The 72,089-nt window shown below is 38.9% G+C and overlaps 1 protein-coding gene across 1 annotated transcript; it reads left to right on the top strand.

The window, feature by feature from the left end:
- Window positions 1-15,004: 15,004 nt before the first annotated feature.
- Window positions 15,005-59,955, top strand: LOC137502345 (uncharacterized). Its single transcript, XM_068229351.1, has 4 exons — window positions 15,005-15,105; window positions 20,389-20,484; window positions 55,147-55,229; window positions 59,844-59,955. The coding sequence occupies exons 1-4, from the start codon at window positions 15,040-15,042 to the stop codon at window positions 59,953-59,955; spliced, it is 357 nt and encodes a 118-aa protein (XP_068085452.1). The 5' UTR covers window positions 15,005-15,039.
- The last annotated feature ends 12,134 nt before the right edge of the window (window positions 59,956-72,089 follow it).

Raw genomic sequence — 72,089 nt, forward strand, 5'->3', positions numbered from 1 at the left:
TCATAACAGCGAATGCAGAAATTCTGACCAATTGCATGCTATTTCAAGTCAATAAACCCCGGGATACATAATTGTATTGTCAGCATTTATAAACAATATAAAGCAACTTACCTTAGACGGGCACTCATCTTTATTCCTCTCGATAGATCTCAAATTCCAAGCAGTTGTCGCCGCCAACAAAGAGTCCAATAAAACCCTCTGTTGATTTCGGGCATTGTAGGGATAATGTAAAACAGAGTTGTCAGATATGTGGTGCGAGTAACGATCTGTATGAGAAAGTCTGAAATAATGCGCACTGGTACCGTACGGAATGGCAGGGCAACTTACCTGCTCTCTGGGGATCAGAAGAACCAAACCTGTAGGGATGGGTGAAGTTTTTCTTTTTCTGGAAGAGTTCTGTTTGTTCCGGTTACGAAAAAATACTTTGTTCCGAATAACTGTTCCAATAACAGTTCCGCCTCTCAATGTTAGTTTCATGCTTGACTTTTAATGTCTGTAGAAGACGCTGAAACATGGCTTTTATCACAGAAAATGTGTATTAATAAAACATGAGAAAGAAACAAGTAATTAAATTAAATTAATTTTTAGGTTTGATCTGTTGTTATATGTTCAATTTTCAGGTATTTCATAATAAAAAATTAGTTTCTACAGACAGTGGAACAGTCATATATTAGCTAAGATGTTTATATGACAAATGAACACAGATGCTAGTAAAATATGAAACATGTAGGCCTTGTTCAATAACATTTAACATGTGTTTTATATAGCTGTATGCATAATAGTCTATTTCTAACAATTCTTATGAAGAAATTGCAGTGGATAGGACAGAACAAATAGCCGTAATTCGCGGTACATGAATACTTTGACGATGCATGTGGTTTCAAGCAGCAAGAATTCATACGAATAAAGATTAAAAATCAGTGTCATGCATACCTTCGCTGTCTGTCAAAATGCTGACTAAGATGCGCGCCCCTACGTGTTACAGTTTCATATTTCGAGGGTTCCCTTCCCCTTCCCTGGATGGTCCAGTGCAGTCAATTTTCAAAGAACTTCAAAACCAGTGCAGAGAAATAGCACTCACATTCGCCCGGAGTCTGAACAATCAGACAGCCAGCGGAGCGGAACATGCGCGGTTCTCAAACACCTAGACCAATAAGGAGAGCTGGATTCGATCTTGGACCAATCCCGCCGAGTGCAGGCGATACGGAACTCTGTTCTTTCGGAACAGGGTGTTGCTATACCAGTCCGACGAGTGCAGGCTATACGGAACACTGTTTTCCGGAACAGGGTGTTGCTATACCAGTCCCGACGAGTGCAGGCGATACGGAACACTGTTTTTTTCGGAACAGAGTGTTGCTTGACCGATCCCACCGAGAGCAGGGCCTTGTTTTATAAGACATTTTTCACTTATAATATTTATTAATATTATGAGTAGTACAGAGGCTCCGTGGCTCATGCGGCAGCGCACCGCTCTCTCACCACTGGGTTCAGAGGTTCAAATCCCGGTCGCTCCATGTGAGATTTGTGCTGGACAAAGCGGAGGCGGGACAGGTTTTTTCAGTTAACTCCCGCTTTCCCTTCATATTTCTTTCCAGCAAGACTCTCCAGTAATATTTCATTTCATCTGTCATCCATTAATCTTTGCCCCAGAGGAGTGCGACAGGCTAGATGGGGACTTCATTTATTCTATTCCTGAACCGGTCAAATGACGTTTCATAGAGGTATTGGGTAATATTATAGTTAGGCCTATTAGTTTAAGAGTACAAATTATTAGTACGCTACGAAGAAGTTAAAGATGACAAATGTGAAATTCTAGGTGTATAGCTCATTTCTAAAGATGATACGGCAACTTTATGTCTTTGGAGTGTACATATTGGGAAAGGGTAGCACTGACGCTGAATCAGAATTATTTGATAAGCTAACCAGAAATGTGGGAAACGACATGGAAAGGAATGTGATTGTAGCGGGAGATCTGTATTTACCAAATGTCAATTGGGAATGTAATGCGAACGGCAGGAAGGATGACCAACAAAAGACAAGCAAGCTAATGTGGGACGGACAGCTGATTCAGAAAGTGATGAAACTAACTAGAGGCAAAAATATCCTGGACGTGGTGCTGATAATACCAGATGAGCTCTATAGAGAAACCGAAGTAATAGATGGTACCGGTATTGGTGATCATGAAGCTGTTATTGACGTAGTTAAAAATAAATTATGGAAAGGAAGGTCGAAAAGTATTAGGCAGTACCATATTGCTGATAAAGCAGGTATTAGGTAGGTTTTCTAAAATGAGTATTATTTGTTGGAAAGCGGTACATGAAAATGTAAACAGACTCTGGGGTGGGTTTAAAGCAATTGTTGAGGAATGCGAAAATAGGTCAGTACCTTTAAAGGTGGTAATGAATGATAAATACCCACATTATTAAATAGAAAGGTAAAGAGGCTAAGAAGAAGGTGCAGACTGGATAGAAATAGAGTTAGAAATGGCTGTGGAAATAAGGAGGAATTGAAGGAACTTACTTGGAAACTGAATCTAGCAAACCCAGCTAAGGATAACATGAAGGCAAGCATAATTGGTAGTCATACAAATTCCCTTGCATTTTTCAATAATAATAATAATAATAATAATAATAATAATAATAATAATAATAATAATAATAATAATAATAATAATAAAAACTCTACGATTTAATTTCTGTTATACGACGAATTGGATCTTGAAATTCAGCCAGTTGTTCCTTCCTTCCATGGCTGTCTCCTCTGAAGCAACTAACATCGAATTTGTGTATTCCCGTCTGTTGATACCCGGAGATGTTCATTTTCTATTATAGATCCTCTTTGGGACAGATATAGCCGGACATTAAACCAAATACAGTAGAGCCATTCGCGACTTACGGATTTAGCCATGTTAAAATGGGAGACAATTCGATGGTGGTGCTCCTAGTGACATGACCTGAAAAGTCGCGCTAAATGAAAATATCAATGGAAATGCATATACGAAAATGGATAAATAAATTTCGTCTAGAAAGAAAGTATTATTGAGATATTAACTTCGAAGTTGCTAAAGCAATTCTGGATAAATTAATGAAGAATTATTTAAAAGGTTATTATTTAAAGACTGAAATTAGACATATAAACAAGATGTGAAATGGACTGCTGTGAAAGGGATTGATCTTTCATTTATGCATTACTTTTTTTGCTTTAGCATTCCTGCCTGAACGTTTACGGTTAGATTTGTCTTTTTCCTCATTTAAAAACATTGGATCATCACATTAAGACACTTGTCAGTAAAAATATCGGCACATTCCTTACCCACATGATGCAATGAATTAACATTTAAAAGCAGGACAATTTTCAAATCAAATCAAATCAAATCAAAAATCTCTTTATTTGCAAATAAGGTGTTTACCTCGGTGGCAAATGGTACACTAATATACATTATTGTCAAGCATTAAATTTTAAATTAACAGGAGACAAAGAAAATTTTCCTAGAATACAATATTATACAATTTACGCTAATAATTTTTTCTATTAAACACACACATCATCCTTAATAAATTTATATTGTTTACAAAATTCTACTTATAATATCTTACAAACATAGTCAACTCATATACAGTACGGTGTGTGAAATTACTTCTAATAATACTATACAGCTGGTATAAGATTAAAATTAACGTTGAATTTATTTACATATTTATATTTTACCCATTTTGGAACCTAAGTAGCATAACGACCAGCTGCGTCTTAACCAGAGCCCCTTTTGCCACCACATTTCAGAGTTCCTGAAGGGCCTTCACAGCTACCGTAGCGGTCCCAGGGCCCTCGAAGTCCCCACTGTACTTCACCCCTACAGGCAGTCCCCTACTTGGGCTGTCCAAACTCCATAGACCAGGGGATGGAATTAATTTAATCACACACATTTTTTATTTACAATATCCTGCACTGGTCGAATGCCCTCTAACATATAATTTATTATCTCTGTTGTTGTTTATTCTCTTCTTGAATATCTGTACAGATTTTGGAAAAGGATCAAACACTACCCCTGGTAAACTGTTCCACTCCTTCACGCCCTTCCCAATGAAAGAAAATTTACCCCAATCGCTTCTGCTAAAATTCCTTCTAATTTTGTACTTGTGGTCAGTTCTACCAATATAATTATTTTCCAACTGAAGTCTCTCACGGATATTTCTCCATGCTTCTTCTCCTGTATAGGATCTATATATTCCTATCAGTCTAGTTTTCTCCCTTCTCTTACTTAAAGTTTCCCATCCAAGTTCCTTTAATATTTCTGATACACTACTCTTTCTTCTGAAATCCCCTGTTACAAACCTTGCTGCTTTCCTCTGCACACCATCTAGTTCTTTTATTAGGTATTCTTGGTGAGGATCCCAAACACTGTTTGCATATTCCAATAATGGACGAACCATACTTAAGTAACTTTCTTCTTTTAATTCTTTGTTGCATCCTTTAAGTAGCCTCATTATGACATGTAACGATCTGTATGCTTTCCCAACAATGTCATCAACATGACCCTTCCAGTGCAAATTACTTTCAAATCTCACACCTAAGTATTTGCACTTGCCATCTTTTGGGATAACCACCTCATCCAAAGTATATTCAAATTCATTTTTAAAGCTCCTGTTTGTAAATGTTGTAACAGTTGATTTGCCTCCATTAATCTTCATATTATTTTCTTCAACCCATTCTTGGATACTCTCAAGGTCCCTTTGTAATTCTGAACAATCCTCAATGTTATTTATTTCCCTATAAACAATTATGTCATCTGCATACAATCTTATTTTCGATGTTATATTGTTCCCTAAATCATTTGCGTATATTAAGAAAAGTAACGGACCGATTATACTACCCTGTGCAATTCCCTTCCAAACTTTCTCTTCCTGTGATATATTATTTCCTACTTTGACTTTCTGAACCCTTGAATTTAGAAATGTTCTTATCCAACATATAACCCTTACGTCCAATCCTATTCCCTCCAATTTCTTTAATAATATTCCATGTTCCACTCTATCAAAGGCTTTGGAAATATCTATGGCTATGCAATCTAACTGGCCTCCTGAATCTAACTGATCTGATATGTCCTGCTGAAATCCCACCAGTTGTGCCTCGCAAGAAAATTTCTTTCTAAATCCACACTGGCTCCTCATGAACCAATTTTTATCATCACATATCCCTCTGATGTACTTTGCTATTAAACTCTCCAGTATTTTACAAACTATACTGGTCAGGTTGATTGGTCTGTAGTTCTCTGGTTTCCTTTTATCACCCTTTCCTTTATAAATTGGTATTATTATAGATTCCTTCCATTCCTTTAGTATTACACTATTATTTATGACTTAGTCAAAGAGAAATTTTAAATAAGGCACTATATACCACCCCATTGTCTTTAATAGCTCCCCAGTAATTTGATCACTTCCTGCTGCTTTTCCTTGCTGAAGCAGTTGGATTTCTCTGAAAATATCTTCATTTGTGAATGAGAAGCTTCTTTTATCCCTGTGTGTCTCTCCCTCTCTATCTTCTGTTACGGTTTCCAAGTCCTGACAATCTTCTACTGAATCTCTGAATTCCCTACTAAAGAGGTTTGCTTTCTCAGTATCTGTTAAATAGTGTTCACCCCCTTCTCCCACCATTCTAGGAATTTGGATTCCTTTTCCTTTTTGATTCCTAATATATGAATACAGCTTTTTCCATTTTCCTCTTAACATGAAGGCTACCAACAGAAAGAAAAATCTGTAAAAGTCCGTCTTTAATCTGAGAAGAGGGATAAGAGAAAGAAAAGTATAAAGGTATGAAAATGTTGTCGATAGTGATGCTTTGAGGAATATTTGAATATTGAATATTGAAGGTTATCTGCTGCACTATACAATAAAGTATGTGTATTATATTTTAAGCCAGTTAAAATATGGGTCGAGCAGGTCAGAAGATTATGAAGTACTATAAAAATCTCTTTGTCACTGGAAGAATATATATATGCAAATACAATATTATTGTTCTTGTCACGAGGGTAGCGAAAGAAAGACCGCGCATTCTTCTCTACTTCATAGTTACAGCACATACATTTCCCCTCATGTTGGAAGGAGATATCAAGGAATGACACACGCTACTATTGAATTATGTCAACTCACTGAAAACGCATAAATAACACCAAAAATTTCACAAACAAATACACGTGCTCTTATGACAGAATCAGCAGTTCTCAGGTCTACTCGCTAGAGAGAGCTCTGTCCCTCGATATCTCGCTGAGAGTCGCGTATTGTCTGTACTGTATTTGATTATACCCAAGGTAGTTAGAGTAAGAGGTAGGGATCACGCGCAGGTCTCCCCACCACGCTTGGCCGCCGATGACGTCATCTTGAACCCTCAGCGCCTTGTCTTCTGTATGAGGTAGGCTAATACACAGCTGTAAGCTATTCTGTTTTCGCCACAAGTTAGAGATAAGAGAACTCATTGATATTTTAACATCACCTCACAAAAGGCATTGTACTTCACTATTACAGTAGAGTAAATTATAGCTCAAAGACAGTGTGAATCCAGCAGCGTTTCTGTTGTATTTCGATCTATATAAAAAGTTGTAACAATGCTAAGACTGTGATTGCAGTGGAATGGCTATTCCATATGTTCATGTTTCAACATCTATGATAACAATAACAAGAGGCTCTAATTGTTACAGACTCGAACATTAAAGCTTGATGCTTGATGACTGCACGAAATATGTCCGTTGTTACAAACAATATTGGGAAACTATATTCACTGTCAATAACACAAACAGTACAGTAAATGTTCTCCAAGTGCCAAATTCTACGTTAACATTAGATAGGCCATATAAATTAATGAGCCTGTATACTAACATTGTTAGCACTGGTTTCATATACAACATAACAAATTGCCTTTCATAAAAAACAGGTATGTTATAAACAAAGAATAATGCTGATAAAAAAAAGAATATCAAACACACTTATCCATAGCATCAGTGGAATTTCTTTGCTCTTGTTCTTTCTTTATCGGTATTGTATTAACTGAAACCCGGTCTCTTGTATGTCTTATTTTTGTTTAAAGCGTCCATTCAAATAAAAGAACGGCTTCTCACAAAGCAACTTGCAAGCTCATAAATTTCGGGGAATTTCTTCTTCAGGATATCCGTAAGGTTTGTGATGATGTTAGAACCCTCTTTCAGTTCTTTCCCGTGGTAAAATTGAAACTACCGAGCTCGATAGCTGCAGTCGCTTAAGTGCGGCCAATATCCAGTATTCGGGAGATAGTGGGTTCGAATTCCACTGTCGGCAGCCCTGAAGATGGCTTTTCATGGTTTACCATTTTCACACCTTAATTAAGGTCACGGACGCTTCCTTCCCACTCCTAGCCCTTTCCTGTCCCATCGTCGCCATAAGACCTATCTGTGTCGGTGCGACGTAAAGCAACTTGGCTAAAAAAAAAGAAAGGAACTCTTTTTGAAATCTAATTTCCACCCCTTGTAGTTTGACCTGTTTTCTCTCTGTAATTTTATTGCTTTCTATATCGAAGTTCTTCTTCTTTACCCTAAGAGCTACAATATACAATATAGCCAGTGAAGTTTTCAAGCAGCTCATCACGATCCTTGGTTTCGCGACTGTCCTCGAGCTGTTTTGCTAGCTCTTCAAGGGCTTTAACGAACCCTAGCTCTTCCTCCAGTAAAGAATAGGATCTTGTGGGCTAAACGCTGGCCTTGGCACACGATATCCGAGTTTTGATCGAGTTCATCAGTAGCATGTAACATATTTAGGCGTAATGTTTCATAATCTTCCGGAGAACAGATGGAATTTCTTATCGCCTCGGAAGCATTGAGGCTGAGAAGCACAGTCGCGTCACAGTTATCGGAAGAGGATGGTCATAAAGCCTTCCGAACCCTTGAAGCTGAGAAAGATAGCTTTCGATAATGACTTGATTACTTCTGTCACCATTTATTTAGGCCAGTGGCTTTAGGGAATACATAAAAGTGTATGTTTCGTTCCTTCGCATGCCTGCTATGATTTGTGCAGCCTGCAATGGCATGACAAAGCATACTGAAAAGTGTACATTATTACTGCTTTTTACGTTTTATCACATAAAATAACACACACGGTTTCTTATACACCACAGATGTTACTATCGTGTATTATTAGCACCTAGCTTCTGCGTGTACAGCGATTCTTATTCGAACTACCTCTACCTCATTCAGAGCAGATTCAACGGAGGGTCCTGCGTGACGTCACAACCCTGCTTTGCTACTGCGCACCTCTCTCGTGATCCCTACCTTGTATTCTACGTACCTTGGATTATACCCAGTGCTCTTTTCAGTAAGTGTCCTATAATTCCACATACTAAGGTGCGATCCCTACATAGTAATAACAAAGAAGGATACAGTTTTACGAGCTTTAAAAACTGAGAGATAAGGTGTTTATTATTCACCATAAATAAGTGGTTACGTGTGTTGTGAAGTATTTCATTCAAAATTATTGGAACTGGGTGTCAGTTAAATACTGAGCCCAACCAGATATTAAAGAGAAGAAGAAGAAGTGTTGTATACTTGGGAGTTTCTAGCGGTAATACATCCTTTTGTAAATTCAGCCTATTGTACTGAATGATAGAAATTAAATTTGTTCCTCCTGCTTTGTTTTAAGTGATTAAACTACATTAAAATGTTCGGTTTTGTTTCGAAGTGTGAGGTATGTTGTTATATAAGACGCGTATTAGCCAGTTCACCAGCTTATTCCGTTAATTGTGTTACAGATTTTCTTTATTGGGGAATCGTGATGGTATAACTCCAGAATCCGCCGGCACGGGCGAGCACGGGCTCCGCGGCTGCTGCTGGTGCGTCTATATGACGTCATGTATGACGTGTTTAGCGAGTTGATGTTTGCAAACATGGCGGATAATTCGAAGGAACGTGTAGCAGCCGCTAAATGTACGAATTAATGGTCTGGTATATGTAGCTGTTTGAGACTGCGTAACACAATTCACAGCCACTAGATTGGGTTAAAAATTGACTAGTTGGATAGTCAAATAGATATTAACGGCGCGATATGATGGGGCTGACTTGATTTCGCGAAAACTTTACGAATATTAAGTACGTCCGGCAAGTAGGAAAAGCACTGATCTGGTTTGGTTGAGTCCGGCTAGTGGCAAAACCATTGGTCTAGAGACAAGCAAAAGGGGGTCGGTGGGCATAAGCCCCCATGTTAGGGCCGCGAAGCGGCCAACAGCCTCTAGCATCCTTTACGAAAGCAATTGTGATTCACCGAAAACCACTTTTATTTGCTAGTTGCTTTACGTCGCACTGTCACAGATAGGTGGGAATGGGAAGTGGCCGTGGCCTTAATTAAGGTACAGCCCCAGCATTTGCCTGGTGTGAAAATGGGAAACCACGGAAAACCATCTTCAGGGCTGCCGACAGCATTACTAATTTAGCGCGGTGATGCACCGAAAAACACTGACAGTGACAGGTTAGGTTGTGATCCACCGAAAACCACTGGTAGTGACACGTTAGGCTAGGTTTGGTTAGGTGCGACAGCATTACTAATTTAGCGCGGTGATCCACCGAAATCCACTGATAGTGACAGGTTAGGTTGTGATCCACCGAAAACCACTGATAGTGACAGGTTAGGTTGTGATCCACCAAAAACCACTGGTAGTGACACGTTAGGTTAGGTTTGGTTAGGTGCGACAGCATTACTAATTTAGCGCGGTGATCCACCGAAATCCACTGATAGTGACATGTTAGGTTTTGATCCACCGAAAACCACTGATAGTGACAGGTTAGGTTGTGATCCACCAAAAACCACTGGTAGTGACACGTTAGGTTAGGTTTGGTTAGGTGCGACAGCATTACTAATTTAGCCGGGTGATCCACCGAAATCCACTGATTGTGACAGGTTAGGTTGTGATCCACCGAAAACCACTGATAATGGCAGGTTAGGTCGTGATCCACCGAAAAGCACTGGTAGTGACACGTTAGGTTAGGTTTGGTTAGGTGCGACAGCATTACTAATTTAGCGCGGTGATCCACCGAAAACCACTGATAGTGACAGGTTAGGTTGTGATCCACCGAAAACCAAAGCTAGTGACAGGTTAGGTTGTGATCCACCGAAAAGCACTGGTAGTGACACGTTAGGTTATGTTTGGTTAGGTACGACAGCATTAATAATTTAGCGGGGTGATCCACCGAAAACCACTGATAGTGACAGGTTAGGTTGTGATCCACCGAAATGCACTGGTAGTGACACGTTAGGTTAGGTTTGGTTAGATACGACAGCATTAATAATTTAGCAGGGTGATCCACCGAAAACCACTGATAGTAACAGGTTAGGTTGTGATCCACCGAAAACCAAAGCTAGTGACAGGTTAGGTTAGGTTTGGTTAGGTGCGACAGCATTACTGATTTAGCGGGGTGGTCCACCGAAAACCACTGATAGTGACACGTTAGGTTAGGTTTGGTTAGGTGCGACAGCACTAATAATTTAGCGGGGTGATCCACCGAAAACCACTGGTAGTGTCAGGTTAGGTTGTGATCCACCGAAAACCACTGATAGTGACAGGTTAGGTTGTGATCCACCGAAAACCACTGGTAGTGACACGTTAGGTTAGGTGCGACAGCATTGCTAATTGAGCGACTGTTGTTGGAAGTACACTTTTGGTGATGACATCAGGAATAGGAAAGCAACACTATACACACGAGTATATTGCAACCACTGAGACAGGATATGAATTTATGAGTACTCACCAAAAGTTGGCAAAGGAATAGACAGAAGATGGACTTCTTGTGTTTGCGTAGATGTACTCCCTCTTAAAATAATAATTACTAGTATGGATGCAGCACTGAACGGGAGTTATAACTGTTTTGGCTAGTTGTACTTCGTCTTAAAACAATCATCACGACTATCACAGAACTGAACACACGACTCGACTGTTTATCTCTAGTTATACTTCCTCTTAAAACTATAATCACAACTATGACAGAGCTGGACACACAACTCGATTGTTTTCGTCTAGTTGTAGGCCTACTTCCTCTTAAGATAGCAATCAAGACTATAACATAGCTGGACACACGACTGGTTTGTTTTGGTCTACTTGTACTCCCTCTTCAAACAATAATCACACTGCTGGTAATGAAACTCGTGATTTGAGTTTGATGTATTTTTGTTCCTCGTAAAAGTTAGGTTGGCGACAGTTCAGAGAGAGACGATAGAGTCATCTTTTGGGGTAAATATTAATTACATTGCAATGCCATCTCTATTACTGGTATTTACACTTCAAATTATCAAGCAACATGTTAGCTGAGTGGATAAGCTGATGGACTACGGAGTTGAATATCGCTGGTTCAAGACAGCCTGTCGCCAGGAATTTATAACGGGTAAGTAAAATTAGATTAGTATGCGAATATATAAGTGAAATAACTACCTATAAAATAGGTTAAATGGATGCCGGTGAAATACAGGCGGAGGCTGAAAGAAAGTCAAGGGAGAGGAAATAGAAGGTGAAAGTTCTTCAGTATCTTTTAAGTTCTCCCCACCCGAAACCCCTCCTACCCAGGAGGTCCCGTAAGTATGTCGTCATAGCTGTGCCGGCGAATTCTGGCCTTGTTCCATCGTGATTTCTATCATTTTACACTGTGTTCACAGCATCTAACATATTGGTGGTAATGTTGAAGTTTCAATAATTTACTTTTACTCAGTTGAGAACCGTAATAAGTTAATACTAATCTTTCTGTTTCAGCATTCTAGCGTACATATTTTTATATTTAATACTTTTAATTTTACTTTAATTTTACGCTTACTTAAGCATTAAAAGTGTATACTTCTATAACTAGCTTTCTTCTTGAAAACTCCTGGCCTTTGCCTTACAAGTGTCGGCAAGTCATGTGTTGTAACAATGTACCGTGCAATTAAATTTAGAGGAATGAGGAATTTTTCTGAAGAGCTACGCAGGTGAAGAAATGCGGATCGAAGTTTCAGAAAGAAATTACAAGATGTAGTGTATAATTTTAATTATTGTGTTAATGTGTTATTTACCTCTGTGTGCGATTTAAAAGTGAAGCTGTGAATGTTGAGTTTTTCTTTACACTGTCGGCTGCGAAAGATGGTAGTAGGGTTCGCAATCTTGAGAGTTGTTCCGTTTATGTTATCTGGAATATTATCTGAATATGTAGAATTCTTGGTATATAAGTGTTGTTATGGAGATTCTTCTGTATCACATCATCACCTCACAACACAGCTATATCCAGTAATTAGTCCTCGTGTTTTATTTATCAGTAGGAGGCCTCTCCTTCTAAACATATTTCCTGATAATTATTGGTGTGTAAAATATCTTCTTCAGGGGTGAGTGGCGGTGAGATTGCATGGGTTCGAATTCCGCGATGGGCAGCCCAGAAATTGTTTCCGTGGTTTCCTCATTTTCTCATTAATTAACCTTAATCAACTCTCCTGTCTTCCTAACCTTAGCCCTTTCCCTTCACTATGTTAGTGCAACATTAAACCACTTCCAAGAATGAGAGAAAAAACTTCAGCACTAAGTTCAGGCTCCGGAAACTGTACAAGGCAGATAATTGCAAGTAAAACCAGTAATATATTAATAGAACAACCAGTTATGGCCAGAACAAGTAAACGTGGCACACTTTAGTTGTGGCCCCTACGTTGCAATATACAAAGTACAATTGATCATAGTATCCTCAATAGATGTGAAGTCTGTTTCCTGGTAATGAGTAAAAATTTACGCAGTTGGCCACAGGAATGAAGGTCGTATTACATGTGTGAAACATTGTAGTATTCATTGTTAGGGCAGTGTGTTTACTTTTACAGTAAAATCTCATTGACTAACAAACATTGCTATTGGGTGAAATTAATTTTGGGAGATATCACTCGAGGTATTCAATTCAGACAAGTTTTGTACCACCTGAGGAACAAAAACCTCCTAAATATTAAAAACAATTGTTTAGCACGGAACTCCTTTCAAGGGGTGCTCTTTTAAGCTCCCCTCAGTTGTGTCGTAAGACATGATATGCACAGACAAATAATGAAAGACCACTTAAGTAAAAGTTGCTGGCATTGTTCAATGAAATGAGCTAATAGCACTTTTGTATAAATTTCTGTCTTCAGTTCAACAGATTCCTTTTCTTCATTTTCCATTTCCAGTCTCCTGGGTAGAATTGTGAATGAAGGAAATCCTCAGTGTGTATCTCTCCTTCACCATGTCCATCCACCTCCTTCTGGGCATTCCCTGGTGCCTTTCTCCTATTATTTTCTGTGTATATACTCACCTTGGAACACTAGCCTCTTCTATTCTCATATGTGTCCATACCATTTCAGCTTACTAGTCTCTATCTTGTCTTGCAGTTTAGGGATTCCAATTCTCTCGCTGATTTCTATGTTTCTGATTTTATCCCTTCATGTCTTCCCTATTATGCATCCAAGGAATTTCATCTTGGCCTGTTGGATTCTGCCTTCATCATGATTTTTTCTTGTCCATGTGCCTGCAGTATATATCAAAATTGGTGTGTAATATGTAGGGTGCAAAATTTTCTTGCATTCCTGTGGGATGCCTCAGTTCCTGACCATACATCTCACACATTGGTAAAACACATTGGCTTGTTCAGTTCTATTTCCAATTTCGTAATTTATCCCTCCATCTTTTGCTATTTTTCTCCACAAATACTTGAAACTTTCCACAACATCTAATGGTCTTCCATTTACTTCAATATTCCCAGTTTCCTCTCTATTACCTCTCGTTACCACTATTACCGTGAACTTCTCCCCACTTATTTTAATACCATATTCGTCTATCTCCTGTTTTTGTACTTCCATTTCATCTTCTCCCCATATTACAATGTCATCTGTAAAGAGTGAGGCCTTTGCCTCCTTGGTTCCCACTTGTGGATATCATCCATGATTGTAATGAAGTGTACAGGGGATAATACACATCCTTGTTGAAGTCCTGTTTCTACTTTGAACTGTTTTGTTTGTCCTATAGTAGTCTTCATATTACTTTCTCATTTTTCATTTTTGGATTTTCTAATTAGTTCTCCTCTCCCTGCCTTCTTTTTTTAATAGAGCATCGAAGACAACTTGCTGTGGTACACAGCCGGATGTCTCCTCAATATCTGTAAATTTCATCACTAAATCCTGCCTAAACTCGCATCTTTTCTCCATCATGTTCTGTAGATTCAACAGACTGAGAACCTTAATAATGATGTTTGCACTGATGTGAAGGTGAAACATGGATAATAACTGGTGCCTAGAAAAACAGAGTGAAAGCCTATGAAATGCCGTGTTATCGGAAGTTGTTGAAGATCAGATGAATAGAACACGTCTCAAATAAAGAGTTTTTGAATCAGCTTGATGAGATGGGAATGGTTTGAGAGAATTTGATCCTAAGAAGGAAAATTTTGATAGAACAAATCTAAAGGCACTGGAGCGCAATGCAGAGGATAAAAATGGTAGGAAGATTCCAAGGTATGGACCCAGGAGATCAGAGTGATATGCAAATGAATTAGTCACTGAATTTTCAAGAAATTTCGTGAATTTCAATCACAATCAATGTATGTCAGATTTTTAGAAAGAAAAGTCATCTTGCTGTGGTTTCAGTTCAGTATGAGACAGTATGTTATATAGCTATTAATAAGAAAAGCTTTAATGTAAAACTAGGGGACTATGATCTCAATATCGACAGATATGTTAAATTAGATATCCAATGGATGTGATCATTGTGTTAGAGGTCATGTAAAACTGGAAGTCTTTAGCTATGATCATAACATCCGTAATAGAAAACTTGAAATCCTATAGGTACGATCACGGTGTCAGCAATCATTTAAAATTTTGAGCCTTTTTGGTATGATCATATTATTGACAGTCATATAGAATTACATGTTTGTTGCTTAGTCAGTTGACAAATAATGTAAGTAGTAATGACAGCAATAAGGTAATATGTTTTTCTGGCCTGTGTTTCAGCGTAAGGTCATTGAAAGTAATTAACAACCCCAGTACCTTCTAACTACTTCAGGTGCAGTGTGAAATGGACCTGGAAGTAAACATCAAAGAGGAACCAGCCTGGCTTGAAGGAACAAGAAATGCATCACTTGTAAGTCCCATTCCAGATAACTGTATAGAGATCATAATTTAACCCTTAGTAGCTGAATAAGTTTGGCTGGGGCAAAATTTACTGTGTGCTTACACAACGTTAATGCCAGCAGTCTTCATTTACTGCATGGGTGTCTAGGCATGGTATTCCTCTGTTTTGTTTCTTTGCTTAGCAATATGTTATAGCGTGCTACAAAGAGCTGCCAACTTTTAGGAACTACGAACAACAGTAGTTGTGGCATAAGCCCCCAGATTAGGGCCGTTGAGTGGACAATTGGCCTCTAGCATTTACTAGTGTTTGATAGTGGCAAAAAGCTGAATTATTATTGTGGGCTTGATAGTGAAGGAACCTTGGTTAAGGCCAGCTAGTGACGAATTTGTGATAGGCATTGTCTCAAGATTGAGTTTTCAGGGCATTTCATGTGTTAAGTACCCATTGACTGACTGTGAGTTGTTTAATTGTTTACCTCTGTTGGTTATTGAAATTGATTTCTGGAGGGTGTGTGGTTATGAATTTATTCTGCATGGTTTAGTAATGAAATCTTTGTGGGATTGAAATCATTTCCTATCATATGTCAGCCAATTGCAGTGCTAGTAGTTTCTGAAATGGTGGAAAATGGTGGGTGCTAGATTGAATGAGGTTATGGCCAGTAGGTCCCTGGCTCTCATGGTGAACATAATTTTCCTCCAAAAGAAATTCCAAGTAAGATTTGCATCTTTCAACCTTCTGTACAATGTCGCTAATGTTGGGTGAGCATGTGGTGAATTCTGCCTTGGCAGTTTGCTGTGAGTATAGCTCGTCTAAAGCAAACACCCTGATGGAGGCAGAGATGCAGTGGAATATTTTTGAGAAGAAGCAAGATATTTTCATCATCTTTCCTTGCTTTGTCTGTTGCTAATCCAATCCCAGTCCATTACTATCCTCTGAGTGTGAATTTCAGTTCAGTGGCTCTTAATCTGATAGCTCAGAAGGTAAACTGATGACATGCTAATTTCGTGTTGGCGAGTGTGATTTGGGTTCAGTCTAGAGGTATGTGACGTAGCACATGCCTTTAGTTGTACTAGCATGAGAGTGAATTCCGGCGCATCATTCTGGCACCTCAGAGTCTTTGAAAACCTTGAAAGTTGGAAGAGAGATGTTCAGTGAATAACTGTGACTTGGCAGTAATAATTAAAGTTAAATTTCTGCAGTTAATGCACGCTATTGTCAGAATAAATGTGTGTTTGTTGAGTTCTGATTACAGGCACTACAGAAGGTAAAGGTGTGTGAACATATCAATGATGTCAGCGTTTTGCTGTTCAAGATCTTTACCTTTGATATTTCTTGTTATGTTCTGTGTCAGGCCTGAACCTGGCATATGAGCGCACTCCCAAACAAGAACTCTAGGTTTGATATTTCTTATAATGATACTGCTTCTAAGTTGTACAGATCTCAAAATGATGTTAAAGAAATGTGTGCTATTATCGGAAACTGTTGGTGAGTGTGTTAATGTTTGGGTTGGATTAGTCTGTATTTTTTTTCTGTCTGTATCAAATTTACTTTAGTTTAGGGGTCATGCCTCTTCTATTTTTCCCCTCTGATTAAACTAGAGGATGGTTGACCCATTGTACTTTTTTAAAACAGTAATATCCTCCAACACTACTGCACCAGCATTAGCACCACATGTTAAAAATTATTACTCCTGTCTTCATTAGTGTAGTTGAATCACATATCTTTTGTCAGTGTTTTTGAGACTGGATACACCAGTCTGCTAAACAGAATGTCAACACAGGTATGATTACTCTGGGTTACCTCACATCCACAAACTGCTGGAAGATATTTGTGTTAAGGAAAAAGCAGATTTGCTTATGGCATATGAGAGTTAAAATCTGAATTTGCTCTCAAAATAATTATTTTGCTCAGACATTGAATTCATTTAGAAAGGCAGAATAGTGATTAGCCCGTTTTATTTCTCAAATACATGTCTGTGTCTATGTTACATAGAGAACCATGTCTAAGAACTCTAGAATATATGATTTCGGGGAAAATTTTCTTTAATGTGCGCCTTCTCAGTGGGCTCCGACACTTTGAGGATTTCATGCACATTAGAAATTAACTTTTCTTTCCTCTTCGTAGTTATTTTCCTCTCCACCTTCTGCATCTTTTTCATCCTTTGCTTACATCAGGTACTGTTGTTTTTCTTCTATATTGAATAGGTTATGTCGGTATATTCTAGAATTTTATACTTGATTACACTTTTATTAAAAATTAACTTATATTAGAATGTAAGCTTTTGATCACACTCCCTCCCCCACATACTTTCGTACAGATGAGGTTGTAAGAATCCATGTGAGAAATTAAAAGGTCTCGTGAAGGTTCATGAAAGATCTTCTGAAACTGCTGATGTACACTACAACACTGCTGATGGTGTTCTCTTCCCCACAGTTCTTTACAGAACACTGCATAACTTAGTTGTAGTAATAAAATGTTTCATTTGTAGTTGCTTTGAGTTTGGGCTACGTCACAACTTTCCCTGCTATATGATTGTGATAAGCCTTCTTCTTCCATGTTCGTTTTTTATTTTCACACTTGCAAGCATTGAAATATGCTGTTTGAAACAGAATTGTATCAATGCAGCATGCAGCCCCTGTGATCTCAACAAAACCACAGTAGAGAATGTGATTCAGATATTTCAAAATGTTTTAATCTGCCTCTAAACCAAAGTCTGTGCTGTGAACAAAGAAATCTTTAGAACAGTTGTAACACATGAAATTGGTTCAAACATTCTCCAAGATTTGATTGATATGATTGGACATACGAAAACAGCACTGTACCAGGAGCCATTAACGGCCTGGAACATTATTTTGTAATGTCAGTGTGCTGCAACGATATGGCCCGACGTGTGAGGAAATGCAACGGCACGCTCAGGCAGGCAAACAGCAAGCTGTCTACGTCAGAACTGACGTCATGATCACGTGAACAACGCATGATACCTTTAGAACATACGAGAAGTATTTTTACTAACTCTTATCCCATGGCAATATCAAATAATGACTTAAACCATCTTGTAGCCCATGATTTAAATGGCAACATATTTAAATTTTATAAAAATGGGCCCACGGAGTTAAAAGTCATTCCGCAGTAAAGAAATGCAATTTTATCAGAAGGGGAGGAAAGCTAACACAGCTGCACGATATAAAAGAGCAGGCATTTGTCCTGGTCAGACAGTTCTCGACTCACAGCAATCACGTAAGCATGCTGTTGACGCAGATATACACGTCGAAAGTCGAACTTAGTAATCGCGTAGGGGTACTCCGCTTGAACTGTCTTCGGACTTGTAGTCGAGTGAAAAATATCGCACTTAGAAATGTTTCAATTATTACCGTTTTTAAAGGGTGTAACAGTGTTGGTGATAGTAACTTACTTTACATTTTGGACTTTAACTCGAGTGAACTTGACTATTTAAAACTTATAATTTTCTTCTGGACAGAATAACTTAAAACATTTACAACTGATAAATGTGTGCATGTTAAGGACATTTTCTTGTAAAAATAATATCTTGTTTACTAAAGCAGACTATCTCATAATAATTGTGCTTTAAAACACACGTCTAATGACAATTTTGAACTATCAACGTATTTAATCCTTCGTCGCGAGTGCATAATATTGTACCGCTTTCTACTCTACCGCAATCAGGACTTGTAAACATTCGCGAGAGATAACATTTCGTCATTTTGAATGGACTGTGATCTCAGTGTGACAATACCTGTAAGTATTCTCGAGATAATAAGATTCTGTCATTTGAATAGACTGTGATCTGCGTGTGAAAACACTTGTACATATCCTCTGACTGCTATTTTACACGACGATTTCCAGAACAATAGTTATCAACAATTTACTGCTAGTGTGCACTTAAGACGATACTGTGTTCGTAGTCTGATTCATAAATCTGAAACAGGTCAGATAGGACACTCGGTAATTATTACTAGTCAGTTGAACAGTTTCGTGTTTTTATATCCAGCCAAAAACGCGTTAAAACCTGACAAGTGCCTATTATATTCATGTCTACCTGTCAACGTGGCATTGAAGACGTGGTATCAACACGGGATTGGAGACATGGTTTCAGCGACGGACAGGGGTCGTGTCTCAATGAGGGAGTTTAGCGTTGTACCATGGGTGATGACATCACGACACCGGCTGTCAAACATGCTATTCACTGAACTGCATATCTTCACAATCCATTCCTGAATTCCAGATTACTGGTGATGAGTGTTTTTGGATTCTTTGAATTCCACAAGACTATCTTTTCATTGGTGGAATATTAGAATCAGTGGTTCTAGATAGCAGTTCAACAAACAGTTTATTCACTCTTACTGGGAATCAATATTCCAACAGTACTATCAGAATATTTAAACTTCTATTCGTAAAGAAATTATAAGATTGAACTTTGTAAGACGAATCATTTTGCGATACTATCTGAAGTGTTAAAAGTTTAAAGAGACTGTAGAGGAGAGTTTCACAATTTCAAGTATTAAACATTTAGAAAAGACTCTAGGGAAAACTTCTATATTTTCAAGTGAAGGAAACTTAATTTAAATTTAATAATTTTCTCTTTTCCCATAATTCAAACGAGTTCAAGAAAGAATTTTATGAACCTTTGAAGGAAGAGGTTGTAGTTTGAAATGAAATTCATTTTGGAAAGACAGGTATTCGTCACAATTAATTTGATATTAAAACTTCAAGACGATATTGAGTCTGTTTATCAAAGTATTTTTTGATCAAGCAAATAATAAGGAAAATTCAAGTCCTACTCAAAATGAATAAATTTTGTCTTAAAAAATCAGCTATTATTTCGATCAGCGTATACCTCTCAGTACCTGCTCCATAAGGTCCGTTCACCCCTTTGTTGAATCTCATGCCCTTATACCTAATTCCATATATTTTCCGGGTACAGTACATACAATTTAGTGTCTATGCCTATGGCAGCTTCCTTCCAAATTCTGTGCGAGATGGCCCCAATTCCGTCTCTTCTAGGATATCTTCTGATATTGCTAGAATGTGTATCACATTTTATATTTGGTTTTCAGTCCCATTCTTTCTCTGACATAAGGAGTGAGGAAGCCCATTCTCAGTACATCCTTTGGTATTAACAATCCTCTGATGGTAAAAATCTTTCTTGAACATAAGTCAAATTTTGAAAGTAACTGTAATACTGGCAGATAATGAATTATCATGTTTATTTGTAGGTGACTGTATTTGTAGATATATGTTTTATGCATACCTAATATGTCTTATTTTCTACAGGAAAGTATTGAACATCTATCAGATATGGTAGTTCTGAAAAAAGAAGTTAAATCAGAGTTAACAGAGCCAGGGTCAACACAGGAAAACACTCTTGAGGTAATGTACATGATTTGATAATCCATCTGCAGGTAATAAAAATAGTTTAAAAATGGCTCAACAGATATCAGTGGTTGACCGTTCATTTCAATGCATACGATTGATAGTCCTATGGATAATATACTTTTTTTATGAGATTGACTGTTTACTTACCTAATTTTCACCTTTCCTTCAAGTTGTTCCACGATCTGGCATTATGCATTGTGTAGCAGTTAGGATTACCCGAAAGACCAGTACCGTGTTATCATTTGTGACCTGGTATTATTCATACCAATACTTTTGGGTTCATAAGTATTTTTGAACACAGATTTGCTATAAGATACATTCTTTTTTACTGTTACTGGATACTTTACTAGTTGCATCCAAATGAAACACATTTGTATTCTTATTGATTATATTAATTATTGAATTCCAGATAATACAATTATTTGTAGGTATAAGTTGCAAGGGATATGCTTGCTTACTGTGAGCTATCACTTATACTACACACATTGTAGCCCTCTTGTGGCAAGCAAAAGTATTCTTATTCTTCTGTTTCTGTTTCATACTTCATAACAGATACTGTTTGTGAATAGTCCTTGTATGTTGACCGTTACTCACGTGAATGAATCCGTCACTACCATGATACCCATTTGATCACTGCAATCGTCCACTGCATAGCATTTCTGTCATCTTCTTTCGGTATGACTATGTTGTTATGGGGTATTTCAATGCCCATTTTGCAATGGGCCAAGGACACAAAAATGAATACAGTAAAACAACAGAAAACAACATCAAAGCACAAAATTACCTACTTGGGGCAGCAGCATATGAACATAAAACGTGGAAGGGGCCCAGGATAATAGACAGGTAAGAGGGCAAGATCTTTTTTTTTTTTTTGCTAGGGGCTTTACGTCGCACCGACACAGATAGGTCTTATGGCGACGATGGGATAGGAAAGGCCCAGGAGTTGGAAGGAAGCGGCCGTGGCCTTAATTAAGGTACAGCCCCAGCATTTGCCTGGTGTGAAAATGGGAAACCACGGAAAACCATCTTCAGGGCTGCCGATAGTGGGATTCGAACCTACTATCTCCCAGATGCAAGCTCACAGCCGCGCGCCTCTACGCGCACGTCCAACTCGCCCGGTGGCAAGATCTTAAATTAGCTCTTAATTAGTCGACAGGTCAAAGTAACCAACACTACCAAATGAAGAGATGCAATTAGAATTGGAGTTAAATATTTACTTAATGAATAAAAAGTTTAGAAAACTCCCCATACCAATTACAATATTACAATGGAAAAAACAATATTAATGGTTCACAATTTTGTGGCTTGGTTCTAACAGAGCCAATGCCATTTTTCATCAAGATTGGGATATTAACTGATACAAACGCGTTTTATCCTGGCCTGCAACATGTTAAAAGGGCCAATGTCTCTGTTAAGTACTAAACAAACAGTTGACGTTTATTTAAATAAGCCCTTGCCAATAATGTTAGGTTACCAATAAAGATTAGATACCCGGCAATTTTTAAAGAATAGGATAGAAGAAAATTAGCGTGTAATAAGGTGACTTCCATGCAGAAAGTGTAAAGTTTATTTAAAGTTAGTTGTTGAAAAAATAATTGGATAACTATAAGCAAAACTTCGAATGCTAATAGCTCAAAAACAGGTTTATTGACATTAAGAGAACTATGATACACGAACTGAAGCATACAGCTACCCAAGCAAAAGTTATCATTAATCAATAACAGGCAAGACCTGCTAAACTGAAAGTATCCACAAAATAAGAGATAAGAACTTAGCGACAGAACAAATAAATAATGGGAGGAATAAAACAAAACACAGATGTGAATAAGACATGTGAGCATGAACCAAAGGTAAATTAAGAACAGGAGAAACAAATTTCAATGCCCTAGAATGGCCTAGTTACAGAAGATAAATAATAATTATTGTTGTTCTGGGGTATGTGTGGAATGCAGGGATGGTGAAAGAAGGTGCGGTCTTGAATGGGTCTAAATGCAATATCAAGAATTGAATTAAAATTTTAACAAAGGTTATATATCTTATATATCTTATATAACTTTCAGCATATAAAAACAAACAAATTTCCACTAAGTGAAGTAACAATCAGGTACAATGCCAATCTTGAAACCAGATTTGGAAAAATCCATGATTCAGAACTTTAACCATTTTGGGCTTCAAGCCCCTAGTTTTAAAATTTCAGAGATACCAGATCCAGTTTACAAAACTTCAAGTCAAAATAAGGAACAATTTAGTCAAGGGCAGATATCCCCTAATTCAAGATCACTTGCTCCCTAAATAAAATATCTACCCTTCCAGAGCCACTCTTTACTATTATAAAATTTTGAAAAGAGCGAACAGGCTCTCAGTTGCTTACAGAACGCTCAAGGCAATGTTACACTCTCTGGCCTCACAAGGCACTGTGGTATCTAGTACTCAATCTACAGGGCCTTTGCGAAAAAGAACATGTCAAATAAACGGCCCAAACACAACCAGAATGGAGGCATACACTGCGCTCTGAGATAATGAAATATTAAAACCTACAGGGATCTTGGCTGGTGAAACTGGGGCTAGTCCCGAACTACTGAGGTGGTGTGCATGGGAAAAACTGTAATACATTACAGGAACGAAAGGTTACGAAATCGTAGTCACTTGAATCCAAGATGAAGGGGATCTCGAGAGGGTAACTCACACTCAATGCCCGATTTACAGTTTCAGATTTTATAAAGTTTTACATTAGCCAAATGAAAATTTACATTTTAGAAAAGAATGTTAGATAGTTAAGATTCGGACCTTCCCCTCAGATAAAGTTGCGGAGACAGAAAGAAAGATAGGATTAACGGGCCATTACCTGGAAGATGTTCTGCCGGCTGAAGAAACAGGCGCCCGGCCTCTTGCCTTAACACGCACACTTAGAAAGACGGCGATCAATTGACAAGGAAACTCGAAAAGCCGCAACTTATATACCCTCGGGGAAGGTTCGAGAGAATTCAGGACTGATCTGGCCACACCCTCTCAATTATTATTAGTTAGCACAAAGTGAACAAGAAATGCAGGATTGTTTGGAAATTAATTACAAAAATTCCTGATTGGCTAGAGTCAAAGTGGTGGAAAGAAAAGAAGTGTTGCCAGTCCAAAAATAAATGAACATAGATTCAGTTATGAAAACTTCAAAATACGAAACTTCTTTAAGTTATAAGTTCTTTCACCTTGCACCAGAGTGCATGATCAGAGTTTGTGGTAGTGACATCTGTGGAAAAATGTTCAAACATCTTGATGTATAGCCAAACAAAACAAGGAGAAATTCAATCTGTTTAGGAAACTTAATATTTCAGTAGTGACATCTTCTGATTAAAGTTCCAAATTCATGTAGTATCAGTTTCAACTTTTGTTCCGTAGAGGAGTTCATTAAGGCGCTTATTTGAATGAGCGGAGGTGAGGTACAATTATTAATACATTGAATGATAGTTGGATTGAATTAAGATTTCACTTTACAGAGTATTTAACAGGTGACCGAAATTGTTATAACATTTAAAGTGAGGGGCTTTGGGAACAGCATAATGTGTGTATGAGGCATAATTGAAATTAGACCCCAAAACAGCGAGAAGAATGATCCCATAATGTTAAATAAACCAACACAGGATAAAACACAAAATTACAGCACAATTAGAGATCACATAACAAGAACAAGGAAAAATAGAATGAAATACACTGACCAAAATTTAATAATAATAATAATAATAATAATAATTAAACCATTAGAAGGACATTAACACTCACAGGCACAAATTAGCTCTCGATTTGATTTTGATAAAATCTAGACATATTAATATGATACACTTAAGAAAATAGAAAATGCAACACCATGAAGGCATTGGTCGTTTGTGTTGATTTTTAAGATATGGAATGATGCCATGTAGGTATGTAAACAATCAAAGTTTCAGACCCAGACTTGGGCCAAGATAATCTGTTCTAGTGTTAAGGAATGGGTATGTTGGGGTTGCATGCACCCTTTGTGTATTTTGCGTTAATTGTTCAGAAGTGTCTGCATTCAACTTAGAACACTTGAGGCATGCATCTACACAGAAGTCTTGATTTATGATGTTTCCTGCATGAGGGGAGCTTGTACATTCTTTGAATTTATTCGTGCATCTTGTTTCAAGGTATGCTATTGTGTAGGTTACCACTGTGACTCCGTATGTTTTAATTGCCTGATGTGGCCTATCTTGCCAGAGTACACATCATGAATTGTAAATGTTAATCTTGATATTCACCTGAAGATACATTTTCCTATGTCTGCTGTAAATGCTATTTGTTGAGCCTGCAATCAGATGATTATAGAGAAGAGATGTTCTTGAATAGATGGCCCTATATGTTGGATGTAGTTCAGACTTATGCCATTGTCAGTATTGACAGAAAACAAGTGTTTTTGTTTTTTAACTTGACAGAATTATGACATCTTGATGTGGAATTTAATAGTGATTTTTCTTCCTACGAGCATTTCACATTTCTTTCTTTCATGTGAACCAGTGACTCGAATTCTCACATGAATTCAATATATTCCGGGCAGAACTTCCCATTTTGTTTCAATTTTTTTCCAAGGACAGGACATGCTGAATTGCCATTTGTTTTGATCTACCAAGTTTTAAAGTATTTCTTAATAGGGAAATCTACAGTGTATCTGCTTGACATGTCTGTCATATGTTGCTGGAATTCTGATTCAAACCCTTTTTCTGTTGGTGTAGTTCTTGTATTATCCAAAATAGTTGAATTTTTTTGTAGGTTGCATAGGAATAGAGATTGATGAGGTATAGTGTTTATCTTCCCTTCTTGTTAGTAGATAGCTACAACTGACTACTTTTTAACATCGTCAGTTCACTCTGCCCCATTCATCATTTACTGCTGCCTTCTTCCTGGCATTTGACATGCGCACACTATCACAGTTACAGGACTACAGTCGTTAAACATGGATGACATCATTGGTTTTAGATTTTACACTCTACACTCTTCATGGTTTTTCTCAGCGTTTCTAGTACCATGTGTCATCACTTTTCCTGTACCTAACCTCTTCAACTGGTCTGTGTAAGTAGTTCTCTTTGTCTTCTACTACCTTTAGTCATTCTTTGGTTGTTGGAGAGCGGGCAACATTTTTGTGTCATACTGGTGTAAATTTTCACACTGGTATGGAACTTATTCTTAGACCATAGGGTATTGTAAACTGCGCTTGATTCTGGAGTGCTTGTATACTATTTTGTATCCATTACGAAGCAGATGTATGTCTATTCCTTTATTTGGATCACTTTTTGAACTTATGTGAAAATGAACTTTCTGTGTGTCAATTCTCTCAAGAACATTCGGATTTCAATATTTGTTTACATTCCTCAACTGCGTAATAGTCTTATCTTAAACTTGTTTATGTTTATACTTTCCGGTCTGGTCAGATCTTATGGCATGCCTGGACTTTGCAATTGAAAATGCTCATTTTGAATTCATTCTCCTGTTCTTTTTTCCTATCATATCATCCCAAATGTTTCTTATTTCTCATTGTACAGTTGGTGTGAGGAAACATCTGTTCTGTTTAATGAATCTAATTGTAATTGTTAGTGTCACTCTCACTGAACTTTGTAGTGATTTGTTGTGAAATATCTTTCTATATTTTTGTGCTGTACTGTTTATAACTTGTTGTGGTTTGTGTTTAAGTTCATCCGAAGTGGCCTAATCTTGTTCATCCACTAGTATCCTTGTATTTTCCTGACTGCTTGTACATCACCTATATCTTCCCCCTGTGTATCATCCATGGTATTACCCCTCATTTGCCAGCACTTACATATGTATCTTTGACGATCAGCTTTTAACTTTTGTAAGTAATTATACTAACCTCTCCATCACAGATTCATCTCAATTTTGTGTTTTGGAGAACAGGTTAGGGTTTGTGAATTTTCTGATCCATTATTAAATGCTGCATGAAAACTTGAGTTCCTGGGAATGTGTCTGTTTGAGGATGAGCAAGTGTTAGGTCTCTAGGTATGTTCCAGTAGGATAGGTGAAGATCAATGCAGTCATTGTTGAAATTGTGTTTATCTTCTTTTCAGAAGCTCGCTATTCAGGGTGAAGTCGGTGAAGAAATTATCTTTAGTGACGTTTCTCCCTGTTCCCTCAATATCCTTGACAATTCTCAATACCACATTCCTTCCCCTATTCACTTCTCTCTGTCCGTTTACTGGTTGACCATTGTAAACTTCGGTGGCGCACACACAAGCCTTGTCGAAATCCGAGAGGAGCCATACTTTATTTCATGTTTTCCTCTAGGTTTGGAAGGTAAATGCCATTTAAAGGGACTTTTTTTTCCTCTGAAGGGAAATGTTATTTTAACCTTCAAAAATTTCTGTATTATTCTGTGCAGTATCCATCAGTTACAATGAGAACCCTTTTACTGATTCATCCATTATCACGGGCAAATTCGGGCATGTTAGTTTTTATCTGTTATCTGTATTCATACACTCTACTCCAGCATTTATATTGAATGCAATCAATCATCTCCCGTATTGATTCCTCGTTACGTGTGAGTGAATCAATCTTGAGGGAGTCTGAGGTCTTCTCACAACTCCGACTGGTGTCTATACATCGGTATAACATTTTCTTGCAATAATTAAATGATTTCTTAATTGTAATACTATATACTGAAATAAAATAAGAATGTGATACTTCTCCTTCTTAAGTTACTAATTTCAGAGGTTAGGTTATGTACTTATGCGTCTTAATAGATTTCAGAAAGGCTGTTTCCATGTAAATTTGTAGTAAAAATTTTATCATTATTCTACAGGGAGCTTGAAATATGTTTTCATAATATGTGCGCAGTAAACCTAGGTTAGGTGATGCTGTTTGGAATAAGAGAATGGAAGTATTTACCACAATCCTCTGGACTGGTGCTATTACAATTCTTAAGAATGAGACGGAATATGCGTGTTCAGACTATTGGAATTAGAAAATACGTGCTAATGCGTAAGCTGCTACTAGGAAGACATCCGCGAATATGTCTAAACAAACCCATTGCTGTTTCGTACCAATGTTATTGTGATTTTTGCGAGTTTGGTGTATTCCTCTTCTTTAATGGAAAATCATGTAGAACGCTATAAGGAAAAGTTAAACTGAACCGATTTGCACTCCCTGACAAAAATTTGTCAAAATGAAGCACATACTGTAACTTCAATACATTGTGTATAATATATAATTATCTCCTTCTTTTAATGCTCTCATTGTGTAAATATTGTACGATGGTATAATTTATGTTAAACACGCAAAGATCTCTGGAAACGGCGTGCTTCCTACTGAAACCTTGATTTAGTGTAAACCCCATTTAAGGTTAAAATAATTGGGTACCTGTACAAACATTACATAGTGGTTCTACTGTATATGTTGAATGTACCTTACACGTGATTGTCAATAGGGTTATTTTCTCCATTCTGTCCTATTTCGAGATGTGTACATATCATGATGTACAGTCAACCACATGTTGTATTTTATTATCAGATCATTTTCTTCTCCCTCGAGGGAAACGTGATCTTCATCATGAGTTTTTTGGGAAACATAATATTAGAATCAGCCAATGCATCATCAGCTTCCTCTTCATATTCACTCTTACTAATTTCATACAATATATTTCGTACAGATTTCTCACATATCCGCTGATGACCAGCCATACTTGAACACTTAAACAATGAACATAATATTACTTTCCTTACTGAAGTACTCTCTAGTCATGGAAGTAGTCAAACGTTGTTTCTATGGTGACCAGGGAAGCATTGAAATGAATGGATGGGTCCATCATATATTTAATTTATAGACAAGTAGAGAAGTCAGCAACTGAAAAATATTTTTAAATCATGTCACAACTACTAAACGAAATGAACAAATACACAAGGTTTTGGGCATGTAGCGTCCATATTTTCTCAGTTACATGCAATGGAATATTAAATCTGGTTCGATTCCACTCAGAGGAGAAGGGTTAAACAGCGTAAAGCGAGCCTTAATCAACATGCTTATTTGTGGATTCAAGGATATGCTTCACATACTCTGATGCAATCAGCTTAAGTTGTACAATATGGTGACATTGGATTCGATCATGGCAACGTGTTTTTATGGTCGTCTTTGTCTAAACTTTCAGGGATGAGGTGATATACTGACATTTTATTATTCCAATGAGGCCTTAATTATTAGTGATCATATTTTCAAAAATGCCCTCGAAATATAGTCTCGTTAAAACTTGGTAATTTTATTTTTTGAAGCCAGACCTTTGCCATATTTACCAATTCTGTTGATTTAAACACACTGGAACATCGTTAAGACGTTTCTGCAAGGGACAAGGAAAATGAATGTGTTAAACAAGAAAACGTACTACTGAATAAACGTATAAAAACTATCCAACGGGGATATCGAAACAGTACATACAATTTTCCGACATATTCGGATTTCTCGTCGTATATCCCCGGGTACAGTGAAACTCTACAAGGAGAGACTATTGAGAGGTGAAAACACACGAGAGAACAAATATGAGACCTTTTCCGCTGGGGCTTATAACATAAAAATTGTGCACTGAAAAGTGCACAAATATGAAAATATTTGAATATGGCCAATAAAAATATCGTAGTATTATGCACATCACACTCTTTCTAAAACAAATGCTAGAGAAAGCATTTCATTTCGGACCAGTGGGTGGTCAACTTCACACCATTATGTTGCAGATGTAGGCTACCGCGCGACAAACATTTGCTACCCGTCATTGTGCAACTAAAGAGGAAATACATTTCTAACTTTTGAATTCGAATGTGAAATACAAGCACAAACAGGCTCATTGTGTTATTCAGCAGTTTCACTGCTGACCGGCAAGAAAAACTGAGCGTTTCTGAGGCTCCCTGAAGGTGAAATGTATTCTGTGAACTTAAAGAATTCAAGGCCTTTTCCAGTTATCACGCAGCTGCGGCCAGCGCTTTTACCGGAGTTCGAAATCACGTTCCTTCCCCAAGGGATGGCAAATAACATTTTCAGGACTAGGAAAATGTGATCGTACTAAGCAGTAATAGCGAAAATTCGTGACGTGGTAAGTGACGTATTTTTATACGGATTTAATACGATGAGCATTGTGACTTCGAATTTACGACGTGCTAAGTGAGAAAAGGTGTCAATGACGAACGCTCTAACGAGGTTTTACTGTAATACTTTGCTTCAGTTCCATTATTATTAGGTACTGGATTTATGGAGGTTATCATTTTTGCCTCCGGTATGTCTTAAAGAAGCCTTTTTGATATGTCACGTTCATGTAAGTGAGACACCCACTCTTTGAGAGGATGGTTGTGTAGTTGTACCAACTCTTAAAAAATCATTCACCACTACTACCACATCCCTTATTTTAAACCATTAATTCTGAAGTTCCTTAGAAATGTTGTAGTTTTTATATGAATATTCTCATTACCTTCAAGTAGTTCCTATGTCTTCCACGGAGTACTGTAATGCACTGCTAGGTGTTGTGTGACATCTGGCTTTGTTACCTGGCCATACAACAGCTGATACTGTTGTAAGATTCTTTGCCATATACATAATGTGTGGACGTTGGTATCATTGCTACTTGCGGTATATTGCAGGAATTGCCCATTTCAAGCAGTGGCATATTAGCTTGTTGTTAGGACAGTAGGGGGAATTATGTACAAGTTCTTTCAGGCTTTGCTGTTACGAATTGAGGGAGTTATCTATACTATATGAAATTCCTGTGCTAATGGGTACATACGAGGACGTCCCCTTCCATGCTGTCATCTGACAAGGAACAGCTTGTGTGGGACTAGATTGAATGCAATGGAAACTAATAGCAATATCACTGAAGAGAGTAATGTAACCTGGAGTATCAGAGATATCGATTGTATTAAAACTACCGGTCGAATTGGCCGTCCAATAAGAGGCGTGCAGCTGTGGGCTTGCATCCGGGAGATAGTGGGTTGGAGCCCCAATGTTGGCAGCCCTGAAGATGGTTTTTCATGGTTTCCCAATTTCACAGCAGGAAAATGCTGCTTCTCTACCTTATTTAAGGCCACAGCCGCTTCCTTCCCACTTCTAGGCCTTTCCTAACCCATCGTCGTCATAATACCTATCTGTGTCGGTGCGATGTAAAACAAATTCTAAAAAAAAGTATATTAAAGCTCAGTAAGGTGCTCAGTGGAGACATCTAGGCATCACCTAACTCCTGTAATTGTTACACATTAGTCCACAGCGTGACAAAATGAAAGATTTTGAACACTCTTCGTGTTGTTTGTACTAATAAAATGTTATCTTAATAGCTTTCATGTTTATATATTGCCCCCAAAATAATCTGCACCCAATTGGTTAACACAGGGAATCCAGAGCTGCACAGTTTCTTTTGGCAACCCTTAAATATTTGTGGCATATTTAGATGTGACGGGACTTGGATCACGTCTGGCAAATGACACAAAGTACAACAGGGGACTCTGTTTACTTTATAACATCAGTGCTCAAAAGTCACCAGAATTGCAATACTTAGGTCTTCTTGATGTTGTTCAATAATAAAGTCTTTTTTAATTTTAAATCAACACTCACAAATTTCTACTGTGTAAGTATATACTACTTTTGAGATGTTCTTCACTGTCCTTGGAAGGTATGGAACGTGGTTTATGTAACACTGAAGGAAGAAGAAGGTATTAGTAGATACTATTCGCAGGTTCGCCAGCCACCGCCACCACATGCCCCTGGTAGAGGCATCCAGCTCACGGAATGTGCTCACTAAGAGTGCATGCTTAACCTCACATGACCTTACTTGGCGGGGGATTTAAAAAATAGGTCTTGGCCAAGAGTGCAAGCTTAACCTAACAAGCACAGATGTGACTCGACGCCTAACCTCACAGGCCCTGGATTCAACCCTACGCTTAACCTTACAATGGCGTTAGCTTTACATGCTCATGTTTGACGCCCAGGTGTGCTAGCTGCCAACTACTGTTTGAGATTCGATCCCAGGCTTAACATAACTAGACAATTGAGACATGGTCCAGATTCTTTTGGATCTGAAGTTGGAACAAGATAATGGCTACACAAATTATTTTAATATTACTGGGGAAATTGTGTAAGGCTAAATACATACGCTTAATTCATTTTAGTCAAAATGTTCGAAGGCGACCTTAGGTCATGGAGCTGACAATCTGCGAAAGGGCCGAAGGACTAAAGAGAAAAAGTGTTAAATGGCTAAAGGACAAAGCGGCTAAATGGCTAAAGGACTTATAATTACCTGCTGTGAAGTTTACATCACTTTGCACCTAACAGTAGAGCTGTCAGCAATTAAAAATCCCCAGGCCACCTGGGTATCTAACTCGGCACACTTTAACGTGAACAACTATTATAATGACTAAAGGAATGTGCGTTAAATTCGAAACATACATCATTCGAGCTGAAATAAATTAAAAATCACCGACGAGACTAGGAATCGAACCGGTGGCTCCTTTATTTGGGCATGAAACAAGCATGCTAACTAAATGGGTTTACATTAAAAGCTTGTGTGTTCGACTACCGTTTGCGGTGGGAAAATTACAATAATCGCTTTACGTCTTACTAACTACACTACAGCGTTTTGCATAGTTTGCAAAAAGTAATAAATATCATTTTTGAAGGTCCAAGCTGCTTTCATGCTGCACAATCAATATACATGCACACTGCAGCCGTCCAGGCTTTTCCAGCCACGTTGATTGTAATTGTACAGTCCAATTACGTGATATCATTTGATATCAAATTATAGGCATCGGCAATTATTCGTTGAGTACTGTTAATTAAACTACAATCATTTATAATTAGAATGACATTGGAATCATTTTAGTTATATTAGAACATCATTTATTATTTTAGTTATCAGGATAGGAATTTATTATATGTTGTACCGGGCGAGTTGGCCGTGCGCGTTGAGGCGCGCGGCTGTGAGCTTGCATCCGGGAGATAGTAGGTTCGAATCCCACTATCGGCAGCCCTGAAGATGGTTTTCCGTGGTTTCCCATTTTCACACCAGGCAAATGCTGGGGCTGTACCTTAATTAAGGCCACGGCCGCTTCCTTCCAACTCCAAGGCCTTTCCTATCCCATCGTCGCCATAAGACCTATCTGTGTCGGAGGGACGTAAAGCCCCTAGCAAAAAAAAATTATATGTTGCTATTTGCTTTACGTCGCACCGACACAGATATGTCTTATGGCGATGATGGGATAGGAAACGCCAAGGAATGGGAAGGAATCGGCCGTGGCTTTAATTAAGGCCTGGTGTGAAAATGGGAACCACGGAAAACCATATTCAGGGCTGCCGACAGTGGGGTTCGAAGCCACTATCTCCCGATTATTGGATACTGGCCGCACTTAAGCGACTGCAACTATCGAGCTCGGTATATTATGTATTGTAATGTGGTCACTATGTTGAGACAGAGTTTGTGTCATTCCATGTCATGTTTGTGTAGACGGAAAAGTTATTTTTGAAGCTGAGAATTTGGGACGAATCACTGGGTTTAACTCAAGAGTACTTGGTTATACAACAACCCGCGCACAAGGCTAGAGCTGCCTGTGTAGATCGTAGACACGCCTATTGGTTATCCGTGAAGAAAGAAGGTAGGGAAAGATATGATATGAGATCAAGAAATCCGATGCTTCGATGGGAAAGAGACTTGATATGGAGCAGTTCCCAAGGGTGGGGATGTCTCGTGTATATTATAGTGAACGGAGCAGTACAGTGAGTTACCATCGATATACAGTACGTAAGTGCCGTGATGCTGTGAGACGGAGTTGTAACCTGCGTGTGATATATTCTATATTATTCTAGACGAAGAACTATGTTAGTTCAAGTCTACATTACTTGGTACAAATCTGTACTGTATCAGGAGAACAGCTTAGTTCGTTCAAGATTTCTGATAATATGGAAAAATTCGTAACACTGAATTTTCTCCACCTGTGATCAACTTTCCTAAGCATAGGGCCAATGTCTAATTTAAGGACGATGTAATTAGGGAGTGTTAGGCCAGATAGCCCAAACCAAATCGCAGAAGGAGGGAAGGATGTCCATGGAACCAGTCTACAACGAGAAAAGGGGAACGAGTAACCACGGAGTACAGATGAAGATTAGATCATTCAAGCGGGTAACGTTAAATTCTTAATTCCCTCCAAGCTGAAAGGAACTTTTCCGACTCATCACATTTTTTGTTTAATAAATTTATTTGACTGGATATTGTGTTAATTATCTTTCTCAAAGGGATACTTAATGGTTAATTATTTAAAGTCCTATCCCTGTGATTTGTATAAGTCTCTATGCTAATCAGTATAAATTTAGCTGTAATTTTTTTGTTAAAAATTGTAAAGTTGGCGCCCAATCAAAACACAGGGAAATGGGAAACCGTGGAAAGATAATTGATATTTTATTTGCGTGGCAATTTGCGGGCAAGCCACATATAGTTTATATTTATATTCAAGTTTCCCCAGCAAATAACTTTCGTCTCAAGTGTGAAGCGAGGAGAGGGAACAGTTACAGCACTAAGGAGGAAAGTCGGGCTGAGCCAAAATCAGACCTACCATGTTGGAGTTAGAAGGCTGGCGCCTTAAACTTCTAAGATACTCAGCCCGAAAATTCAACTATAAGGTGGCGAAAACACACACTAATAATAAGTAAACTCGTGGCCTCATGCTCCTAACAGTTCTGATGATTCTTTCGCTCATCTAGCGAGCGAGGTCCAAAGAATGCAGTGACACGAAACTTGTCAGCATTATTATCGCGAGTCTAGTTGTTAGACACTCCCATAGATTAACCCCCGAATGTGGAACACGTCTATTGTTCAGGACTTGCACTTTGCTTGTAAACGATTTTATATGACAGATATAATGCGCATCTAGGTGTATTACAAGCTGATTTGAATATTCTAGACTGTAATTCCCATCTGGGTTGGGAATTTTATTCTTTGTTGGGTAATTCTGATAAGACGCGAACTCCTGTGGAACTAAATTCCGCCACCAGATTTCTTTTTCTCACTAGGTATTCATGTAGAGTATTCAGTGCGGAGGTGGGTTAGATCCAACAAATTATTATTATTGTTTTTTGTGTGTAATCCATGCTGATTTAAATATTCTAGATTTTGCAATTCCCGGCAGGGTCAGGGATTTTGTTCTTCATTACCAGGTAGGTGATTCTGATAGGACGCAAACTCCTGCGGGACTAAATTCCAGCACCAGATATTTTTTTCTTATTGGGTATACATGTTGAATATTCAGTACGAAGGTGGTTAGGATGCTCCGAATTACATTATTATTAATGGCGTGTGTGTGTTTTCGTTTCTTGCTGTAATAGTTGAATTGTCGGGCTTAGTAGCTCAGCGCTAGCCTTTTAACACCTACTTGGCAGGTTATATTCTGGCTCAGCCCATTGGTATTTGAAGTTGTTCATATTCGTCAGCCTTGTGTCGTTTGATTTACTGGCACATAAAGGAAAACTTGCAGGACTAAATTCTGGCATCTTCGAAACTTGTTTGAAATGGGGATTGCTATTTCAGCACTTAGCAACTGAGGAAATAATTGCCGAGCTCAGACGGTAAAGTGCTGGCCTTAACTTTCTTACCAGCTTGGTTTCTCAAAATTATCATTATTATTGCGAACTTTTCAAACGGTGGAATGTAATAAGTAAGGCGTAAAGCGAATAATATTATTATTGTCCTCACCTCGAAAGGAAGTCGTACTTGAAGTGTTTCAATTAAATGTTCCGTCATTTAGAAGTATGCTTGTTTCTTGCCGGAGTTATGGAACCACAGGTTTGGTTCCTAGTCTGGTCGGTGATTTTTAAATTTCTTACAGCTCGAATGTTGTGTTTTGAACTTAACGCACATTCCTTTAGTTATTATGATAGTTAGTAGTTCAGGGTAAAGTGTGCCGAGTTCGATTCCCAGACGGCCTGGGGATTTCTTAATTGCTCGTAGCTCTGATGTTAGGTGCCAAGTGATGTAAAATTTACAGCAGGCAATTACAAGTCTCCAGGGTTCAATCTTCAGCTCAGAGCTCAATGCAGAAACAATAAACTATGTATTCCCTATCTGAGCAAATCTAGTCAACTTACCCGTACTGGCGATGTTCTTTTGCTGAGACGTGGTGTCACAGCAAATATCCCAGTACAGTCAGTTTCTTTTCCTGTGATGCACATATGTCACGACCTCATTTTATAATAAATTTATTGCATTCTGTCTCCACATTCAGTTAACATACTTTGTGCTAATAGCTCACACTTAGTCTTCAGGGAAAGCAAAGCTTGTCATCGATTGAGGTCGGGTTGAGGATTTTTAACCAATTTCTTCTTGTTGTGCATTTTAGCTCTTGAGTTCTGAGTCCAAGTGAGCTCCAGGTTTGAAACCCAGAATTAGCGATATTTTCCTTTGCTCAGAATTATAAGTTTGAAATTTTAGAGTTAGTTATTCGAATAGCACTTCAGCTTTGGGCCCCAGCGAGCTCCTGGTTCAAATACTAGTTCGGTCGATGATTTTTGACATTCAATCCTTGTAGCACTAAAGCTAGGTGTTTCAATTAAACACATAAGCTGTTAATGTGCAAGCATGCTGCTTTGCTTCCCAAGTAAAAGATGATGATGATGATTGTTGTTTAAAGTTGCCTAACATCGAGGTCATCGGCCCCCTAGTCACAGGTCCGAATCCTAGTCGGGTCGGCGATTTTTCTCTCTTGTAGCACGAAAGTTGGGTGTTTTTTAATTTAATGCACAATCATTTAGTTACTATGATAGGCAGCAGTCCAAGGGAAAGAATGCTGAGTTAGACTCCCAGGCGGGGTGCTGATTTTTGAATTTCTCAAAGCTCAAACGTTAGGTGTTTTGAATTAAAAGGACACTTTTAATGTGCAGTCATTTACTTATCATGGTACTCAGCAGTCCAAAGGGAAGGGCCCTGGGTTCCATTGCCAATCATGTGTAGTGCGAACACGTTTTTCAGTTCTGAACACAAAGTGTTAACCTCTAAGTGGTCTCCACGATATTATAAGCTACTACAAGTATCTAGAATTCAAATCTAAGTGCTAGGTTTGTTACAATCAAAAATTTAGGGTTCCAAACACTTAAAACCAACAGCACGGTACGCATCTGCCCACACGCTAGCATCTCTGACTCTGCGGCCACTCAGCTTCATGATTTTGAAGTAGCATTATAAAGATATGTCCCTGTGAATAATGTACCTTTCACTATCTTCATAGTCCCATACCACCATCTTGTTCCAAGTTCAGCTCTGAGCCCTAGACCACAGCTCATTCCCTCTTGCCCTTTAGCTTTTAGCAATTTCGACCTTCAGTGCTTTAGCCATTTAGCTTTTTTGCCCTTTTGTGGTTTGCCACTGAACACTTTTATGTCCCTTTGCCATGTAGCCTTTAGCCCTTTGGCCTTTCTCCTTTTTCCAGTCACTCAGCTCCGTGACCTAAGGTAACACTTCAGCGGTATGTCCCTATGAATAAAGCACATGTATTAAGCCTTACACCATCTCCCTATTCCTATTAAAGGAATTCGTATGACCACCTTCCAGTTCCAAGCTCAGATCCTAAAGCCCATGGACCATGTCTCATCTTGTCTAATGAGCTTAAGCCTGCGATCGAATCTCAAACTCGAACCTGTAATGTCCTTGTAAAGTTAACCCAGGCATCAAATCTGTGTCTGTTAGCTTAAGCTAGCACTCTTTGGGCGTCGAACTTGAGTCTGTACAGCTAAGCTAATGACACTGTAAGGTTCAGCCTAGGATTGAATCCAGGGCCTGTGACATTTGGCCTTGAGTCGAATCCGTGCCCGTTAGCTTAAGCTTGCATTCTTGGCCAAGCCTTACTTTTCAAATTCAAATTTTATTTAGGCATGAGTATTGCATTACGTAGATTTTCATTATTTATTGCAAACCTCAACTTCATGAACATTCGAGAATTTATGTCACCCTCACTATAAGAATCATGACCGAATAACTAAAGGAATGATCACTTTAGGGCGTTAAGAAGATTTGTCAATCTACCTTCACACATTATAGAAGACAGACTAGTAATTGTTTAACATTCGCATTAATTATTTATGTTTCTATAATCAGACAAGCTTGGGGTTGTTGAGTGAGCACAGAGAGTGATTATTATCTTAACTAAGCTGGTCAATAATGTGCATACGTCTGCGAGGCATCCTGCACGTTTGGTCAAGTCACACTGGTTAATGGCGACAACGAGAGCCGCAGGCACGTTTTACCAGTCGGTGGAGGTGCGAAGGGATATCGATGTGGACCTTGAACCTGAGCGTCGACGTGGTTCTAATGCTAATCATTTCTTTAGAACATACCAGTGCGCATGCCCCGTGAAAATGAACTTCATATCTGTAGTCCTTCAAGTTGTTCTGTTTTTTATGAACATGAGTGTATTTCAGTCATTCACAAAATTTACCGAAACCAATAAGTTGATGAGAATCTGTAACGACACAAAATAATAGAAAATACTATTTCAAGAATGAAGTTCTTTTCAAGAGGAAATGAATATTTAAGAAGGTACTTGCATTTTGATGAGGGAAGTTGATTCCCTTCTGGCTGGCTACATCTCACGATTGATCCCTTCCGCATCGTTTAGGGTGTGGTGGTATCTCCCCATTTAGTAGCACATGCCAGAAAATATATCCCTTGTAAAGTGCACCATGGTAAAAGTAGAGGTTCCTCTTGCAAGCAGCATGATGATTCTATTTGTCCCTTGCCTTGCAGGCTTCTCGAAACAGTAGGCTTCCTGACACATACACACACACACACACACTGAAACTAAAACGGCCCCTACTTATGTGCTCCTGCCATGTCTATTTAAATGTCAGTCGAAACAAATGGTACTTAGTTTGCGGGTTCATATGATTTATGCATACCATACATGTTATGGAATTAATATCTTAGTGGTTATGTCTCGCAGAAGACGAAATAATGTGTTCCCTTTATAAGACATCACGGCTAATAAACATCGCTTGGCGTAGAATATCTGGTAGTATTGTAGTGGGAATGCGATGTGCTGTTGTGCTCTAAAGTAGAGCAGTATGAAAGTAATATAGTAAGAGCTGAGCGAGTAGAGTGTCGCTTACACAGTGTCTTTATCAGTTCTCAATCTAGAAGCTGTGTTCAGTTGGAAACCAATCGTAAATCATCTTCATGTCTTCTTAAAATATCATGGTTCGAAACTGTTCTTGTGAAGAGTTCTGAAAACTTGCCGGGCGGTGCCAGCCTTGAAAATGTTAGCTGTTCATGTCTGTCGCATGCTAGGCTCCTGACCAATAAGACAAAAGGAACGGATCCCACGCGGTCATGCAGTTATGAGCTTAAAGGTAACTTGCTCCAAGGTTATCTGATCCTCGCTTTCACCGCAACTGTTATTAATTATGCACTGAATGAATTACATTATGCTCTTGTGGCAATCTCAATTTTAACTCCAATTATGCTGTAATATACCGGTACAATATGTTGTAAATGAAATATTTCTCTTAAGAGTATCTACTACTGTATAAATGATACAGAAGTATTAACAATATAATATTTTGATATATTGAAGTGTTGTTGAATTAGTAATACTGGTTTTTAGAAATTCTCGTGTGAAAATCTCATATTCAGTATAACTTGCTGTGTGGAACTTCAAAGTGAAACTGTCTACAGATTTGTACAATGTCTACGCAGTGTCATTCTACATTATTAACAGTTAACTATTCTGAGCCGCCCATCTCTCTTTTAGTTGTCAATATTAATACTAAAATTGCTTTTGCAGTAAAATTATGATAATCATTAACTTTACTATTCGTTAATTGATCATTCACTGAAGTGTCATTGAAATACTTTTGATCCAACCTTATCTGTTCCCTTTGGAGTTAAATTGAGCCATGAGTGTTTCTTTATGCCCTGATACCTTTGATCCATGGTTCCGTTTTACAGCACATACCTTGATTGACTGGTGTTTTCTTCCACTTATCTGAGTATTAGCTTCAAAATATTCCGTGGGATTAATCTGGACGATGGTTCATCTTCAGACAAGTGTACGCTTTGTTTCTTAGTATGTATATATCTGTGTTGATATAGGGCAGTCAAAGTTCATGGAAATATTGTGATAAACCTATTTCTTGATTGCCGTCTCTTTTTCACTGTCCCCCAGTGGGAGAATTTGTTTGTTGTATCGTGTGTACTGAACGTTCACATTGTCAACAAATGTTAGTTGAAGTGAATTGTTTTTGAGTGTTTTATACCAACTGAAGGTCTGTTAGGATCAACTTGCGTTAGCTAGATCCCCTCAAGAATTGTGTCTTCGGCGGTTTTTCTCAGTAGGGTGCTTGTGTGGGGATACTTCGGACAGTGCTGCAAGAATATAAGCATAAATTTTGAAGCATGTTCTATTGTAATTACAATGCCGATATGGTGAAAGACATACGGAGAAGCTGCGAAGATGTAAGGGATACCTCGATCCTAGAACAATAGAGTGCAGGTAGGCAGCCCATCTTGATTTCAAGGGAGTAAAGCATGCTCTGCATAGAATTTTGAAAACTATGCATTGGGGGTTCTCTTTTACTTTATATTTTCTAAAGTAACCACATGTATCTTATCATTTTGGACAAGTATATGGAAACTTATGTCCGAAGTTGCGTGTAAAGCACGGCAATTATGAATACGCAATTTCTAAAATAACAACTTACTTTTTAACGTATTGTTTCAAATGACATATTAAAATACCCCCACAATAGTATTGGAACAGGAGGAATTCAAACGATTGTTTCTTTGTGGTACTAAACATTTGGCAGATAGTGGGTTCGAACCCACTGTCGACAGCTTTTAAGGTGGTTTTCCGTGGTTGTACCTTAATTAAGACCACAGTTGCTTCGTCCCAGCTCCTAGCCATTTTCTAGGTCATCTTCGCCATACGACCTGTCTATGTCGGTGTGATGTAAAACAAATAGTAAAAAACCGTTCGTTGGTGAAAGGGAAATGACAGAAATCATAAAAAAACAATTTGCTGTAGGTTATGTTAAACTTTCGTTAGTAAATCTTAAATTTACGAATTCAACTGGCCACTATTCGTTGACTGATAATTACATTCCAACTTTTCACCTTCTTGTCTCTTTCATAAACCAAGGAAACTAAATGTTATGTACATATTCAATGAAAATTTACAGGCTCATGAGTTCGATAGGTTCATAGGTTTAAGTATATTTGTTGTGTTAGTTAAACTATTGTAATCAAGATACATCTAAATGTGGCTTGGATTTACAGTACTGTAGTTATTTTATTAGTAAGTATTATGATTGCTTTATTATTACTTAATCTATTCATTGTAGGGGAGATATCTCCCTAGATATTTAGTTCGCACTAAAATTTTATTGTTTCAGTTAACCTGTTGTGATTAGGATAATTGGGTAATTTAAGTGCGGTTTAGAATTGAAAGTAGCTATTTTAACTACAGGTATTTTCTACTCTGATGGCGGGCGGCCTACATGCTGTCGGGGGAAGCGGGGAGCATGCGGCCAACCAAAACAGCACGACGTGAGAGGCCGTTAAGGGAGAGAGACAGAGGCCACTACTACAACGTTGCCAAGAGCGCCCGCGCGCGTTAACGTTGCGTTGAAATCCACATAACAATGGAATACAGAGCTTCGTATGTTATAGTTCGATTATGGCCAGTGGATGAGTTTTATTATTTTTATTTATTATTTATTCCTAATATTTTCTTATATCTTCTATGTAGTATGATACGAGTTTATTAATAATGCGTATAACAAGTGCATTGACAACAGACCGAAAAACAATTCATTCAAAAGTACAGAGTTACACAACACATTTTCTTACCTTATTCCAGCTGAAGGATCCCGATACTCGACTCCTTACTGTGGCTGTCGTCTCGCAGATTTATGATGATATCGTCCATCACTGTGTCCAATACCATGCCCCTTTTGTAATCGTCCTCTTGAAATTTTTCAGCATGTGACACGCAAGCCTTCCACTGCTGTTCGGTTACTTTATCCACCTCCTCTTCCATTAAAGATTGGACGTCAGTTAGTTTGAACGTTTTGTTCCTTTTCCCTACAGCAGTTTTAACGTTTCCCCAAACCAGCTCTATGGGGTTACATTGACAGTGATAGGGTGGCAGGCGACCCTTTCTGTCAACAAGTGTATCAGTTTCATACTTTATTGCCTTTGGCTTGAATTGTTTCAAAAGAGACAACAGTTCGAGTCTGGTGCGATTGCTGTCATGAGGAATATTCCTAGCAGATAACCACGATATAATATCAGCTTTTCGTGTGTTCGTCGTAGGAATTCGTTCTAGCTGTACTGAATGGTAGCTGGCATTGTCCATTACAATCACTGCGTCTTTGATGTTCCTTTCGTCAAGAGCGTTTAATAACTTCAAAAATCACTCTTTAAAACCATAGCGTTCATATCAGTGTGGTAGTCATCACTGGTCGATTTCACCTTTGGCCTGAAAACCAATTTACACTCCTGTAGAAAACCAGTGTGACTGGAACCTACGTGACAAACAATAGTTGGTCCACCTTTCCCCACAGGAACTTTTAAACCTCCTGTACCCTCTTTATCTTGCCAGATTTTCGTTGGAGCGTAATCCTGATGAATGTAAGTCTCATCTAAATAAAATATAGGGGGGCGATGGGTCCTTATTCCTCAGGAGATGCATTTTTCTCAAAAACGTTACTCTGGCTGTTACTATATCAGCTCTCTCCATTAAAAATCTTCTCCCGTCGTTGCTTTCTTAATACTTGAACCCCATAGACTTTAGTATCCTCCACAATGAAGTAACTCCCCATTTAAATTGTATATCTCTTTCTAAATCACCACGTAATTTCTTCAGTGTCAGGTATTCACCCTTTACGTAATAACTGAGGAGAGTTCTTTTAATCACATCTTTATGGAATCCGTCGATTGCCTTTGTTACACAGTTCCTTTTGATTCGTTTGCGCGGTGATTGAAATGAGATGGAACCAGATGACTGGGTACTGTCTTCACCTTCTTTACTATACCCTGAACGGTTCGCGTACTAACTTCACAGGCTTCCGACACTCTCTGCTGCACTTTATACACACTTACTAAAGGGCCATTATTTTCTGCTTCCTTTTGAAAATATTCATGAACATTGCTGATCAATTTTCTACCCTGGCTTCTTAACTCTTTCCTCTTCGCCATTGCAAGATATATAGTGCAATTATTATATATAAAAACACAGAGCAACACAAATAGAAACAATAGAAGAAACTAACGTCACATCACATACCAAGAAAACGTTAATCGAAGAATGCAGTAAAGGACGCGACAAGAATTACTCACAAAACAAACTCTTTGTAATACCCAACGCACACAGTAAGGCTACTCGGCAACACAGCAGTTCGTGGAGCGAAGTGAGCGCGGTAAAGTCTCCGGGCGACTGAATAGTTCTCAGTGCCACCGCTAGGCGATCTTTTGTCTGATTGGGCAGTGAAATACTGCCCGCACCCCACTTCCCCTGACAGCATGTAGGCCGCCCGCCATCAGAGTAGAAAAGAACTATAGGTAGTAATTTGCTTGCTTTGGAAGGACCAGAAATCAAATTACATCAGAGTTGTCTATGAACTAATCTACCAGGGTACATCCAACAGGAATTGTGCTGACTTCATTATGTGTGCAAGCTTGCAAGATTGAGTTGTTGAGGTTCAGCCCTATGTCCTCTCAAACTTGTGTTTTCCCGGTCGCAATCTGGCTGTAATGAAATGGCGTATAGCTTTTAGTGCCCGGATATGTCCGAGTACTTCGGCTCTCCAGGTGCAGGTCTTTTGATTTGACTCCCGTAGGTGACCTGCGTGTCGTGATGATGAACCAGTCCCGTGCCAGGGGAATTAACCAGTTATGGTTAAAATTCCCGACTCTGATTCCTGTGGCGAAACGCACGCTAACCATTTAGCCATGGAGCCGGACAATCTGGCTGTGATGACCTAAAAATGGAACAGCATTGGCAGGAGCTACGAGATCATGTTTGAGACTGTCCTGAACATGAGTTCCCACTTCTCTCTGGTGATATTAATATGCATGTTGGTCGCACTAAGAATCTGTCATGATGGTAATACCTACTGTATCTGAAAAGATGATGGAACTCATATGTTGGATTTCACCGAGGCAAATGACTTGATTTCTGATAACACGTTCTTCGTAAGTGCATCAATCAGCTCATCACTGCAGCAACCGAATTGACCTTATCGTTGTTCGGCACCGTGATCTCCGACTAGTAAAGGGTGTTAATGTGTACCACCTCAACATAGGGTAGTCATAGCAGAATTAAGGACCTCTAAACATCGTAGATGTGGAGGGATAAATATCCCCCGAGAAGGTCAAGTGGTGGAGGATTAAAGGGCAGAACGAGACCCTAGCAGACAGCATACACTTTCCTCCCGTTGACCTGAATGCGATTCACAACACTTGGACCACATTCTAAGGACCTTTCACTGCAAACATAACAGTAAACTTGGGTACAACAAAACATACTTCCTACCGCATTGAAAAGCAGACGTTCTTATGGATGATTCCAGTCGAAGAAGAGGTGTAGGAAAAAAGGACATACAGTATACAAACTGGGTTTAACAAAATAATCCAGAACACAGGGAAAGAATTGTCATTGCCAAATCTGTCGCTGAATAGAGGCGCATTCACTATGTACAAGGTGTATCACAACTATACCGACAGAGAAATCAGGCATGCTCTTCGTGTGATGCTGAGAATGATGGTGCTGTCGGATTGGCGGGAAATGTTTTTCTTTTGGTTAATTGAAGTGACCTTGTTACTTGCGGGCGCGCGATTCAAATTGACGAACTTGTTGTATTTGCTACAGGGGAGAGCCAGCCGCTCGCTGTTGCTGTGCGCCGGAAAAGGGGAGGGAGGGGAAGTGAAAAGTGGGAGACAGAGGTAATGCACAAGTTTCACGTTCATAGTCGCTTCTGAGCTCCGCTAGGCGGTGTACAGTTTGTTCTACACAAATTGACTACGAAGTGGGCCACATAGAAAGAGAAAACAAGCTTGTAGCAGGAATACAGGCAGGTTTCCACTCACCACACATCCTGCCAGTCTGAAGGTGAACTATGCACCTAAGTAGAAGGGGCCATAACATCTACTGTAATCAAACTGTTTGTGTATTGTTTACTTCGTTCAGTATTTACAGTGTTGTGAGTGAAGGAATACGAATCGCGGCGCGGCAGCACTGAGCATGTCACTGCGACAAGCAGACGAGAGGTGAAACAATCTGGTGCTTTCACTGACTGACAAGTGTGTTTTAAGTACAGTGTGTTCTTGCACTGTGTGTGTAGTTAGGGCTATTTAATTAATGAACTGTGGATATTGCCTGTTACAGACAATCCTGTTCTAGTCCTATGAGGAACTTGATCATACGCGCGAAACATTCTGTCTGCATCATACACTCCGCCACCCCTCTCTACCCTTGTCTTCCCTGAAACATGGCAGCAGATAATCATTTGGAATTGCTCACCCGGAAGTAACAGTTTAACTTCATTTTCTCAGTCAGATTACAACATTGTTCTTAACCTCTTAAAACCTGTTATGTAGGTATATTGCATAATTTTGAGGGAATTTTTTGTTTCACTCTATACTCTCAGTTCATGAGATACAAGAATATCAGAATGAAATGGAGACTGACGCTGTCATTTGGGCCGCCGGAGAATATGAAGATAGTGGGGATGAAGCTGCTTATCGGGCAACCAGCTCCGTTGCCTCGTGGAGACAACTGTACAGAGAATCATAGACCTAGAAATTGTAGATATAGATTTACGTTTAGATGAGTGTAACAAAGAACATGCTAAATCAGATGAAAAGTGTGTCCATTCAGTTGACTTACGCAGTTCAAATCCATGTGAAGGAGCCAGTGCAGGAAACACGAGGCCTGATATTGGAGTTGGTATAGGTGGATCCGTAGTTCTGGACATGGTATCATTATTACCGAAGGACGTCGGCTATAATGTTTACTTTGCTAACTATTCCACCTCAATCAAAGTTATGGAGGAAAAGACAATCCGGGCTGAGTGGCTCAGAAGGTTGAGGTGCTGGCCTTCTGACTCCAACATGGCAGGTTCAATCCTGGCTCAGTTCGGTGGTATTTGAAGGTGCTCAGATACGTCAGCCTCCTGTCGGTAGATTTAGTGGCACGTGAAGGAATTCCCGCGGGACTAAATTTTGGCACCTCGGTGTCTTCGAAATATCGTAAAAGTAGTTAGTGGGACGTAAAGCCAATAACATTATTATTACAAAAATTGACATAATGATACGGGAATAATTCGTCAAAACAGGTTAGGGGAAGTTCAGCTGATGAATGCTAAAGAGTTAGCCAAGAGGGGAAGGGGATCACATCATTAGTTAACCGACGCTGAAGGTGGGATTACGCTTATGCGGTACAATGACAACAATATTGTTACCGTAGCCTCGACTCAGGCGGGACAGCAAAGGGGTGGAAGTGATCACTCAAGAGAAAAAGTGAAGTTCCTCATCCGGCACCAATAGCGGGTGGCGCTGATCGCATCAACGAAAATTTTGGGGTCATTAGTCTCCATAAGGATGAAGAAATGGTACCGGCCATTGTTTGCATTTCCTCTAAATGTGTCTGCGAATAATGCTTGGTTTATATATCGCTCTTCCAGGAAGTATTTACTGGGAGGGTAACTCTACCATTTCTACAAAAATATAGTTCGAGAGCTTCCTTTGGCCGATCACTAAAGCAGGTCTGTCCAGTAAACAAAAGAGTTTCAGATGAAGTGCATTTTGACGAAAAACAGATCATGCAGTTGGCTTCCAAATGCGCACAGTGTAAGGAAAACACTGCAAAAATGTGCACGAAATGTGACGTTGCACTTCATGTCAACTATTTTGCAGCATTTCATGGCATGTGAGACAAAGAATAAAAGCAGAGTGAAGAGAAAATTCTTCACTGCTGTAGTACAGTGCTTATCCTGTGAACCTTCCTTACTAAACACAGCAGAGATTGTTCGTTTGTTTCTTTGTTTTCATGCTGATTATAATATTTCCTGTATTTAAGTTGTAAATAAAGTGTGTTTTTATTTTATTTAGTGTTCAATTGAGGGCCAATAAATGCAAATGTATGAAAACTCGCGTAAATGCAAAATTCGTTGTTGAAAAACTACCCGTTCATGCCCGCTGTTCCATTAATGGAACGTGCGGAAAAAGTTACTTAGAGATTTCGTAAGATAATTTTAACACAATTACTGCAGTTTTGGGATCCCCTGTGAGCAAAAGCATAATAAATTATCAAAAAGATAAAAAGAAAATAATTTGGGAACAAATGAGTTAATGTAACACTAGGGGCGTCCTTGATTTTTTGACGGTATAAACAATGAACACCACTGGAAACAAAAGAAAACTATTTTCCGGCTGACCAAATTTGAGCACTCTGCATTAGAGGCGAAGATGACCAGTGATTACAGGTTAGATACGGAATCCTCAAACGTTGAGAACTACATTTGTAGAGATTTCCTGCATTGAGTTCCCACATCACCCTATTCCAGATGGTATGTCTTATCTTATGCATCACATCAGAGGAAGTCGGGAGTGCCGTCAAGAGTATGAAGAACCAAAAAGCGCCCTGACCACATGACCTCCCAGCAAACTTCTGAAAGTTGTAGCAATTTAAAGAACTCATTATCAATTGGTTGACCAGCTTGTTCAGTGCCGGAGTTGACTCTGGCTCTGTTCCATATCACTGGGCTACAAACATCCTTCTGCCTAATTTTAAGCAAAAAGATAATCCAGAAGAATGTGCAGATTACCGTCCAGTTTGTCCCCTATTGCACACGAGAAGATCTTCGAGTTACCCGTCATTATTGACTGGGTGAAATCGTTGGCATTATTGCTAACCAATGCTTCTCCATTAAGGGTGCTGGAACAACTGACGCAATTTTCGCTGCCAGAATACAAATTGAAAAGCACTGAGCGAAACAGCAGCCATATACTGTGTATTGCCTTCCTTAACCTTGAAACGACTTTCGACCGTGTTCCACACCGTGTGATCTGGTCTGCACTCGTGACCATAGTGTACCAGAAATGCTAGCTGCCTCTATGGATCAGCGGTAGAGTGTCGGCCTCCGGATCCCAAGATAGCGGGTTCAAACCCGGCAGAGGTAGTCGGATTTTTGAAGGGCGGAAAAAAGTCCATTCGACACTCCATGTCGTACAATGTCGGCATGTAAAAGATCTCTGGTGACACATTTGGTGTTTACCCGACAAAATTCATTAAATCTCAGCCATAGACGCCCAAGAGAGTTTCGGTTTACTCGGTCTGCCATCTAGTGGGGGCCTAGAGTAAAACGGAACGTCGATATTGACGAGCAGACAGCCAGATGGCGTCAAATTGAAATGTCTGCACACGGTAGCTGAGGCCATACGATTATAATTATTATTATTATTATTATTATTATTATTATTATTATTATTATTATTATTATTATTATTATTATTATTATTATTACCAGAAATGCTTATAATTTGGATCAAGTTGGTGTACAGGAACACCAGAGGTTGTGTACGCTGCTCTGTCAACGTCCCGGAGAGCTTCTCAATGAAAAACTAGTCTGCAAAAAAAAGATCTTTTGTGCGGTAAAAAAGAAAATAGGTGGGTTTTATGAATTTCTTAACGTAGAATTCCAGAAAAAAATTGTTTTGGCGCATCACGTCTGGTTTAGTGGCAATTATACAAAATGTTATTTTGTTCTTACGCAAAATTGTTGATACTTAGTATTGATTAAATTTGATATATTCATGTAAATTTCAGCTTGCAAAACGTAATCATATTTTGCATGCATTAAATACACATACAAGTTGCTTTGTAAGCAAGTAGATGGTTTGTATTATATATTATTGTATATTGAAGTTCGTGAAACTGATGCATAAAGCGCCTATTTAGTTTCGGCTGTACAGTTGCTTTTAAATTAATATAACCGTACCTTGAATTAAAATTACTTGGTTAAACATACATAGTTTTGTTACTTGTACATTACGTGCAGGTTAGATTCACACCTCCGTCTTTTTCCGTTTTCCGTGGAATTTCCGGGATTTTGAAGTTCTTGAATGATCTCTAGAAGGGTCGTCTTGTGCAATCGACCAACAGTAATCGGCCATCATATTCACATCCCAAGCGTCCCTGATAGCTCGTTCTGTATCTTTGCGATCCTGGTGTAACATTTCACCTTGTTCTTCACTGACAGCTCCTAAATTTGGAGGGAAATAATCCACATACGAAGCTAAGAAATGAATCTTAAGGCTCATACTACAACAGAGTTCCTTAAACTTTACCAGCATTTTCCTTACAATTTCTTTGTATTGAGGGACCTTAATGTTGCCAAGGAATTTAGTCACTATATTTTTGAATGCATTTCATGCCTCTTTCTCAATTTTGGTCATCGTGTCTGTGAAATTTTTATGCCTGATCAGTTTATGAATCTGTGCTCCATCAAATACGCCTTCTTTGATTTTTGTTTCTGATAATGAGGGAAATTTAGTGGATAAATATGGAAATCATAGGCTACTTTATCTAATGCCTTGACATACTGTTTCATCAATCCTAGTTTGGTGCGCAAGGGTACAAATAGAAGTTTTTCACGGTCAATGAGACTTACATTCAAGACATTTTTGGATCCTGGTTGTAGTTGTTTCCTTTCCGGCCAGTTCACTGTATCCCAATGTTTATCCCGTGCCCTGCTATCCCATTCGCATAGGAAACAGTGAAATTTTATATAGCCCATTTGTTGTCCCAGCAACAATCCAATGATCTTCAAATCACCGCAAGTTTGCCACCCATGCTCGTGATATTTCATTTCTTCAAGCACCACCTTTAAGGTCTCGTATGTTTCAGACATTTTTGTGGAGTGTGCAAGTGGTACGGATGCCAGAACATTTGTATTATGAAGCAAAACAGCCTTTAAACCTCTTCTGGAAGAGTAAATAAAAACACGCCAGTTACTAGGATCATACTCCTTCTTTCCCAATTGACGTAGAAGATTTGAAACATCCGTACAAAATACAAGTTCATCTTCTTGAGTATAATACTTTCGGAATTCTTTGTCACGATTTCCGTACCAGGAAAATGTAACACCGTGTACCAACATATTCTTTTCGCGCAATCTTGAACCAAGTAATTAACTTTTTTCTTGAGTTAGCTCTAAGTCTCTTATCAGATCATTCAATTTGGATTGCGTGAATTTGTCTGAAGGTGTGTGATATTGATGTGGCTCGAAATCTACTTCTTCATCGTCAGATTGCAATGAACTGCTACTTTCCTCACTCAAGTGAGTAGGTACACGTAAGTCACGTCCATGAGGAACTGGTCGAATAGCTGACTTGAGATTCAGATATTTAATTTTGTTTTTAATTTTCTTATTGTAACCGACAACATGGGTCGTACAAAAATAGCATTCGTCATAATGGTTATTTTGTTCTCGCCATTACATGGGTCTAGCAAACGGCATTGAGTTTCGTTTGCCCTCATACCAGTAACGTAGTCCCTCAACACAGGTATTGCATGCAATATGAGGTGCGAAATATTTGTCTTGCTCCCCAACTTTCAATTTGAAGTAAGAAAAATAAAGTTTCTTTACAAACGCACCTTGGACTCCAACACACAAACTCCACAAATGTAACAACACTTTTGAGGACTTTGTTTACACTGTCTTCTGGTCACCCCTGAAACACTAGCCATGAAGGTGTTAAAACACTACAACTTCGCTTATTAGTGATCAGTTTGAAATTAAATCCGCGCACACGATAGGCCTACAAGACGCACTAAACACGTACCAGTACTTCTTGGAGCCCGTCTCAAGCAACAACACTGTTACCTTTGAAAGGAAACTGCTTTATCAGTCCATCATAAATACGTCTGTTTATTCAAGTGTTCTAAGATGAAAGGCAAACGCTCAACTGTCTTACCTTCAATCCTACATACCTCGCGGTCCATTGCGTATCTGGTTGAGTTTGTCATGCATTTACCAGGAAACCCCGAACTAAAAAATGAAAATTTAGACAGCAACAAACCTGTAATAAAATTCAAACTATAACAAATCAAATCACATAATTGTATTCTAAAAAAAGTTGCGCGGGAACATCTCTCAACATTACATCTTACGAATTCATGCAGATACTAAAACACTGAACTGCGTCAAAACTAAACATGATAGGAAAAGAAATAACATCATTTTCGGAATCAGGGCAGCGATTTCCATAAGAATTACATATTTTCTATCTTGCCGCAAAATTACGTTGACTAGTGAAGTTGGTGTGTACACCATTGTTCCGCTCTGTTCACTTGCTGGTAGACCAAGAATGACACTCTGGTATCAAGGTGAAGTTCGGGATATCTGTTTCTCACATTACTACCTTAGAATGAACATCTAATCATCTAATGGCTCCATCCGAATTGCTTCATGTATCTGGGATCTCGCCTATAGACTGATAGTGGGGTAGTTGTAGAAGTGCGAATTATGATAGAGGCAGCATGGATGAGATGAAGGGAAGTCACTGGCATACTCTGTGTCTGAAAGATGCCACTGCATCTGAAGTCCAGAATATACTGCATTTTACTACGCCCTGTTGCTATGAACGGTGTTGCATGTTGACAGATTCAGAAAGGTATTACGCCCTTCCCGCGTCCAGAATAGGTGCCTAAGGATATCTCGACCTGATCTCAGGGATCATTATTTCAATCTTCACTAATATTTTAAACGTGGGATCCAGACAACGCTGATACTTTAAATATTTCTCTCATCAAGATTAATGGACGTCTCCATCTGACGTGTCCTTGAACTGCAACAGAACCGATAATCCAACCACTTAGCTCTAAGTTGACTTTGCTATAACAGAAAACTTTAAATAACACATCATATAAATCTCAACTATTAGCATTTTAGATAAAAAATATAAATTGTGGAACTACGTTTGGAAATTGATTGATATTTGTTTTTCTGGAATGTATTCACCATGTAGGGTCATATTATTTTCAATGATCGTGTTGTTATCGCAATTGAAATTAGTTATTGTTTATATTTAATTAAGCATACATAAAGAAAGTGATAAAATTCGTTGGGAACTTATTGGTTACATTCACCTGAAGAATCATTCTATTCAGCAGTTTTCGTTAATTTTTCCTTAGGACAAGATTTGTTAGGAAAATATTATTTTGATTTCGTATCACTGCAACATATGCTTCTGGAAAATTAGTTTATCAATCGACAACACAAATCTGCTCCTCTTCAAATTAATTCTAATATTAACCATCATCATATTTGATATTTATTCACTATTAAACGCAAATCATAATTGGACGTATATAACAAGGTAATAATATTCTTAAATATGCGCAAATATACAATAAATGAACTAATATGCGTGTTATTGGCAGTATTTTCGCTACGGAAAATCATCTTTAAAGACACTATGTAATATCTATTTTAAATTAGATTTGTTATACAATATAGTAATAATTATCCATGTTGACCTACGTATGCCATCATTATTTTGGTTAAAATGTGATTTCAGAGTAGAAGTATCAGGTTGAAACATCCAAGTGAGTAATGGAATCAATCTTATCTGAATTCCCTTTGATGCTCTTAATCTATAATAACATTTCATGTATGTGTTACCACGTCGTCATTAACATATGGTATGGATTCTCGGACAATATATTATCATTGGTAATGAACATGTATGATCCCACTGTGCGTCAATATATCTTTCCTAACATTTCAAATACATCACTTACATCTCATATTTCGTCGTAGAATTACTTATTCCTTCAATATATCCTCCACTTTCTTCATATAACATCAAAATATCTACATATAACTCATTTCTTCTCGTATCTCCTCATATTCTTTCATACAGTTAGCTTATATATGTATATGACAAGACGCTAAATAACCTTATTTTCAAATACTCGTATCGGATTAATATCTTCTTAAATAACATTCACATGTCTTCAGTCGGCCATAATATCCAAATCTAACATATATCCTAACTTATTATGGTAACATATAACCTCTACTTATCATAATATCAGTTGGTATTACGTATCGAATATCCTAAAATTATTCCTCTTATACACCTCACACATGATATGGCTAATTGGAACTCTTTGCTCCCATTGAAACATTATTATCACTTTATTACATTCCCAAACTGGGGGTTCTTTTATTTGTGATGAAGACTTATATCATCGCCACATACAAATCTCTTGCGAGAACCTAATATCATATAAATCATTCTGAAGACACTAAACACATATCTATTACTTTGGCCTTTAACTACAAAAACATTAACCTTTTTTTCCATTTATCGATCCTTCTATTTTATTAACGAAACTTATGTTTTTCCGTCGCTTTCCGGAATTATATATGTTACTTGGTCACCCTGCTTGCCCGGTCATCGTGGTGTCATCGGGAACCAGGGGGTCATCTCTGCCATGTCGGTCCAGCTGGGAATCATCCAGATAGTCAATCCCAAATCTCCTTAGAAAGCCATGGTTTCCTTCATAAGCTCGGTTGAAAAGATGAAATACATCGATGAAATCAGCCGTGACATGTTTCGTTTCGAAAGCCTTCTAACATAATTTAACTTCTTCATTCCGCTTAATATTGCTTCGTATAATCTCAGTTGCTATCAGATCTCCAATATGGCCGCTAACATTTCAAGTTTATCTCGTATAGAATGGCTTTTCTAGTTATTGATCGTTTAAGCTGCGATGTATCGAATATCTGCTTTTATAGTCACGGCCTTATCTGTGTAGTTTTTATATGCCACTGCTAATCAATTTGTAAGTCTCGTATTTCAATATTTTACGCGTATTATTTAATCTTTTTATATGTTCAACTCTTAAATTCTTGTTTAGACGTTATAAATATCTTTCCTTTCCTGATTTCTTCTCTCGTTATTAATATCTTATATGCTTTATGCAGCTTTTTGCTCCGAACACGTCCAGTCCCGTGAGTTAGCTTTTCATTTGTGATTTTTAAACAGTGTTGGTTTTAACAATTCGAATATCAATTTTGTCTTGGTCACTGCCATCACGATCTCATTCATTCCGACTTTGCGTTACTCTCAAATTCCTTAAGATTTTATATAATTTATTCATTGTGTCTGACTTCATTATTAGAAATCGCGTTCGTCTTAATTCGATTGAGCTTAATTTCTGAAATAGTGGAATGACACAGTATGGAGTGCCAATTATATAACATGGGAATGAGTATACTCCATTAGACGATGCATCGCACCCATCACTAATGAGGCATTGGTCGTGTCGCGAATGTTATGGTCATGTCCTTTTACAATACCTGGCGCAGTTAACAGTTTCACCCAGTCCTTTGAAATTAATTTCCATGTCCACCTACAATAAAAATGGCATTGCAAATAAGTTAAAAAAATATATAACTAGAAATGGTAATATTTCTGGGCATATACAATAGTCAATTGATTGAGATATAGAACCAAATCTGTAGGCTGAATTGGATGTATGCAGCAGCTGTACCAGATGAATTAAAATTTGGTGTAGTAACACCCTGCGTATAAATAAAATTTTGATAAACATAACCAATAATTACACTCTAGTCATCTTGACTGGTTTTGGATTGATTGTATTTGGCCTGATGGTTTTAATGTGTTGAGCAGAGAGGGTTGATGGATATTTCTGTAGTTGTCCACTTGTTAGTAAAGTGATAGGAACGATGTGGGTTTACTTTTATATTACAGTGAGGTCTTTAGGGAAAGAAACTAAATAGGATTATGGAAATGAACAAAGAGGCAACGAGTCGTATATGGAAAAGTGGGAACTGGGGATTGTGAATATACGAGGATAAAGAAAATAGCTAGTCAATGTGGAAATAGGGATCAACAGAAACCGAAAAGGAAGCAAGGAATGGTATTGGGTAAGCATTTGGAGATAGCATTTGTTCTTTTTGTGTTCCTCCTTCTCTATTGCTACCCTGCCTACTGCTATTCTATTATGTGTTCATTTTCATGTTCATATCTTTCTTATCACTAGAAGTGGTGAAAGGAGCTCTGATTAAGATGCAGCAGGTCCTTATGCTTGTTACGTTCCAAAATGGGTAAAAAGGAAATAAATAAATGCAATGTATATTTCAATCTTACAGCAGTTTTATAGTATTATTTGAAGTAAGTCCACATAATATATATGAGTTGATTATATTTGTAAGTACAGAAGATATTATGTGTAGAATCTTGTAAATAATATAAATTTATTAAGCATGAGCTGTGTGATTAATAGAAAAATTGTTCGTGTGAATTGTATAATACTGTGTTTTAGGAAAATGTCTTCTTTTCTTAATTTAAAGTTTAGTGCTTGTCAATAACGTATTCTTGTGTACCATTTGCCATCGCAGTAGATATCTCTTTTGAAAATGAAGTAATTTTGATTTGATTCAATTTGATTTCACTGTTCCTTTCCATTCTTATATTTTTACATTGGAAGATAAATTAATTAGACTCTTATTGTGCGAATATGAAACGTATTTTCTCAGCTATTTCCTGTTTAGTCATATATATTTTTATTCCCTTTTAATTATACTTTTCTTATTTTTTACTTATAGCCTTCCGAAGGTATTAAGGAGGAAATATTCACAGATCCGGGTTCAATTAACCAGCTGGTACCAAACATCAAAGAAGAAACAAAGTACGTACACCACATACCCTACACAGTATGGAATATGTATTACCTATTCAGAGTTGTGTTCAGTAGTGGATGTTTTATATCCGAAAACTGGCCGTTTTCATCAGTTTAATCCTTTCTTTAAATTGTTACATTTAAACACTAATATCTTAAAATTATATAGGCTAATTTCATCTAAAATATTCAGGAACTTTTAGATCATATTTAATGACCCTTCATGTAGTTTCTTCTAATCTATCTACAAAAAATCTCTGGTAGAGCTAGATATTTCTGAAGTGTATTTGTTTACAACAAATTTAAGCACATTTTACGAACATCACTGTGTAGATCTGTATTAACACAGTTAAAACTAAGAAACATTGCTAGGTTTTGTTCCATCCAATCAATACACTACACTTTACAAATGAACTGTTTATTTAGGAAGAAAAAAATATATCATTTTAGTTTAACCTTTCGATTCAAAACAAGGTCAACCATTTATGGTTAAGAAAAGAGATTAAATTTCTTTACAGAATGAAATCCTTTTTAAATGAAAAGTTGTATCTTGAGGTCTGTGTAATATACCACGTGATTTTATGGCTGATGAAGTCTTAAATAGAGACGAAATATGTTCCTAAATAAATAGTTCACTTGATGTGTATTGATTGGGTGGACCAAAACCTAGCATTGTTTGTTAGTTTTAACTGTGTCAATACAGATCTACACAGTGATGTTCGTAAATTGTGCTTAAATTTGTTTTAAACAAATACACTTCAGAAATATCTACACAATGAAGTTTGTGAATTGTACTAATGAAGCCAACCAGGGTAAGGAAGTTTTAAATAGGTTCATGAATCTCAAAATCAGATTAGCAAAAATTTTAAAAGACATAGTATATTAAAAGAAATGTCTAGTGAGCAAAGTAATTCCCAAATTCTCAAAACCTTCCCAAAGAGAAATTATATCATCTTAGTTTCACCTTTCGATTCAAAACAAGGTCAACCACTTATGGTTAAGAAAAGAGATTAAATTTCTTTACAGAAAGAAATCCTTTTATATGAAAAGTTGTATTTAGTTGTATTTAGCTCATCTTGAGGCCCCCCTATGGCTGGTCCCTCTAGAATGGAATTCATTCCAATGTCATGTCGCAAATAAAATTGAATGCATCCTAAGTATATATTTATATATTTTGCATTTCCCACATAGTCCTTAAAAAGATACTGGTTTCTTCCATTTTTTAACATTTTTTGAGTGTCTAATTTACGTTTTGTAATTTACCATGTGATTTAATGGCTGATGAAGTCTCAACTAGAGACGAAACATGTCCCTAAATAAATAGTTCACTTGTAAAGTGATGTGTGTTGATTGGGTTGAACAGAACCTAGAATTGTTTCTTAGTTTTATACCTTTAAGCAAGGGTGAAAGCTGTATTCGTTCTTTCACTGTCACCGAATAATTTGTTCACATTTTTATCATCTGAAATGCCATCTGCAACTATCACCTCCAGATATTCTCAGTAATTTTGTATGTTTGTATCAAGAGTGGTGCACAGAAAGAGGCATAATTGAAGATTATAAAATAAATATACAAATTCAAGATTGTTATTTTTTATGTACATTGCACACAATATAATAATTCCAAACTAACATAGCTTCATTAATCAATATATTTATGGCTCAGTTCAATAGTGCAATAACACAAAGAATGTCATATTTTAAACTTTCCATTTCTGTTGTGTTAAGTCAAATTCCTCCATTTGTGAACACCAAAGCAGATAATTTGCTGTAGAAATGAAACGTTCAGTTCAGTAGTCCTACATCTTAAATAACATAGTTTTCAAATAAAACTTCCACATGGTTTTAAGCATAACAAGATATTGTGGTAGTGAATTATCTTTGTTCCAGTGTTGCGGTCACACTTGCTGAATGTCGCCATTTCCCCACTTTTCATTTTAGTGCTCATTGTCAGTGAAGTGCTTGTACTGTGTTGACTGGAAACACATTAACACAATTAATATAAACTAATAAAATGGATAGCTACAATAGAAGATTTATATTTTGTGCAGGTTGCCTAAGAAATTTCCAGAATTCATCAGGTGAATTTATTATGTCATAAAAGTAGGTAAAAAATAATCTAATGATATAAATTTATTTCAAAATTATTTTTATCAGTGACGTAACAGAGCAGCACACATGTATATCCTATATTCAAACCTTTAATGCAGTAGTGTTTCTCAAACTGTAGGTGTGCCAATGGACTACTTGCTAATTCATTTATTGCTGTCAAACCTTTTTCGGTTACTGTGTGAAACGATCTTTGATAATCCGTGGGAAATGATTGTTTAAGTTCGGGTTAGTGCTCTTAGCCGCGCCCTTGTATTGGCAGCCTCTGCAATGGCTAGTCATAGCTTAAGGGTTGACTTCAAACCAGATTATTGATGGAAACTATGAAGTCTGAAAGGCTTATTTGATTTTGTGGGTAGTGAGAGTCTCCTCGTCTGTTACGTGATGCGTTGACTGCTTCCCACTCATTTTCCATCTGGCGCTGTGTTATCCTGACATTCACAACCAGTGGCAAGAAATATTCATTTAATTCCTGAGAACTGCCCAGTGCACTCTCTCATTAGTCAGATTAGAACCATGCACACAACTGAGGAACGCCCAAATACGTCAACTCTTTGAGGTAGAATTTCTCCGGTTTCTGAGTAATTCTTGTGTAACAGGACACAGTAGGCTACGTTAGAAAACAATCTTGTAATATGACCACCAATAAGAATGTTGCTTATCAATACTTTTCACACAAAATAATTATTTCACAATGCATATTTCTATTTTTGGATGGAGATTAATTTAGCATTCTTCCTAAACATATCTCATGCAGGGTCACTCTCCAACCAGCAAAGCAGCAAGCCTTTTGTGTGTATACTTTTTCCTTGGTATACAAGGCCGAGGATAATCCATTGTCCACGTAGTTTAGTCCGTTGTTTATCGTATATTTTAGATGCTTCTGAAGGATTCATTCGACCGGGTCTTACTGTATCTACTGCTTCCCACTTTTTATATGTAACCTCTGGTGCTATCTTGTCCTGACTCTCATTTCAGCAGTCTACAAATATCATGCAGCAACTTAAATGTCTAAAAGGTTTGCCATGTTAATTTGGTACTGAATTACATAAGAAAAGGTTATGAAGATAATAAAATTTCCTAATTGCTGACTTGTGGAAAGACAAATATTTTTGAGCTTACCTCTTAGTGATGAGGTTACCTTCCTGTTGTGGAGAGAGCATAGCTCTGAGCAAAACAGTTAGTGATGAGGTTAACTTTATTTTGTGTAGTGACACATGGCCGTGATCTCACCAGTTAGTGACAAGGTTACCTTCCGTTTATGGAGAGACACTTTGCCCTGTGCTAAATAATTAGTGAAGAGACTCATGTCTAGAGACACATGATCCTGAACCAGCCATTTTTGCCACTCCTCCACGGTCTTCATAATTATAGACTTGACCGTATTAAAATACCAAATTGATGAATCTGATTGTCTGCTGTCTAAGACGAACTTCCGTTCAGTCCAGAATACAATGACTGACTCCTCCACGGCTATTCTGTCACGCCCTATTAACACACATCATTCTGAAATGTTTATTTTGTTCAGTTATTCATTTTTCTTTATAATGCATTTCATATAGTTACTTAAACATCAAATCGAGAAGTACTCTGTCATTCAAACACTAAGTCATTTATAAATATTGGCCGTAGGCTTTAGGAGAGAGAAATTGAACATATTACGTTGAATGCTAGGATGTGAAAAATATCCAATATATCCCATTTTTCATAGTAGAATATTCATGTCTGCTTTTTGTTATTCTGCTTCTTTAGTGTTAGTCCTGCCTGGTGGATGATCCGCTGTCGTGATTCATTGTCTCCAGTTAGGTTTCGGACCATGTCTGTATGTAGTCTCGGCTTTCGGGTCGTTGTGCACTGTATCTTTCCTTTGCTGTCTTGTTCGTGCCTTGCGCTTCTTTTCACAGACTTCCTATGTATACGCTGACTTTAACTATATATCGTCTTCTGCACGGAACACATTCCAAAACCTGCGCACATGTCTTTTCTCAATTTTCTTCTGGATCGGTGCAACGACAAAACATTTCATAATAGCATCATTTGGACTGTGATTCAGTCTAGTAATGCCAGCCTTCCTAATAAGTATCTTCGTATCCATGACGCTTAATCTGCGATCTACTTCTTTTGTAGCTGGCCAGCATTTATTGCCGTAGGAAACGACAAGGCAGATAACAGTTTTGTAGATCTTAGGTTTCAGATGGCCCTTCATCTGACGGTCGCAACGCGCCCGTTGTTATTCTCCATTTCAGCCTGGCTTTTTATATCCTTAAGGTGACTTCATCAGTAAGTCGCAATCATCAGAGATTGTGGATCCAAATTTCTCTACTTGTGCCGTATTTTCACCGGCAACACGCACGGTTTCATCTTCTCGACTATGTCTTCTTTTTGTTGAGGCGCGGGACATATTGCGCCAGTCGATTATTGCAATCTTCTGTTTGACGCGGATATCAAACTTGTTCTCTGCAGACAAAATGGCGCCATTAACTTAGAGAAGTGTCCATGGTGTTGGCTTGTGCAGGTCTGATGTAATGGTGTCCATCACAAGAATGAACAGCAGTGATGATAAGGCACGGCCTTGGTGGACTCTTACCGTTCTATGGAAGTCATCAGACGCTCCTGCGGCAGCTTGAACGTAACTCCTTGGTTCTATATAGAGCAATTGTGCCCCCTTAATAATGTGCTCTGGAATGCCATATTCTTGTAGCGCTGACCAGGTAAGGTCATGAGGTACCTGATGAAGGACTTCTCAAGGTCCAGAAAGTCGAAATGATTGTTATTATTCTTTTCACTATGTCTAACAACTAAGAGCCTTGCAGCGTGGATTGCTCCTGTTGTGCCAAAATTTTACACCAATCTAGCTTGGCTCGTGTTGAGTTTGACTAAATCGCCAATCCTTTTGTCGAGGATTTGTTCGAAAATTGTCATTGCGTGGCTCACAAGTCTGATCGGGCGGTGATTAGAAGAATTGGCAGGATTTCACTTATTTCTGAATCGATATTCCGTTACCCATCTGTTGGTTTTCGACCTTCTTTGATGATCAGGTTGAAAAGCTCATTCTAGCCACACTCTGCATCCCGTAGTTGAGAGAAACGAAACTCTGCTGGAAGATCATCGGTGCCAGTGGCTTTACCTGGTTTCATTTTCTTCAGCATAGCCTGGACCTCAGTGATGACATTATCCTTCGTTGGACCTTCAACAGCAGAGGTGTTTTGGATAGGTAGATACTGAAATTCCAAGATGGAAATTTTGTCAAAGTAGTTCCGCCAGCGTTCTCGCACTTCCTTCCAGTCGAGTGGCAAATCATCTGTTTCCTCTTTGAAGCTGTGAAAACGTTGGCTTCCGTTTTTCGTTGCCTTGATTTGACTAGCCTTTAAATATCCCGCTCGTCTTCTGGCGTACCAAATTTCACCTGCATACCGGTGTGCTCTTGCTACGGCAATAACCTCCTTCACATTACTTTTGGCTGCTGTGTAGGCATTCCAACGAGTAAGAACCGCGTGGTACAGCTGTTCCTTCAACCGTACTGCATCCTTAACATCGTCATTCCGAAGCCAGGTGTCATAGTTAAACCTTCGTCGTCGTCGCCCCGACTTAGTTGCTCCAAGAACAGAGCATGCGGTGTCTTTCAGTTTAGTCCGACTCACTTCAACTATGGTCACTTGTGGCACTGTAACTTTCGCAACAACATCGACCTCCTCCTTCAGGCGCCACTATTTAATTGTTTGGTCCATTTCCTGCGAATGTTTGGGATCATGGTGACTTTTCCCGCAGCTTACAGGTGACTGGTCGATGTTGCATTATAACGGTTTCGTAAGGAACATCTAGAACATCTTTGAGATCCCTTCTGTCTAACAAGGATGTATCATTTTTTGTACTATTTGTTTGCGATGATTAGTTTCTGCTTAATTGGGAATTTTTTGGCCGTCGTCGTTCTTCTGTCCATACCCAAGTATTCCATGGGCTGTGTGGTATTCCTTTATCCATCCGACGTGTCCATCAGGTTTCCGTGCTCAGCCCAGTTTATGCAGCGTTGCACTGAAAAATTGGAATTTCCTTCTGTCCCCAACGTAGACGAGTTACATCAAGCGATTGTCACACTTCTTCGTGTTCTTTTGCACATAAGTTATAAACTTGTCCCCACTCCAACTTTTCTTCTGCACCTTACAGATGCCTACATGCCTTCTCTCAAGGGCTGTGGCTAATTCGCTACTTCGTCCAGACTTAGTAAAGTGATGCGATACAGGATGGGATAATTCGCTTGTTTAGCCGTCACAGCCCGTGCGATGGTAACCCTTGCATACCTTTCACGCTGACTGGGCCCTGCCAACGCGCGCCCCTTCCAGGGGACGCCCTAACCTTTGTTTCCGATTCCATGAGTCTTTGCCATAATGATGTGATGGTGTTATTTTACGGGCAGCTTGTTAGGAAACATTTTAGAGCTAATGACAGCAGGTAGTTACGCCGCTCCGCAGATGGAGAACAGACGTCTTTTGCATCCGCTCCTCTGGAGGAGGAATGCTACGCTACTTTCTGCATCAACTTCCATAAAGGTAGAGTACCTCTTCTGCCAACTGTTCCGTATCGAAAGTGGTCCCTTTGATGTTAGTCAGACTTCTGGTCGGTGAAAAGGCTTCCGCAGCGCCAAATAGTTCCCTAGATTTGTTACTTGTTCCTGAAGTCAGGAGCTTTCTTCAGTTTGGTTAGATATTCTGGTGAACTGACTTGATGAATTAAAATTTTTGCCCTGCATAAATATGGAAAATATATTACAGGTTGTATGTTATTCGGGTTCGTTACCAACTCTTGTGTTTCATACGTAGATGGCTATGAATAGTTATTGTTCTCAGTGGTGTATGTAGCAAAATAATAATTATTTAATATGATATTGATATCGTATTGCACTGTGTACTTAGTAATTTTGTTCGAGTTCATTCCACTGCTGATAAGTTTGCATAATATGTGTGATGTTGAAGATGGATCCAAGAAAACTGTTGGCAATACTGGCTGCAACAGCATGTTCACTGTTCAGTATTCATAATGGCTGCCAGCTGTGAGCAAGGCGTGTGTGATGCTGTGACGCTTGAGTCCCCTGTGAAATACTTTAAAGCTAACAAAAGTGGAGAAAAATAAAGTAGAAAATCTAAACCAAATTGTTTTACACGTTTACAGTAGCCTACGAGATTAGAATCCACTGTGGAATGTGGAAGACGTGAAGAAGACCGCGCAGCTGATCGGCGTTTTTGTGTACAGTGTTTACGCCGCTCGCTTGGAATTTAAACTCCACGGAAAATCCAAGTCTCCAGCGAAAGATCGATGTGTCCGCTGAGCACTCGCCGTAAATAAAACAGGAAGGGCCTTAACACGGTATGGGAATATGATCCTTGCCGTATTCGATGATAATAATAATAATAATAATAATAATAATAATAATAATAATAATAATAATAATGTGTACTTTATATTCGTAATCGCCCTCTATCTGCAGAAATGTTGTCATGAGAGGATCATGGGTTCCGAATGACGAGACTACAATATTTCAAACATTGTATTTTGCAATCCCACTCACTGTGAGAAACTGACACGGACAGTCTCCATTGCCTTACACAAATTGCATTATGAAATAAAAATAAACCTTGCTTCTCTTGCCTCGGTATTCGTCAGTAATCTGTAGATTTTACATGGTCAGTAAAGGAATAAATAGGTATGGGACGTAATCAAAGGACAGCTGTGTGAAAGGAAGTGATTTCGTTTGATGCTTCACTATTTCAGAATGAAGTACTATACTTGTCAGATGGACGCACGGCGTTAATGATAACCTGGTTGTGGCGGAGATGGAGAACGGTGACGAGACGGGAAGGGGGAACAGGGGACCTGCTCACATGCGGAAGGATACTTTTCCTAAGCTCGTGACTTGAATTTCAGTATAGTTCTTGGAGTATATTCATCAATACAGAATGAAAAACTAATTGAGAACCTGATAATTCACTTGTCACAAAAATCACATAATCACGTAAAGAAGAATTGCCACAGAATATTGTACCTTTTGCTTGGTATGATATGCAACAATATGTATGACATTCAAACCACTGTCGTATTCTCTGCCCGCTGTTGCCTTGTGGTGGCAATATTAATATTTTGTGTGGTGTTCAAGTGGTCTAGTCTGTCGTATCTGGAATCAATGACCCCGTTTCATTTGTCCACGTGGTCGAGCCTCCTACTACTTTACTTGTGAGGAAGTCATGCTTTCCACCGGCCCATGTGAATTGGGAAATATCACTTCATCTTACGATGTATTTTGGCCTGCGTGATCGCCTTTTCCTACGTGCCTGCTTATGGGAATCTCACCCTTAACCAAGAACCATGTGACCTTGCCGCGGTGGGGAGGCTTGCGTGTCCCAATGATGCAGATAGCCGAGCCGCAGGTGCAACCATATCAGATGGGTATCTGTTGAGAGACCAGACTAACGAATGGTTCATCGAAAGGGGGGTAGCAACCTTTCGGTAGTTGCAAGGGCGGCAGTCTAGATCATTGACTGATACGGCCTTGTAATAATACTCAACATGGCTTAGCTGTGTTGATACTGCTACACGGCTGAAAGCAACGGGAAACTACAGCCGTAACCACCTCCCGAGGACATGCAGCTCTCTCTGTATGAATGATGTACTGATGATGGCTTCCTCCCGGGTAAAATATTCCGGAGGTAAACTAGTCCCCCATTCAGATCTCCGGGTGGGGACTACACGAGAGGGGGCGATCATCAGGAAGATGGATACTGACATTCTGCGAGTCGGAGCGTGGAATGTTAGAAGTTTGAATCGTTGTGGTAGGTTAGAGAATCTGAAAAGGGAGATGGATAGGCTAAAGTTAGATGTAGTTGGTATAAGTGAAGTACGTTGCCAGGAAGAACAGGATTTTTGGTCAGGCGACTACCGAATTATCAACACGAAAGCAAACAGGGGTAATGCAGAAGTTGGTTTAATAATGAATAAGAAAATAGGGCAGCGGATAAGCTACTACGACCAGCATAGTGAAAGAATTATTGTCGCCAAGATAGACACCAAACCAATGCCCACCACAATAGTGCAGGTCTATATGCCTACTAGTTCAGCGGATGATGAAGAAATTGAAAGAATATATGAGGAGATAGAAGATTTAATACAATATGTCAAAGGTGACGAGAATCTAATTGTGATGGGAGACTGGAACGCAGTGGTAGGACAAGGAAGAGAAGGTAGCACAGTAGGAGAATTTGGATTGGGACAAAGGAACGAAAGAGGAAGTCGGCTGGTTGAATTCTGCACTGACCATAATTTAGTCCTCGCCAATACTTGGTTCAAACACCACAAACGACGGCTGTATACGTGGACGAGACCTGGAGACACTGGAAGGTATCAAATAGACTTCATTATGATTAGGCAGAGATTCAGAAACCAGGTGTTGGATTGCAGAACTTTCCCAGGAGCAGACGTGGACTCTGACCACAACTTGTTGGTCATGAAATGCCATCTGAAATTGAAGAAATTGAAGAAAGGAAAGTATGCAAAAAGATGGGATCTAGACAAGTTGAAAGAAGAGAGTGTGATGGATTGTTTCAAGGAACATGTTGCACAAGGACTAAATGAAAAGGCTGAAGGAAACACAGTAGAGGAAGAGTGGAGAGTCATGAAAAATGAAGTCAGTAGGGCTGCTGAAGAAATGTTAGGAAGGAAGAAAAGATCAATTAAGAATCAGTGGATAACTCAGGAGATACTAGACCTGATTGATGAACGACGAAAATACAAGAATGCTAGAAATGAAGAGGGCAGAAAAGAATACAGGCGATTAAAGAATGAAGTGGATAGAAAGTGCAAGGTAGCTAAGGAAGAATGGCTGAAGGAGAAGTGCAAGGATGTCGAAGGCTCTATGGTCCTGGGAAAGGTAGATGCTGCATACAGGAAAATCAAGGAAACCTTTGGAGAAAGGAAATCTAGGTGTATGAATATTAAGAGCTCAGATGGAAAGCCACTTCTAGGGAAAGATGAAAAAGCAGAAAGATGGCAGGAGCATATCCAACAGTTGTATCAAGGTAACGATGTAGATAATTTCGTTTTGGAACATGAAGAGGCTGTTGATGCTGATGAAATGGGAGACCCAATTTTGAGGTCAGAGTTTGACAGAGCTGTGAGTGACCTAAATAGGAACAAGGTACCTGGAATTGATGATATTCCCGCTGAATTACTGACTGCCTTAGGAGAAACCAGCATGGTAAGGTTATTTCATTTAGTGTGCAAGATGTATGAGACAGGAGAAGTCCCATCCGATTTTCAGCAGAATGTTGTTATACCTATTCCCAAGAAAGCCGGTGCTGACAGGTGTGAAAACTACCGCACTATTAGTTTAGTATATCATGCCTGCAAAATTTTAACACGTATTATTTAGAGAAGAATGGAAAAACAAGTTGAAGCTGAGTTGGGAGAAGATCAATTTGGCTTCAGAAGAAATGTAGGAACACGTGAAGCAATCCTGACTTTACATCTGATCTTAGAAGATCGAATCAAGAAGGACAAGCCCACGTACATGGCATTCGTAGATCTAGAAAAGGCATTCGATAATGTTGATTGGACCAGGCTATTTATGATTCTGAAGATGATAGGGATCAGATACCGAGAACGAAGAATTATCTACAACCTGTATAAAAATCAGTCTGCAGTGGTAAGAATCGAGGGCTTTGAAAAAGAAGCAGCAATCCAGAAAGGAGTGAGGCAAGGCTGCAGTTTGTCCCCTCTCCTTTTCAATGTTTACATAGAACAGGCAGTAAAGGAAATCAAAGAGAAATTTGGAAAGGGAATCACAGTCCAAGGAGAGGAAATCAAAACCTTGAGATTTGCCGATGATATTGTTATTTTATCTGAGACTGCAGAAGATCTCGAGAAGTTGCTGAATGGTATGGATGAAGTCTTAGGTAAGGAGTACAAGATGAAAATAAATAAGTCCAAAACAAAAGTAATGGAGTGCAGTCGAACGAAGGCAGGTGATGTAGGGAATATTAGATTAGGAAACGAAGTCTTAAAGGAAGTAGATGAATATTGTTACTTGGGTAGTAAAATAACCAACGATGGCAGAAGTAAGGAGGACATAAAATGCAGACTAGCACATGCAAGGAAGAGCTTTCTTAAGAAAAGAAATTTGCCCACTTCAAACATTGATATCGGAATTAGAAAGATGTTTTTGAAGACTTTTGTGTGGAGCGTGGCATTGTATGGAAGTGAAACATGGACGATAACTAGCTCAGAAAGAAAGAGAATAGAAGCTTTTGAAATGTGGTGTTACAGAAGAATGCTGAAGGTGAGATGGATAGATCGAATCACGAATGAAGAGATACTAAATCGAATTGGTGAGAGGAGATCGATTTGGCTAAATTTGACGAGAAGAAGAGATAGAATGATAGGACACATCTTAAGACACCCAGGACTTGTTCAGTTGGTTTTTGAAGGAAGTGTAGGTGGCAAGAACGGTAGGGGTAGACCAAGGTATGAATATGACAAACAGATTAGAGCAGATGTAGGATGCAATAGCTATGTAGAAATGAAAAGGTTAGCACAGGATAGGGTAGCATGCAGGGCTGCATCAAACCAGTCCATGGACTGATGACTCAAACAACAACCAAGAAATTTGTATTTCTGGCTCTTCTTTCCTAGAATATCTCGAACTACTCTGCGGTGGGGAGACATGCACAAACTAGGATGCTGCCCAACGATGTTATCATTCCACTAAAAATAATCACTTTGTCCTTGAAGTTTTTGAAATAAAAGGAATCTCTTTCCTTCCTTTACAAAGTAGGAATATCCACTGCGGTGCAGTTCAATGTCCTGTAATCTTTAATTTTAGCTCAAGCCTTGATTTTTGTGCTCCTTTTATCTGTAGTGTTAGAGGAACTCTTCTCAAGGGCGTGACAGCCAGCATTTGGGTTCAAATATTTCATTATATCAGAAAATTGTTATAAAACGCTGCTACCAAAGCCATATTCCTTGTCGCCATCATAATATCTAACACAGCAGTATCTGGAGGTGAAACTGAAAGCTGTGATCTGCACGTTATCTTTCAGCTTTTCGAGGATTTTATCTGGATTAGTGGTTTCCGTGCTGCTGTTAAAGACAGTAACTAAGACGTAGAATGATGTAGTACATGGTAGTAAGTATGAACTTCCTTGTTCTTACTACCGTCCGTCTATATGTATGTCGACTGTGTTTGGTTGCACATCCAAGCTATGTGTTTAGAGTTAACTGCACACTCTGACGTAGTAGAATGCGGCAATGATATGGTAACAATGTACAAATACAATGCGTATGTTTGTGCGACTGTAATTAATATTTATAAATGATTTCCCATTGTTCAGTAGATCTTGCTGACAGTCGGAAAACCATGTTCCCATCTTTATTAATATCTCCAACATTGAGATTCTCTCTCGAACAACCTCAAGGTCAAGGGCTTTTTTACAAAAATTATTACTCGCCTGCCACAAACCGCAGAGTACTTTTTGAACAAGATGAAATCCCCAAAGCATACTCTGTCCTTCGTGTTCGAGAACAGACATACGAATTTCAATAGGTAAATGTTTGGCGGATTACAGAGTTTGTGTTTCTCCTTTCAGGCTGTACCACTTATTCTCATGCATTCTGTCAATGGAATTGTCTATGAAATTACACGTTCCTAAATCGTCAGATGTTTCTTGCGCGTGATATCTTGATTCGAGACAAAAGACTCAATACATTCTCGTAAAAAGTGAGACCTTTTCGAATTTACGACTACACTCTGAATTTGACCTCATAGGACGTTAAACCCCAGGAATGGGATGTTCATGAGTAACAAGCTCTCTGTCAGTGGAATCTTCAGTAGGAGCATTTCGCCAGTGTAAGACTTGTAGTGGAGTTGACTGTTGATCTATTGGCAACATCGTTTTAATTTTTTCACTGTAGATCGAGACCCGAGGTGAGCTACGCAGATCATCAACCTCCGGATGGTGGAGCACCTTGTTTCACGAGCAGTCCTCGTGGCATATCCTTCAGCCAGAAGCCACACAGTTGCAATGTCTGTGGAAAGTCCTTGAGCCAGAAAGTGAATCTAACAGCCCAGATGTGGACTTGCACAGGCGAGAAGACATTCTGTTGCAATGTCTGTAGCAAGTCCTTCAGCAAGAAAAGCAGTCTAACATCCCACATGCGGACTCACACAGGCGAGAAGCCAAACTGATGTAATGTCTGTAGCAAGTCCTTCAGCAAGAAAAGCAGTCTAACAGACCATATGCGTACTCACACAGGCGAGAAGCCATACTGTTGCAATGTCTGTAGCAAGTCCTTCAGCCTGAAAAGCAGTCTAACAGCCCACAGGCGGACTCACAAACGAGAGAAGCCATACTGGTGCAATGTCTGTAGCAAGTCTTTCAGCGAGAAAAGCAACCTGACAGCCCACATGCGGACTCACACAAGAGAGAAGCTACTCTGTTGTAATATCTGCAGCAAGTCCTTCAGCAAGAAAAGCAGTCTAACAGACCATATGCGTACTCACACAGGCGAGAAGCCATACTGCTGCAATGTCTGTAGCAAGTCCTTCAGCGTGAAAAGCAGTCTAACAGCCCACAGGCGGACTCACAAACGAGAGAAGCCATACTGTTGCAATGTCTGTAGCAAGTCCTTCAGCGAGAAAAGCAACCTGACAGCCCACATGCGGACTCACACAAGAGAGAAGCTACTCTGTTGTAATATCTGCAGCAATTCCTTCAGCAAGAAAAGCAGTCTAACATCCCACATGCGGACTCACACAGGCGAGAAGCCAAACTGTTGTAATATCTGTAGCAAGTCCTTCAGCAAGAAAAGCAGTCTAACAGACCATATGCGTACTCACACAGGCGAGAAGCCATACTGTTGCAATGTCTGTAGCAAGTCCTTCAGCCTGAAAAGCAGTCTAACAGCCCACAGGCGGACTCACAAACGAGAGAAGCCATACTGTTGCAATGTCTGTAGCAAGTCCTTCAGCGAGAAAAGCAACCTGACAGCACACATGCGCACTCACACAAGAGAGAAGCTACTCTGTTGTAATATCTGCAGCAAGTCCTTCAGCAAGAAAAGCAGTCTAAGTGACCATATGCGTACTCACACAGGCGAGAAGCCATACTGCTGCAATGTCTGTAGCAAGTCCTTCATACTGAAAAGCAGTCTAACAGCCCACAGGCGGACTCACAAACGAGAGAAGCCATACTGTTGCAATGTCTGTAGCAAGTCCTTCAGCGAGAAAAGCAACCTGACAGCCCACGTACGGACTCACGCAGGCGAGAAGCTACACTGCTGCAATGTCTGTGGAAAATCATTCAGCATTAAACCGTCCTTAGCAGCTCACGTGCGGACTCACACGGACGAGAAGCCACACTTGTAGAGTGTCTGCGTCAAATCTTTCAGCATTAAAGCGTCCTAGCAGTGAACGTGCGGACTCATACTAATGCAATTTTTATGGTAAATCCTTCAGTCAGAAAGGCAGTCGTACAGTTCACCAGTTCACACAGAAGAGGAAATACGTCAGCATTAAAGCGTATCTAGCAGCTCACGTGCGGAGTCACGCAGGCAAGAGTTCCTAATGCTGCAATGCCTGTGGCAAATTCCTTAGACAGGAAGGCAGTCGAACAGATTACTTTAAGGTGAGAAGCCACACTGTTGCAGTTTCTGTATTCAAGTTTTCACCGATAGAAATGCACTCTCGAAACACATGCGAACTCACACTGACGAGAATCCTCACAGATGCAATGTCCGTGACAAATCCTTCAGCGTCAAACTCAATCTAATAGTACTCATGTGGTCTCAAACCGGCGAGAAGCCACTCTGAAGCAATATTTACGGCAAATCCTTCAGCAGAAAGGCGATCTAACATTTCATATTCGAACGCTTTGAGACGAGAAGCCATTCTGTTGCAATATCTGTGGCAACTCCTTCAGGCATAAAGGAGTTTAACAGACCTCATGCGAACTCTCACAGGCGAGAAACAGCACTGCTTCAATGTCTGTGGCAAATTCTGCATCTTTAAAGCCAACCTAGCATATCTCTAGTGCAATTATGCATGCAAGAAGCCATACTGCTGCAATGTTTCCGGCAAATCCTGCAGCCAGAAAGACAGTCATACAGAGCATATTTGGATTCACACAGGTGAAAAGCCACCCTGCTGCAATATCTGCGCAAATCCTTCAGGCAGACTGTCGATCTAACGATTCACATGCGAACTCATACGGGCAAGGGCCATACCATCCTAATGTCTGTGACAATCCCTACAGCCAGAATGTCACTGTAACAGCTCACATGCGAACGAATATGGGTTTGAAGGCAAACGCGTGCTCAGTAATGCTATGTCTGTGACAAACCCTACAGCCAGAATGTCACTGTAACAGCTCACATGCGAACGACTATGGGTTTGAAGGCAAACGCGTGCTCAGTAATGCTATAAATTGTTCAGAGTATCATGTAACTTAACCCGTTGATTTGGCGATGCGTCGAGATCCGTGGCTACAAGTCTCTTGCTCGGAGATTATAATTATCTTCAAAAATACTTGCATGCAGAGGTTTATTTCTTTTTTCAGCAGCGTATTCTGGATGAGTCTGCCCTGTGATGGGAATTTTTCAACCATGCTCTCACAATTCCAATGTGTGATCAACGATTTGCATCTTAAAGAACGCCACATACGTCCGGGCAAGAACGACCTAAAGCCCAATAACCACGCGGTGGAGCTTGGATGAAATAATGTTGTTGTAGGAGGTATTTCTGTAGATCATGATGCGCAATAGACCTCTCGCATCACACTTAAGAACTGTGACATTGAGTTCCTGGGTTCTTTCTTGACGACTGGCGTGTGGGTTTACTGCGAGTTACACAACATCTATTATCGCACGCGTGTGTTCCATAATACAGACGTATTTGATGATGTTCTTCCAAACTACAGAGACCAGCGTTCTATTTAATTCTTTTCCGCTAAAATATTTTAAAGGAATCTCCGGTTCCCACCTTCAGAGGAATGCCATTTACGGGTCAAGATAAACGAAATTGTTGAAATTTTGTGGGGAAGATAGTGATCTTTATGAAGTAAGGTTTGCCGAAGTATAATTCCCAGGTGACTGGAATTTACCTGGAACAAGTACTGCAGGCTCGAATATACAGGGTTCGAGCCAAGCCGATGCGATTGTTTAGCAGTCGCGGAAGACATAACACGTGTTCGGTCCATTTCAAGTAGGAACCATGACAGGGACAGCTGTGACGATAATACTGATAATAGTCCAACCAGTGTACATTCATCAACCTTGACCAAAAGTGGCCTAAAGAAAATCCTGCTTAGATCCAAAATTCCATCGTGATGTAGTGGGAGAGACATTAGGGAAAACAAAACCGAGCGAAATATTTCAATTTTTTGATGAAGAGGAATGACAGAACATAACTGTACAGACAAACGATGCCCAGCAGAAAATCACACATAAAACTCAGTTTAGTAAAAAAACGAAGGAGGAGATATTAAGACCGGTTCCGGACAAATAACAACGAAATAAAGATTCTCATGGCCATACAGTTGTCACAGGCGATTGTACTGAAAACTAAATTAGGACATTATATTTCTCGCAAACGCTTATTGGCTACTCCTATTTTCTATGAGCTGATGACACAGAAGATATTTTTCCTCGCCAGGCTGAGTGGCTCAGACGGTTGAGACGCTGGCCACCCTTCTGGTCCGAACTTGTCAGGTTCGTTCCTTGCTCA

This window comes from Anabrus simplex, chromosome 10 (assembly GCF_040414725.1).
Source record: "Anabrus simplex isolate iqAnaSimp1 chromosome 10, ASM4041472v1, whole genome shotgun sequence".
NCBI lineage: Eukaryota > Metazoa > Arthropoda > Insecta > Orthoptera > Tettigoniidae > Anabrus > Anabrus simplex.

Bases quoted from the DNA above. Each gene is read 5' to 3' on its own strand.
- LOC137502345 (XM_068229351.1), top strand. From the start codon at position 15,040: ATGGACCTGGAAGTAAACATCAAAGAGGAACCAGCCTGGCTTGAAGGA. The intron at 15,106-20,388 runs GTAAGTCCCATT...TATTTTCTACAG, and splicing joins GAACAAGAAATGCATCACTT to GAAAGTATTGAACATCTATC. The intron at 20,485-55,146 runs GTAATGTACATG...TTTTACTTATAG, and splicing joins CACAGGAAAACACTCTTGAG to CCTTCCGAAGGTATTAAGGA.